Source organism: Homalodisca vitripennis, chromosome 2, assembly GCF_021130785.1.
Source record: "Homalodisca vitripennis isolate AUS2020 chromosome 2, UT_GWSS_2.1, whole genome shotgun sequence".
Taxonomy (NCBI): Eukaryota; Metazoa; Arthropoda; class Insecta; order Hemiptera; family Cicadellidae; genus Homalodisca; species Homalodisca vitripennis.
The window spans coordinates 7,553,554-7,625,642 of NC_060208.1; the positions used below are offsets into that span (position 1 = coordinate 7,553,554).

Below are 72,089 nucleotides of genomic sequence, written 5' to 3' on the forward strand. Positions count from 1 at the left end.
AATGATGAGAAAGTGTGATTAAATTCAAAAATTTTTAAGTTCGATATTGTTTTCAGATGAAGCTACATTCTTTGTTAATGGACAATTTAATAGGCATAATTGCCGTTACTGGCCGACCATAATCCACACTGGATGTAGAAGGCCACACACAAAGGCCTCAGAAAAGTGAATATGTGGGCTGGAATAATAAACAATAACATTGTAGGACCGTTTGTGATAGATGGAAATCTAACAGGCGAAATTTATTTCAATATGTTGACAAAATATCTGGTCTCCGCGAACTATGATTTCTTCTACGACAGCACCTCTAGTCTGAGGACTTTATTCCTATCCTTAGAGCACTGACTTCCGAAATCTATAACCAATAGCGGCACTTAACTGATTTCGGGTGTACTTCATTAACAAAGCTCATATCTGTCTTTATTATTTATTGTATTGTATTTATTTTAATCGTCTCTTAGGCTATTGTGTATTCGGCATCTTCTGTTATTAATTATTTAAATTGTTATGTATTTATCTTTTCCGTAGCATGTTCAAGTTGTTACGTATTTATAGTAGTTACTAGTATGTATTGTTAATTTTTCATAGTCTATTAGTGTTATCGTTGACTATCATTATGTTGTTATCAATTGTTTTCGTTTCTGGTTCTTGGTGTTACTCATATATCTAGTTATGATATTTTCATTCAAGGATATAGCTTTTTTACTGTACAATTTTGTTAATGTTACTTATTAGTGTTTTCGTTGTCTATCTTATGTTGTAATCAATTTGTATTCGTTTCTGGTATTTAGTGTCACTCATCTATCCAGTTATGTTATTTTCATTAAGTATCTAGCTTTTTACTATACAATCTTGTTAATATTACTTATTATATATTTATCCATAATTTAATTGTAGTCATGATGGCTTTTATTTTATTATTGCAAACAGCCATCTGCAAACTGTGTTTAGTTTTGTAATTGGCGTATTGCCGTGAATAAATAAATAAATAACATTTTGCTAGCAGTGCGTGCTCTTCTTGGGGCAAATTTTAATGCAGTATGGTTTCAGCAAGATGGAGCACCACCCCATTACTATTTGCGGGTGCCCAAATCTGTTAGATGAAGTGTTTCCTAACCGTTGGATTGGTCGCAGGGGTACCGTTGAGTGGCCGGCTAGGTCACCGGATCTTAAACCACTAGATTTCTTTTTGTGGGGCTTCTTAAAAGATAATGTGTATAAAACTAAACCAGCCAACATTGAGGAGCTGACAAATCGTTTATTAGAAGAAGCAAGAAGAATTACACCCGAGATGCTTCAAAATGTGACTGCAGTAGGTTTTTATAATAGACTAGCTCATTGCCAACAAGTGTTCGGAGAGCAGTTTGAGCACCTCATTTAAAAGGTATGGTTATTTTTTGTAATACATAGATAATTTTTAATTTAATTCTTTTGGATAATTCTGTTCCATAAAGTGTCATTTTCAGTCAGAACAGTTTACTTGAGACTGTGAAATTGCGGAGAAATAATAATTAATCAAACGTTTACTTATGAAATTCAAACGGCCCGTACTCTGGATAGGGTCAACCTTTTTTAAGTGCGGTTTGCGGTAATGAGTTTCTCTTTACTAGACCTTTCTCAAACTCGGCCTATGCTTACATTTAAGATTTTTCGTCCGACTCCTCACGGGCCGTCCCCCTGAAAAGATAAAATGTCCCCACTGGTCTCAAAAACTAGGTTCTTAATACAAGTGGTGATGTACAAAATTTAATTTGTATAAGTGAAGCCATACAAAATTAGTGAGAGCGTTTCCATACTTTTTTTCCACCCTGTATAAGTTAAGCTTTTGAAGTGTTGTAATTAGGTTAAGGGGTAGATATAGTTTACTGGTATGTAACAGGAAATCAGCATAATCTTTTTTTGAAACCACTTATTTCTGTTAAAAACCAAATTTTAAAAAATTTTACTTTTTTTCTTAATTTTTTTATAACTTTAAATTACATTTATGCAACTAAAATTTGCCAACTGAACAAGGGCATGTCATAATCAAAATAATGGTAAAATAATAATCAATATCTGTTAAAAAATAAAAAAGTTATGATACACTTTGTAAAAGTTTGCAAAACTGCTGAAAATGCCCTTGGCGTTTCTGGATAGTACTTTTGGAAAATAGGCTGGCGTGCAAAGGATTAAAATAGATTAGATCTGAAATTATAACCTGTAAAATGAAATACACATTACACAATCACAAATTAAAACCCTTTAGCAATAAACACACATTTCGATTCAATATAGTTTACATTTGTAATTTAAACAAGTTTTAATCGTAATTTTTTGGTCATTTTTTGGTTTTTAGGTAAGAGTAATTTATTCACGCACCATTGTATTCGTAAGAGTACAACTCCTACGCGTCCTCAACTAAGTCGAGGAAATAATTAGAAAAATAAATAAATTATTAATTGAAAACTGAGAAAAATAATTTAGGACAATTGTTGTTCATTTAACTTTTTAGCAACTAACGACCAATAAGGCTTCTTTTTCGTTTTTCTCTATTATGTTTAAACCTTGAATACCCAACTAGTTTTCATTGTAAGTACTGTACATTTAATTCAACACATTAAATTTGTATTTAGTGTACACTGAACGATTAAGCAACAAGTTCCTCGAAGTTCTTTGTGAACGTTAGACATTTATTATTTCTTATCAGTTATCTAAACTCGGTTAATGACAAATAGGAGCAAATGAGCTATGGGTTTTGTATTACGCATGTAAAAACATGGTAAAATATGAATATACACTTTCTTGGCTGTTTGTATACGTTAAACATATTGAGTTCGGTTTGCCTTATGAACAAGACAGATTATATTTCAAGCAAAGCTACGTAAAACATTCATTCAGTGTCTTTCAATACACTGTATGAAATAGTTCCGTCTATTATCTTTAAATAATAGTTGCTACTATAATTGATTCACTTTCACTGCGTTAAATAATTTTAAAAGACTATTCAAGAGAAACACAGTGACATGAATAAAACATCTCTACAATGGTTTTAGCAAAAGTTATGTGCAAACAACCCCTTACATTGTAATGTCACCTAGAAAAAGACTCCTATTATCAAAACTATTCACACTAAAAAAATAAATACTACGTAAAGGGGCTGAGCACCTAAATCTGACTGAAAGATATCACGCATGATTTGTGTTAATAAGCAAAAGAAATTGGTATTGTCTCTACAGATTATGATTTTTTGCGTTATTTGGCCATAACTTCTGCTAGGAACGTCGTATAAGTAGTTTTTTTCATTCATTGTGTTTCTATTGAAGTTACCTTTAAAATGACATGTCACAAGATAGGGGTTGCCATTTGAAAATTCTAAAGTTACCCTCTTCTACTCCCTTTTGAAAAGGGGAGTAGATTTTTCTATCGTTCAAAATACCCAAAAAATTATTTTAATAAGTATGGTGAAAGTTTTGCATTGAGATCTCAATCCGTTTGGAATACATCCAGGCATATCAGGACTTCATTTACACCCTGACATGTAAGGAGTAATTGTCCATAACATTTGCTGGGAACGTCGTAGAGACGTTTCATTCCTGTAATTGTGTTGTTTCTATTGAATATACATTTAAAATGGTTCGCCAAATGATAAGGGTTGAAAGTTGACAAATTAAAGTTACCCCTTACCTAACCCCAAAAAAATGTATTTTAATAAGTATGGTGAAGATTTTACGTTGATATCTCAATCCGTTTAAAGTATAACCAGGAGTATCAAACTTAATTTACACCATATGTTATTATATATAATTGCATTTTATTGCATGCCTATACAATTCTGAGCTATGTTCAAAATTTTAAACATATGGCAATTTTTAAGAAATTACAAAATCTGTAGACTATTTGACAGATATACGATAAACCGAGTTAAAAACGAGTTTTTAAACTATGCAACCTCAGACATCTCGAGAAATTAAATGAGTTATAGATTTAAATTTTACTTCCAATCTTAGCAAGGCCTGTTACGCAAGGAGTGATGCGTGGCGTACTCTTCTCGTACATTATGTAAATCTGTAGAAAAACAGGCTGATATATTGTTTAAAGCTGATGATCTGTTTAAGTATAGTTTCCATGAATGGATAGTTTCAAATCTTGACGAATAGCTCACGATATTTTAGTCACCTTAGTTAGGTATTTTCTGTTGTCCATCAACATTTTTCAATAGGCTACTTGAATCTTTCAAGGGCTTAGAATTCACTGCCTAGGGTATCTACTTCTCATTGATCATTAAGTTAACTTCTCAACAGGATAAGGACGTTATGAGAAAAGTACAACTTATGTGGCCATTGTTGCTTTCTATGATTTAAACAACTGTAAATGTACAAACCTGTCCCAAAACCACGATATTGTTACAAGGGACATCTTTATCTTTCCCCCGGATATTCATACTAAAACAAAATTAGAAGTAATACAAATTAAATGTTCTTCAATATTTTATGGATTCCATATTTCTGTTTTTTCCATACAGATGTAAGCTCTAAATAAATACCACCACGTGACAAGTAGAAGAAAGGTCTACACATTTAATTGCACTTTTATCGTGAGTTATAAGATGAGAAACGTTCACACTTCATAAAATTTCAACACCGAGATAACCTGTTATCGGTGTGGGACTTCCCTCCGACATGTAGTCGGTCTTCTAGGGAACTCCGTGCCTGCCTTCTGTTGTCAACTGCACACTGGCACATCTTGTTCACTTACGACCTTGACCTTTGAAGCCACAATTATTCTGGGAATCTCCGGTCACACTACCATTTGACCTATGGATTGTAGATGCCTCAGGCTTCTGAAATCCAATTGAGGCTAAGAGAGTTACTTCTTTGACAACACCATTTTTCAAGTTGTTCTTCTGAACTATAGAACTCATATATTCACTAACTGGATGCACAACTAGAAACTTTTACCCTCTGAAAGGCCTCTTTAACTTCAGATGGGTTAATTAGATTTGTAATTAGATTATATTTACAATCCTGATAAACCTTATCGATGTATCTTATCAAGAATAGAGATTTCCTTCGAAATTTCTTCATATTTATTTTATAATAGTTCTCAAAACAACATGGAGAATTATCGTAGACTAAATATAATGTACGACATGATCTACACCGTCAAAGACTTATTTCACGAAATTATTTATTCTTCAATATTGATTTATTTCTTCAATGCTTTATAGACCTCATTCATCTTATTAGACTTTTTCATTGTACTTTGCATAGCTCCGCTATTTTATAAATATATCAATTGATAGATCATCTATTTTTCGGTTTTATCTTCTTTGAAGACACGATTTAACAAGATAATCGTAAGATATAGCATATTTCTCCATGTGTCTACGTTGCAATGTTCATTTAATCTGTTATTTTCTATTCTTCTCGGTTCTAACAGGCTATGCAGAAGTTGCATGCAACACTTCAAGTTTATAGCTATAGCAAGTCCTAAAAACCGTACAAATGTTCATTTAGGGGATAAATACTCTAGAGGATAACATTTAAATGTCCCCTTACTTTTGTTACATTACCATACTTTCCTCATAAGACTATCCTTATACACAACTGAGAAACAAATGATTTATAATAATACTACTAATGACGTTCGTAAAATCGTGTCTACTAGTTATCTGGTGCTATTTTTTTTGCCGTTAACGATGCAATTTGTTTTCGAATACAAGTCCACATCTATTCAGAATACTATTTTACAACTAAAATTAACTTTTCTATTTCTAACATTTAACTGCTATCGAGATTTAATATAATGTAGTTTTACTACATAAGTTAAAATTGTGCTTTGTCGCTGAGAAACAGACATAAAATGTAATTTCTAGTTTCAGTTAAATTGTCTGTTTTGAACGTGTAATTATTTTCACAGCTGTTTCTAGAATCTTTTTTTTCTCTCTTTTTTTAAGCCTCAGCTACACAGCTATGTAGGCTTTGATGTTCACTGGTTTATCTCGTGTCTATGCATGATTGGCCCTCCCCCGGATTTGAACCCGTGATCTCTCAGTTAGAGAGCCGAGACTATAACCATTAGTCTACGGAGGAGGACTTCTAGAATCTTAATATTTGCGTTATTAATGAGCTAGGTTCATTAAGACTTTTTCAAAATTAGATGTCAGTAATAAGTAAGGCATTGATATTACCAGTTAAGTATTTCCCAGCAAAGAGTGCTATAAAATACAACGAATATTACTTTTTTAAGATTATTTTAAAGTTTTCTTTCCAATAAGTTATTTCCTAAAATCAATTCTTAATACAGATTGTAACCACGAGAATATATCCAAATTGCAGTTTATCAGTCTTCTTAGATAGGACAGTTTTAGTAGTAAACGTTTTTTCTCCTAATGGCTCATAAAAATAACGTGGACCATTATCGTAGTAAATGATTCATAAATAGTATTAAATGATATAAGGGACATTTAAAACAAGTAGTAAACTTATTTTAAAAATAAATTTCAACACCAATAATTTAATAGACAATCTTATCCACAGATGCAATAAAGATAGTGATTACTTGCAACAACCAGTTGAACTTAATGTAGCATAGAAAAGTAACAGACACTTTATGGTTTAAAATATAACGTAACTGTAGAGTTTACAGAGTACACAGCAGTAGAAGTGCAATCAGAGTACATGACAGTTTGTTATAGTTATGATGATTGCTAACTTTAGGTTTGTATTGCCGACTATACTTTTCGCAGCAATGTTTATCGACACACCAGTCGAAGCACAGAAAAACGAATGTATTAAGTTGGGTGGAACGGTAGGTTGAACTTTTAGAAAAATTAGAAAGATTTATTTTATTACAGTTTTTCACAATATATCAAATTATGAATGTTTCTATTTTTACATATGAGGTGATGGAGTAGATTTTGTGTTTGAAAAGATAATTTTATATCAAACTCAGTGCTTTTATAAGCTAAAAATTCTGAATTCAGAAAAAAAGATTTAACTACAGTTTTTTATCAGTCGTGAAATTACAGGAATTTAAAATGGGCAATTTAGGCAGTTTTCTGATTAGTCTCGAATAAAAACTGCTATAAATAAATATATGAAATTTGTATAGTGTGAAAATGTGCTATAGTGGGTATAATAACGTAGCCAGTATAAAATATTTAATCAGAATTAAATATTAATAATTTCATTATCAATAATGAAGACGGACCAATTCAAAATTCAGTTTTACTCTCATCTCAATTTATAAAAAAAATTAAAATTAAATTCTGATTAAATATTTTATACTGGCTAACCGTACATCCAAATTGTTTACCATATGTTATTATAAAATTTAATTATTATTACAAAAATGTAAACATTTGATAATTTGTGAAGTGCCTGATGGTGGAAACTTTGATTCAGAAAGGCCTTGCACAGAATAAAAAATTATATTGGAAAAAGTTGTATTCCTTTATACTAACATAAAACAAACCAGTATTGGTGATACTACAATAAACCGTTTTTCCAATGCTCCAAGATTCTACATGTGTTTTTTTAACTAAATTAATTTTTATGAATAAAAATTTACTTGTTTATAAAATGTATAAAAACATACAAATTTAAAGTAAGAGGCCACAGTAAGTGTATATGGAGGATTACACTGCAACGACATAACGTAGATTTTGACTATACATTTAGTTGACGGAAAAGATATCATTTTAAGTTGTTTAAATGAAATTGCATGATTAAAAGACCAATTACTGTAAAATAGACACATTTCTCTATAAACTAGACACATAAATAACATTTAGAACTAATTTTACTCATAACAATATGTTTAGACAAATCAGTATTCTAAGCTATTTATATATTCGATTTGTGTAATAAATTTGCACGAAAACCCATATATTAATATAAACAACCATTCTAAGGCAACGACTTGTGCTTGACCAGTGTGTGGAAAGTGTTAAAACCCTGATTACCGCATAGGGAGATGTAAAAAATGTTTTAAACCCTCCTACTAAACTTGTTTACTAGTTATTAGTACTTCAACTAATACGTTTTAAAAATGCTGTCACTGTATATACTAACATACTAAAATCTTAGTCAGGAATATCGTTAATTGGTATTATTGTAAATGTTTTAGTGCAAACTAGTTTCTGATTATTTGGACATCTTGAAATGGAGTTCAGAAATATCGTTAATTGGTATTATTGTAAATGTTTTAGTGCAAACTAGTTTCTGATTATTTGGACATCTTGAAATGGAGTTCAGAAATATCGTTAATTGGTATTATTGTAAATGTTTTAGTGCAAACTAGTTTCTGATTATTTGGACATCTTGAAATGGAGTTCAGAAATATCGTTAATTGGTATTATTGTAAATGTTTTAGTGCAAACTAGTTTCTGATTATTTGGACATCTTGAAATGGAGTTTGGACTGCTGCGCCCCCTACAAGTGCGTGATGAAGACCAAGACCCACTGGCACTGTATATACTAACATACCAAAATGTTACGTCAGAAATATCGTTAATTGGTATTATTGTAAATGTTTTAGTGCAAACTAGTTTCCGATTATTTGGACATCTTGAAATGGAGTTTGGACTGCTGCGCCCCCTACAAGTGCGTGATGAAGACCAAGACCCACTGGCACTGTATATACTAACATACCAAAATGTTACGTCAGAAATATCGTTAATTGGTATTATTGTAAATGTTTTAGTGCAAACTAGTTTCTGATTATTTGGACATCTTGAAATGGAGTTCAGAATGCTCGTTAATTGGTATTATTGTAAATGTTTTAGTGCAAACTAGTTTCTGATTATTTGGACATCTTGAAATGGAGTTCAGAAATATCGTTAATTGGTATTATTGTAAATGTTTTAGTGCAAACTAGTTTCTGATTATTTGGACATCTTGAAATGGAGTTTGGACTGCTGCGCCCCCTACAAGTGCGTGATGAAGACCAAGACCCACTGGCACTGTATATACTAACATACTAAAATCTTAGTCAGGAATATCGTTAATTGGTATTATTGTAAATGTTTTAGTGCAAACTAGTTTCTGATTATTTGGACATCTTGAAATGGAGTTTCAGACTATGCGTTAATTGGTGATGTAAATGTTTTAGTGCAAGAACTAGTTTCTGATTATTTGGACATCTTGAAATGGAGTTCAGAAATATCGTTAATTGGTATTATTGTAAATGTTTTAGTGCAAACTAGTTTCTGATTATTTGGACATCTTGAAATGGAGTTTCAGAAATATCGTTAATTGGTATTATTGTAAATGTTTTAGTGCAAACTAGTTTCTGATTATTTGGACATCTTGAAATGGAGTTCAGAAATATCGTTAATTGGTATTATTGTAAATGTTTTAGTGCAAACTAGTTTCTGATTATTTGGACATCTTGAAATGGAGTTTGGACTGCTGCGCCCCCTACAAATTGCGTGATGAAGACCAAACCCACTGGCACTGTATATACTAACATCTTGAAATGGAGTTCAGAAATATCGTTAATTGGTATTATTGTAAATGTTTTAGTGCAAACTAGTTTCTGATTATTTGGACATCTTGAAATGGAGTTTCATAAATATCGTTAATTGGTATTATTGTAAATGTTTTAGTGCAAACTAGTTTCTGATTATTTGGACATCTTGAAATGGAGTTCAGAAATATCGTTAATTGGTATTATTGTAAATGTTTTAGTGCAAACTAGTTTCTGATTATTTGGACATCTTGAAATGGAGTTTGGACTGCTGCGCCCCCTACAAGTGCGTGATGAAGACCAAGACCCACTGGCACTGTGTTAAGTGAGAAGGGTATCTCCTGCTGCTTCCTGTAGTCAACAATGAACCGAGTAACTTAATAAATATACATCCATGTCACGAATTTACTTTTTGTTACTATATCCCAATGGTTCTAAGAAATGTATTTTTAAGATAACCAAAACAATGGTTAATATCAAAAGGCTTAACACAACAAAATAACAAAATGTTCTGCACGCAGTACTCTTTGTTTACGTTAATTTTTTTAGATCGTTTTTCACGTGATAATTAAATTTTTATCTTACGGTAATAATTTGTTATTACTTATACATTGCTTGCGAAGGGTGCAACTTATTATTCAGCCAGCCATAAATTCTGTACATGACTCTTATCGCAATGAAGGTATTAAATGTTTTTCATAACTTAGAACGGCATATTTTATGCTGAAAGGCTTTGCGAAATAAATTTAAAATTACTGAAAATATTGTGTTTTATGAACTACAGAATAAATAAAAATAACTGAAAGCTCTTAGTTGAACAATGACGGTTCTTCCCAACTGCATATGACAATTTTCAGAACATAATGAACGTTACGGTTCCACTGTATAAGACTAAGTAATTTCATATAGAGTAGCTCGAGCTAAAGCTACGGTGTCGGAACAGAATGTTTAGCATCTATTGCTACACCCCAGTAAGGTTCACTTCTGGCAACTGGTTTATCCCTTTTATTTGAACCAACACAGGGTACTGCAAAAATCGATGTGTCACTTAAGTCTGGGCAACCTTATGGATGTCCAGGTGCGGCACGTCACTAATACTCGCAAATGTCGAGATATCTGGGTGAAAGGGTAGATCGATAGGTTTAGCCTACTGCGGAAGATAAGTGCTGCAGTTGTTAGGGTTCCCTAAGGGCGGTTGCTAGCCTAGGTATAAGAGCTACACGGGTTCCCATATTAGGCACTCCATCATAGGTAAACAACAAAGCAGAGTGTATTTACATAAACAAACATAGTATAGAAATCGTCAAAACAAAAATACAAAGTTCACACTATCATCCAGATATAATCAAGAAAGAAAATAACTTCAATAAAGAAGACATCAGCAGATTAGCAATCTGTGATAATGAAGCCATTCCGATCGCTGATTGGTCAGATTGATAGGAGATGTCTCAGCCAATCGCGATCAGGCTCCACCCTTTCACTCATTTGCGGATGTGCATAACTGGTCCTGCAAGTTTTAGCTTGACATTTTGTTAACTGAAGGCGGTTCTCCACAATGAGGTCGATAAAATCTAGATAATCTTAGATATAACAGTATTAGTGATGTTTAGTTTTTTCAATGAAATTTCTACAATTATCTTTAAAAGGAAAGTTAACCAGTGGATATTATAATTGTCTATTGAGGAGGCCGAGGCAGTGTTGTCTACGAACTACGGGCGGACAGTTTGACATGTGAACAGCCACCACTCCTATCCCATCATTATTCATTATCACTACCCCATTATAATCTGCGGTGACCCTGCTTATTTACCCTTGTTGCTAATATGTAAATGTTTTTAAAATTAATAATATTCAATTCTTTAAAACAGATACATATTAAAATTACACGGTTTTTTTCCTTTTAATATATTTATTCCATATTCACGAATGTATGTGGTATATAATAGTGTATTATTTTGTATTATATTTTATATTATTTTTTTTATGTATATCCAGTCCGTTATTTCTTCAGGCGTGAGCAACTCGAGTCTGCGCACAGGCATCATAGCCCATGCAGACCCATTTCCCGAGGACAATGTTTTATACATGATGTTATTTTTATGATGTTTATTTAATGATGATTATTTCTTATGATATTTATTCTTTGTTCTCATTTCAAACTCCGTTCGGTAATGTAATAAAATTTTTTAGAAGTTAATTGTACAGTTTGGATTGTAATATTGTACATATATTTGGGAAATAAATCAATTCATTCATTCATTCATTCGTTTCAACACCGAATAAACCGGTAAACTTAGATAATAGCGATCATATTAATTATACAATTAATCAAATATAGTAGTCATTCTTTAGCCTAAGAATTTAAATATAAGGAAAAACTTAATCTTAATTTTTCAATGCCACGTTAACCCACAGAACCCCCCCCCCAATTTTAAATAGGTAGTCAATTAATGGGGTTTCTTTAGATATAATCGGTCGTAGCTAAAAACAATTGTATATCTAACTCTCCCACCATATTTATATGAATACTTGTAATCATTAAAATTGGTATGATACCAATCTGGTTGCAAGCAGGAAAACCGAAGTTTAAATTGAGTTAGTTTACAACAAATACAATAACCATCATTAGTAACTTTTTCTCTCCTTATAAAGTTCTATCAAACATTTTACTGAAACTAACTTCATACAATTTGACACTAAACAGTTTTATTTAATTGAATCAATTAATGTGCAACTTTAATTACGATTGATAATTTATAACAACTCACCACAAGACAATTTATTGGTCTACAACCATTAAAAAATTCGTAGTAAATCTATTGTGAACGAATCTTATTATTCTCTGAGGAATATATTGATGAATGGGGTTAAGATAAAAAAGTTTTTAGGCTATTCATTAACTTTTACACCGTTATTTTTGCATCATGTACAATTTTAAGAATAAAGAATAATTTCATTTCATTTCATGTAAAACACTTTTAAGTATGGATTGCACCTCACGCTGATAAAATTACATCAGGTTTGTACAGTTACATTCTAATTTTTTAAAGTTATATTTTAGTACACAAGACAAAGTATGAGATCTGAAATATTATTTAAAAAGTGTTATTTGTAGTAAAAAGAATTTGCAGTAATTAAACAGGGTAAATGACTAAATAAGTTTAAAAGCTACGAGATTACATTATTAATAGTTTAATATTATTATTATTAGTTCTTAAATAATAGTTTATTGATCAAAATATGAATATGACACGGTACCTGTTCTTTTTTTAACAGAAATAGAACAACTAATGTTAATATTCAAATTTGAACTAAACAAAATTCACGATCTATTACTGTTGTAGATAATTGTTAAATCATATTAACCGTTTAACTCGTAGAACCATTAAGTATTCATGATATTTGGAATTTAAATTTCATACATTTTTGTATTCATGATACTTTCATAATATTTTCACAACTATCCATGATATTTTCAATTCTAATTTCAATTTCAGATGTTTTAATTGATAATCAGATCTATTGTTGCAAATGTATAAATTTAAATTGACTTGATACATTGTTAAAATGAAATATATTGTCAGTCCATCTTTTAATTGTAATTCAATAATTATTTGTTTATTTGGAAATGCTAGAGCAGGTATTTTTTCACAAATTTATCTAATTAAACTGGAAATGTACATTCTTATAATTTGGCAAGAAGGCTATATGCCTTTATATTCTTCGATCTCAGTTAAAAGATTCCTAATCGGTGGATTGGCAAGGTCAATCCTATGCTATTGCCTAAGAGAAGTTCAGACGGTTGCCTTAAAATCTGTTAAGTAAATATCTTTTGGACTTTTTTAAACTTTAAATTAGCTGATATTACTAATATTAGGCCTAAAATACTCTAGCTTAGGATAGACAGAATTCCATTACTGGCTTGAGATATACAGTTCGGCTGATAGTGCTTATGTTAACACACACGAAGGTATGATAAATCTTGATTGATCTCTACATACACATTTTCTTTTATATATAATAGTGATTGAATTATAATATTTAAAACAGTGTTAAAGTTCTTCAGAACATCCTTCATTTACTTACAACAAGATGGTATATTGGTAATAATCACTAATTGGGATCATAACTATTTTGTTATGAGTTTTAATTAATTAACACTTGAAGTTTTAAATCTCGTGGAATCCGTGGAATGTTGGCAGATCATTTTCAAAATATTCAATATTGTTTTTCATATTACTTTGAAACTATCCGTTTTAAAATAAATAACATTACGAAGTTTTTAAAAAGTTCCATTTTTTAATCTACATATGTCTAACAGTAATAGAAATGCATCATTTCAAACGTACTTATTCGACGTTCAAATCATTGAATTATTCAAGATCGCCAAGTAATATCTTTTATTTTCTGCATTGTATGTAAAAACTATTTAAACTATCAGACTTCATAAAGACTATATGATCTGAACTGTCGCAAGTCAATCAAATAGAAACATTTTCCGTCAACTTCCAGGATATATTACAATATCATTTTAGAACTTCATTCGATACGTTCTATTTTTTCCAAGCGCTCCTCTATCAAAAATAATGTTGGAAAAGCGTCAGTTACTTGTGAAACATTTAAATGATACCGAAAGCATTAACAAATAATTTTCAAATCAGATTCAGATATTGAGCGCGATGAGCTTCCCTATGCCCAGGATGAAGACCTAGATGGATTTAAAGAAAAGAAAATGGGAGAACGATGCACAAGTCATTCCACATTTTTGGAATTATGTGGAAGGAACATATAGCGGTATAGCAATTTTCCTTATTTACAGAGTGTTCCAGAACTCTCTTCAGGTATTATTCCTGGACCAAAGTCAAACCTAATTATCATATTAAAACTTTCTAAATCTCAATAATTACCCGAATATCAGCCATTTATTTCACTGAACCTTTTGCTATATACCTTTATAACTTAAAGGCCTAATCGTAGAAAAGATAAATATTTAAGTAAAAATATTTGAAAACATCAAGTCATAATAAAATCACAGTCATAACATTTTAGTTAGACAATTAAATACAAATCTAACGATACCGATTATAAGGAAATTTGTTCGTAAATAAAGAAGATAATGCGCTTTAAAAACCCCAGGTACTGAACAATATCCACTGCCATTATGTGACAGTATTGTTTGTAAGCCACAACAACAATCTGTTTAAATTTTGTTCTAATCAGCTGATTGTAGAACTACATTGTTCAACTGCGGTCATAATATCCTTACCTATTGAAGTATTTAGCTTTATTTTAATTAACACAAGAAAATAAATATGTTTATAATCTACAAAAGTAATAACTTTATTTGAATAGGACTTCTAATGTATTTTCAAACACTTTTTATATTACAACAGAGTACAAAAATCATGGTCGATTAAAAAGTTTCAGTACAAAATTCAACAAGCGACTTTCAATATCCATACAGCCAATTTTATTGCATATTTTCAACTGTGTGGCTAGAGTTAGCGCCACATGTCCAAATTCTAATTTGTGCTTGTTTTAATGAAAAAACCTTAAGTATTTATTAATAGCCATATTTAAATACAGTTATTATTCACTGTTCTTCTTCTTCTTCTTCCAGGTGGTTGCAGACTAATCTGATTAGCCAGCTACAGCTAAAAAAACATCACACCTCTGTTCTATCATGTTCTGCTAAAGGGTAAGACATCCTTGTAAGAGAAAGACTGGACTCAACTTGGACTCAAATCTTTTGTCCAATTACATCTTTATCAGGGTCATTGGTTTTGTCTAGTCCTATTGATAAAGATAAAGCAGGACTGTCTTTTGAACCCTGAAAATCATTGGGTGCAAGTATGTTCCTTGAGTTGTTGTGTTGGTGTGTGGGATACGGTGATAAACTTGTTCGTTAATACGCATATTACAATTGTTATTGTTCTGTAGTTAATCGATTATGGGTCATAAACAGTAAATATTTCGTATCGGGAAAAAAAGGTTAGTTATATAAAGCGGATTGAAGTTCAACACAATTCAGTATAAAAAGAGATTGTTAGGTTACGTAAGAAATAATTGGGAATAGTCCGTATCAATCATATTATTTCCCCAAACAGTGCATTGTTCTGGAAGATAAATTATTTACAGTTTTTCAAACATAAATCCGTTTATACATACTTTTATAATAGCAGCGTCGTACCACCAATTAAGTATATTGTATAATAAAACATACATTATGGTACATTAACAAAGTAAATTGGTGTTGTGGATTGTTTTATAACACAGACTATGTAGTTTAAAGCAATTTTTTCCAACAACTTTTAATTTATATTTTGACATCCTACGTTTTATTGGAACTCGAATCCATTCACTAATTTTATAAATGCCAAATGCGTGTAAATATATTGTGAACTTAAGCTTTTAACTGGCTTAGTTAAAATTCAACAATGCGTAAATGTTTCCAAATGCAATTGTTCGTTTGTTAGTCCTAAAACTGTAATCCACACAGGAATATTCCAAGATCTAGTGCAGTGCAGATTACAATGGCTACTAAGTTGTTTCTTGTGTTACCAATTGTGATCGCGGCAGTATTTTTGATCCAGGATGCAATTTTGGATAGCGATATTTGCATAATTCTCAATGCCATGGTAGGATCTAATTTTCGTTTATTGTTTCCAGCAATACAATGGTTTTCTAAACTTATCACAAAATAGATATTTGTAAATTTTAATTGACGGCATTGTTTCAGGTAGAGAAATAGTTTTAAGCCATTCCACAATCCGAAATATATTTTATTAGTATACCTGCTGTAGTCTTTCTTTATACACTGTCTATTTCGTGTAAAATTCAATATCTACACTAAAATAACAATAAACATACGACGAGGTACAAAGAACATGACAGAAGTTATCGAATGTGTTACATTTATTACAATACAGACGGACAATATATAGATAAAGAACACTATATGATCTGAACTGTCGCAAGTCAATCAAATACAAACATTTCCCTGAACTTCCAGGATAAAATAACGACCCCCTGCCCCCTGCCCTTGCTCTTGACCTCAAAATTAGAAGGTTTCTTGCTTAGACTGCGAAGAACTGAACAGTTTATTATATAGGAAAAAGTGGTCGAAATTCAGTTCAAGATTTAACAAACCTACAAGCATTAAAAAGAAATAATATTTGTAGAATAAAATCAAATTTCGCTGAAAATCGTATAATCTAACTAAACATAGCTAAAAGCAACATAATAATTATAAGCACTGTAAAAATAATTACAACAGTGTTTAAAAATAACATAAAAATCTAAAAATTGAAAGAAACTGTAACATTGAATGAAAATAAAACTCCATATTTCATTGAAGTATGTTATTATTAATTTTTTTTATTTTTTAAAGAAATTTAAACACCAAATTAAGCCACTTTTTTAATAAGCTAATTTATTAAAAACACAATACAGTCAGTTTATACGTATCTATTACTTGGATGTGTACATGTGCGTTTTAGGAATGAATCTTTTTCAACAAAAATATTTTTTATAGAATTATAAATTATGTTTCAAAACTTTTATTTAAATTTTTCTGCCTGTTAACGTTTTTAAAACGCCAATTTAAATTATTTAATCTATATATGTTTAAGTGGAGCGCTCACCATACCAATATGCATGAGCAGGTGAAGTCATTCTTGAACATTTAGTAACATAATTAACTAATCATTGTTTTTTTACTCTCTTTCAATAAACTTAGGCTATGTATCCAGGAGTTCTACTGTACAGTATGTATAATAGTGTAAAACACAGGTACTTTGGTGTAGACCAGGGCTGCCCAACCTACGGCCCGCGGGCCGAATCCGGCCCGCGAGTCAGTTTTATGTGTCCCGCCTTGTTGCCAAAACAACCAAATTTGTTTACAAGCATTTGAAATATTAAATAAATTCAAATTTTTAGAACCAAGCAGTCTAGCCGATTTCACGTAGAACGAGCCGTATTCATTTGGTGGAGTATGAGTGTTGAAAGAAGTAAAGTAGTTGCAGACAGATTTCACTGACTACGGTGGTGGCTGCCGGCTGGCGAATAGAGCGCGCGTAAAGCACGGCACAGCGCGCGGTGCGGCGACGTAACCCCTACCCAACTCAAGGTCACCACTCGCCACGTAATTTGTATGTCCTAGTATCCTAGTAGGATTAATTAAAATCAATGTATTCAATTTTTTTTGGTGACTTTTTTATTGTTCCCTGAGAATTAGAGCAAACATCCAAAAAGTCTGGGTTTATATTTATTTCTACTAAAAGAACTTAAAAACATAATATATTATAAACCTTTACCTAACAACTAATAAATAATAAGAAATTACAATAATCTGGAAACAAGGGCAAATAACCTTAAAACTCATATTTTGCACAAGATTTCTGGAACAATCCCCGGGCAATACGTTTTGTTTAGGGTTCCAAATCCCCTGGGATGTTGGCCCGCCTGGCCATAAAGGCTTTACAATGTGGCCCTTGGGTAAAAAAGGTTGGGCACCCCTGGTGTAGACTATTTTTAACTATGAGTTTCGACTTTTTTTAAATATATACATATCTGTAAATAATATTTAGTTTTTTAGTAGTATTTAGTTTAGTTAGCATTTTAAACTTGAATACAACTTAATGTTGCTTGCTTTTGTTAAACAGTTATATGTTGGACAGGCTATTCCATACTTAATTCCTGCATAAAAACTTATTCTTTGTTGGAATTATATTTAAACGTATTAAATTTAATATAAATGTCTATCAAAATATTTTAAATAAAAGATGATGTTAATGGTGGTGGTGGTGGTGGTGGTGGTGGTGGTGGTGGTGGTGGTGATGATGATGATGATGATGATGATGAGGAGGAGGAGGAGGAGGATGAAGAAGCATGATTGTGCAAAGTCCCATGCCCCCCTTGAACCTGCAAAGGTTGAAAAATCGAAAAACCTTCTTCCAAAATGGCATAACTGAGATAGTAAGCCTAACATTATCCTTCCTCATGGTGGCTATCCATGGGGTTACGGCAGGCTTCTGAATATCCTCTAACTCCATAAGTCATGCAGAACTCCTTCTATGGTTAAACGGTGAAATCTCACCAACTTCTCCTAAATGGAGAAAATCTGTGAAATCGTAGACCCACCATTTTCTCTACTGATGCTATAAATTGTATTCTTATCTTCCTCAATGTTTCAGTGCAAGAATTTAACAGCCGAAGGAAAAGTGGACAACTCCTGGGAGTGCTGCTCTCCCAACATATGTGCCAAGCACAACAGCACTATCTGGTTCTGCAGGATGAGGTGACACTATAACTCGGATGTCCTTGAAGGCAACTGGGAGAACAATAATGTCTAAAGCACTTATTTTCTATATTAAACATTATACACTCAGAAACTACCTCATGTCAATCGAATACCACAATTTACTTTTAAACGTCCAGGATACCCTTTAATGATTTGTTACAATAATTTAAAGTTACAAATAATTTGAATTAAAAAATTATATATATTTAAGATCCTTAAATTTCTCATAATATTCAAAGTGTTCAGAAAAATATGAGGGCAGTTATATATTTTAAACGTAAACAGTTCTGATCTATGTAATCTATGGGATTTGCAAAGAGGTACGTAACACAACGTAACTGCCCACAGACTGTCTCAGAACGATTTGAACTATACACTTTAAATTTTGCATGACACTTATGAGCAAGACCGAGTTTGGTGATGGACCGTGTCCCGCCAGGGTATTTGGCTGAGTGTTTGCACAGTATCGAGTATCGAGCTAACAAACTTCAAATGTTCTACATTCTATTCAGGGTGCTGGCAAATTTCTTCTTCTATCTGTTTGTTTCAGCAGAGTGTATCGAGAAAGAAATGAACTATAGACTCGAATATTCGCATGCAACAAGTCTGTTATACGTGGTCGTATACTAACTTATTGTATAACTCTGAAAAACGAAACATGTGTAACATGAACTGATGATGAAGTTTTATATTGATGATTGTAACAATTAAAACTGTAACAATTTTAACTTTATCAGTTTATAAAAAATATTTCAAGATAAATGTGATCCTCATAAGGTTGTTTGCATGCTACTATATTTTCCAAGTGCAAAGTCTAATCAAACAGTGACAGTGAACGAAGATTTTACTGAACGCCTTCAACTATCTAATACTAAAACAGATGCTGAACAGCCATTACATTGCGTTTTCAAACATGAAGGCAGTCCTTTAAAAATTTTAAATAATCATTCGAACCATATGTTTATATTAAACCAAAATTGCTTGCTTTTTTATTTATTTCAGTTTATATACAGTATACAACAAACTGGTGTGTGTAACTGTTGTGTTGTTCTTTAGTTTTATATTTAAGGATCAAAAGGATCACTCTGTAAATGTTCTCAACTCAAATTTTAGGTTAAAATGTAAAGTTATAGCTTAAATTACTAGGCGAAGGGATTAAATTCAATTACAATTCAAATATTAGGTTAAAAAGTACAGTTATAGCTTATATTACTAGTCGAAGTTAGAGCTAAGAAGCCCTCTCTAACACTTAACCTGAGGATCAGCGGCTTAAAGGTGACTTCCGAACCACCATCAATGGCCGGGCAGGCGGGCTGCTTGCAAGGACAGGATCGCTCAGCGGTCACTCATCCAAGCAGCAGCCACGCTCGACGTTTTTGATTTGGTTATCTCGCGATAACAGCCCAAATCTTAATTAAGTCTTGGCAGGATAAACAGTGAACCATTAAACATCTTACTTCTACCTTATCTTGAATAAAAATTACAATTGACTTTATAAACAGCGATTCTGATGCAATTACAGTATTATGATTCTTTGTGGGTTAGTAGGAAGAAAAATGTATGTAATCCTTATTTTAATTTAAAGGATAGTTCGGTTAAATGCTGTGTGGGATTTGAGTTTTACGTGGTCTGACATGTGACTTCTCTCCTTCGATGATAAAAAGCTTAATGGAGCCTATTGATGTGGTGAAAGTGTAATTTTATTACTGTAAACTTGTTTCACAGGTTTTTATTACGGGCATATTCAGTAATTTCTGTACAGAGATTAATGCCCATGCACCAACAACTGAAGTATGCGTGCTAGTCGTCTACTGGATTATTTTATGTTGTTTTATTATCAATTACTGTTGTAAAACGTAATCATTTAAATATTTTATTTAATTCCTTAGAATGTTCAATAACCTAATCAAGAGATCACACGTTATGAGATCAATTGATTTTGAGAGATTAAACTTTTTGTTCAAAAAGAACGGTCCCATATGTCCATGTTGTTGAACGCCGTAAGAGGAAAACAACGTCCATACATCCGCTTTTGGGAGAAAACCTGACTTGGATGTTTATAATCGATCCAGAGATACAGATATTTCAGATCCTTTATAAGGAGGGAGGATTTAGAGAGATGAATTCGCACGAACTTTTAAATTGATTTATATAATGTGAAATTGTTTAAATTGAAGTAGATTAGTCCACATTGCTACCTAGATAGAACACCATATTATTGTGTATTAACTGGCTTCAGTATACTTAATTTCAGTATAATTATGTCTGTTTTAATTTAATTGCTTAAACATATTGAATATTAATGGAATGTTGATATCAAGAGTCTCAATACAACATACGAATCATAGTGAACAGAACATATCATTTACTGTACAAAGTAAGAACATTTACTGCCACACCACGTAACAGGCTACTCTGAGGTCGCATGCAACACTTCATATAGGTACAGGGTGCCCCAAAATTACAAGACCAAACTTCACCCAATTGTTCAGGAGGTCAAACTGAACGGAAAATGTTATATAATGTATAGTCCTATCTTGCTTCGTTTACCTTAGATCGGCCATTTTGTTTTTTACATACAATTAATTTTATTTTTAATACGGGTTTACCGATTTTGTTGAAACTTTGCATAAATATTATAAACATGAACATAAGTTGTAAAAAAAATATTTTTTTTAAATCTTAAAAAACGGTTGGTTTTCAAGTTATTTAAGTTTTAATATTTTGAATGGCCGCCATTTTGAAAATACACATAAGATTTTAAAAAAAATATTTTTTTACAACTTATGTTCATGTTTATAATATTTATGCCAAGTTTCAACAAAATCGGTAAACCCGTATTAAAAATAAAATTAATTGTATGTAAAAAACAAAATGGCCGATCTAAGGTAAACGAAGCAAGATAGGACTATACATTATATAACATTTTCCGTTCAGTTTGACCTCCTGAACAATTGGGTGAAGTTTGGTCTTGTAATTTTGGAACACCCTGTATAAAATATATATATATATATATATATATATATATATATATATATATATATATATATATATATATATATATATATATATATATATATATATATATATATATATAATACTCATTTCATTCTCAAGATGTGTTGCAGACAGATAGGTTGACATACAATAATATATAAAATAAATTAACACAGAAACTAAACTCAGCCAAATTCCATGGTTTGACATGCACCATCATAGACCTCATCAAATAATTTAATTCATGTCAACAATATAAATTGTGTAATAAAAGTAATTTATTAAGTATAAAAGTCTTTATCCATCTCATAGCAAGGCTAAATTTAAACTTACAACATTCACACGTTATTCATTCGATGCCGATTACACCCACTTCCAGCGCTAGTCAGTTTCTTTACCGTGTGGTCTCCCAGTTAGATGACAGAAGAAACTCATCAGCCCTGTAAAAAGCGTTTGACGCTAGGCAGAGTTTGAGACGTGTTTTTAAAACCTTGGGCGTTGAGGCATTTTTAATTGGGCACCTTTTTATAAAATTAACACTTAGTTTGAAGGCAAATGTTCAAATCTTATTTTGATTTGATTTGGAATTTCGTGTATTTATAGCCAATCTATTTAATCAACTGCCTAGTGAAATAGAAAATTTACCAAATCTAAAGAAGTTTAAATCGGCAGCCTACATTTGGTTAAGTACAACTAGACCTCTATATCAACTATAAAGACAAAACTTGCCATTTGTAGATGTCTTAGGAATAGGCCTAGCCTGGCCCAATCTCCACTAGCCTGCACTGACATTCCACTACACTGCACCAAGCTCAAAACTATTTTCATTACACAGATTCACTCTCACTGTACTAGACTGTTGTTTATTCACACTACTTTATCCACTGACCACGAAAAAGCCACCATACCTACTATACTCAGTGAGCAAACATAACATAAACATAACCCAAAAACAAAACATAACCTAACTACACACGATTAGCAGAAACTGTTTCGACCAGACGACACTACTGCACACAACTGGAGACAGACAAAGAGGAACAAAATCAGACATGTATGCACGTATTTCACAACACTGAACTCCTAGAATAATATATTGTTATTATTATTAGAAGAATCATTTTCAAATATCAAACCATGTTATTGTAATTTATACTGTTTTCATTATGTAATCGTTATATTATTTTATTGTTATTGTTATATTGAGTTCTAACCGTATTCATACAATTGCCAAATATAAATAGAAACATGATGCCTGCCCTAAACCGCAAATAAATCATCATTATTATTTTAGGATCTTTTTCGTTTAAGGACCAGCACCTTACAAACATACTATACCTGACTGACAGTGCAATTAATTGTTTTTTTTTTGTGTGTTATTAGTTCTTAGGGCAGTAGTCAAGGTACTACTTCTAGTATAAACTCGTCTTATCTTATCAGTGATAAACGCGCGCCGCTTATCTTTTGCCTGTAATGAAACCTGCGTTAGTTCTGTGAGTTATACTTAGTTTTTCTTGTTCAATAAAGCGTGGTGAGTTGATCTGGGCTTGGACTTTGCAAGCTCGAGTTAATTTTTTTTTTTCTAAAAGAGCTAGCAGCGCAAAGCGCTGCGCAGCGGGCAAGCATCGCGTGATCTGAGTTTTGAATAGGCAAGCTAGGGTCTTTTGTGCTGGCCCTTAACCGAAAAAGACCCTTATTTTAATTTAGTGAATTGATTTAAGCGATACAACTTATTAAAGACATTATTACCAGTAGAAGTGGAACAGTGGAAGTAAGGAAATATTTCTGGACCTCGCCGACAAGTTTTTTATGTAACTTTGTGAGGCCAAACTGTATAAAACAATGTAATTGAATAAATAAATAAATGTATATAGAAATGAAGTCTCATCCAAAATTTAAACTATACGGCTGAAATGTTTCTCGATCTTAAATACGACACACTCACATTTTTATTCATTAATAGGTTTCATGGTTTCATGGTAATATTGAAGTAATAAAAGCTCCGGTGACCTAGGGAGGGTACTACAACACAAGAGTGCTCCGAGATCAAATTGGTTCACAGAATTGTAACATTGTCTTTCCACTTCTAATATTTCGTTGTACTTTATGTATGACAGTTTATCACATGTTCAAATCTCATATCATTGTACTTAGTTTGATTACAAATTTATTTATCCTTCTACTTTCTAGTTGCCATCAAGGATACTCTGAGACCTGTTCGCTAACACAAAACCAAATTTTGAAAATATCCTCTTATATGCCATGATAAGTGAAGATAAATAAGCAAAATTAAACTCAAGGTGTAACTTAGTTTTTTGAACAAATATGTACAACACCATTATAAATAAATAAAATGTTTTATTTTATAAACATTCTATTTTTATAAATAAAATATTAATAATTTACAGCTATGGTGGACTCTATCACATAAAATTACACAGTTTTTATTTGTAAACTACAATACGGTCAACATTCGTGTCTACTTCCACTGAGAGACGTTCATCTTCAGTTCGTGTCTCCTGTTCTTTATTTCTTCCCAATGGCTCGGTGCAGGTCTGGAAAGAATATAAATTATTAAAATACTTGTTTTTACTAAAAGTAATTATTTCAAATTTTTGGGCTGTAAAGCAGAAAGAGACATAATTTTGTTTGCAAATATGTTGAGTGATATTTATCGGCCACACATTAATAGTTTCAAAAGCTTGCAGAAATTATTCCAATAAAAGATTCCAACCTTTTTTAAAGTCTATTAGAAGCTAGTACATAGAATAAGAATTTGTATTTCTCTGAAAGATATATAGGTCGCAGCTTTCAGGTGTATGATTTCTGCTGGGTCAGGTCGCACCAAAGTAGTACGATAGTGGATTGAAAGTTTGAATCCCCCCTCAACACCCCGCGCCCTACACTGTTGCCAGTTTTAGGGGCATAAGAATAAAATTGATAATTCGTCTCAACATAAGTTCTATAGCAATAAACAAACATCATCAGTAGCAATATGGCAACACCGCCTAAAATGTCGTCGGACCATTTTTTACACGTAACCTTTTTAACTTGTGTAGAAAACAATTAGCCATGCACATTTACGCTGGTTAAAATAGCACGAAAGAGAAGCTCATTTTCCACATTTAACCAACCATCTTCGAAAACGGCCAAGCTCTCAACGAAAGAAGCGTTTAATGCACTGACTAGGATGCTAAAATACGGCAAATCGAAAAATAAGCACTATTTTTTTTCTAAAGTGAGATATATGATAAATACAGTTTAATATCATATGAAACAGAAGAAGCTCAATAGGCTTACTAATAATACTCCGTCTACTAGTAAAAAACTATATAAATTACGCAGTTTTAATTGACTTTGGGACCCAAAAAGTACTTAAAACTTCCAACTCAATAGTGATATTGATTCCCAGCTACCTAAACACAAACTATGAACATTTACAGATAAAAGGAAAAAATAAAAAAACTACATCAAATCAAACAGAAAATATGTACGAATTATTCCACACAGAACAAACTAATTGCAACTAATTAACAAGGGTGCGGCCAAGAAGGTCAATATGCATCCAAAGAAATCATGTCTTGTATATTAGTTATAAAAGAGATGCAAATCACCAGATCTAAAACCTTGATAATTCCCAGAAATAACGGTTTACTACGTTTCCCACACGGCACACACTGATTAGAGTGACAGGATAATATGTGAATGTTGAGTTTAGCTCCAGTTCACCTAAAAAAATCAGTGACGAAGAAATTATTACAGAACCTTTGTTTGAAAGTCGAACTGACCAACTAAAGGTTCGTTTCGATCTTTTTGTCACCGACTTTTTCTATCTCTTCAGGCTTACATGAATTTCAGATTCCGGGAGTCAAGTTTGAAACAGCGTCATATTTTAGACGCTAAAATAAACGAAAAGTGAACGGGAGTAAAACTCAACATTCACATTCATGAACCCTTCCTACCATAACTGCGTTTAGGAGAAGATGAAGTAAATTCTGAATAACTTCAGAACAGCTACTGACAACTGAACAATAGTAGACCTAATTGTAACTAACAGGAACTTTAGTTGACAATACATTATGTGATCCAAATTGTGTATTTTTGCAGTATCCGAGTTTTCTGGACGATTTACGTGCACGGTATTCTAATCATTTATGTACGGATAATTTTCAACGATAAAGTCGTCTACAAGAGTACTGTTTTTCAAAAGACGTTGCGGACGAATATATTGTGTATGTAGCAATGTAAACAAAAGCAAAGAATAATCCCAACACACACCTCTGTCAATACGTCTCCTTCTTCGTCTTACGAAAGCCCAGCTGCGGGTCGTGTACAGTTAGGTCATCGAAAAGTTGCGTCGTCTTCACCCCGTGCCTACAACAGAACCAGGCGTTAGACACTCGTATTACGTAACTAGCGTGGTTACGAAAAAAGAAGTGTACGAGTATGATGTTTAAATATAAAGAACGTCCTATAAGTTTATTTAAATTTCTTTTTTGACGACGGAGAAATGGAGAAATTAGTAGGATTTTTCCTCCATTCAGCTCTTCTCTTTGTATAGTTATTTTTATCCCTTGTCAATATTTACTCTTTGTATAGTTATTTTTGTAGAACCATTAATTATTTCCGACCACTATGTACAGTCACGTCAACTAATAATTGCCGAGTTTAAATCACATCATTTTGCTTTTACACAGCAAGGGCGTAGAAGTGTATAAACTGTGCTTTGTAAGTGTGAAACTGGAACACTGAAAAACTCAGTCTCTCTAATAGTACAACAAATTTATTTTTTATTTATTATTTATATTATACTACTAACGAAATAAACTGATACAAAAGTGGGTGAAAATAAAAGATGGAAGGAGTAGTTAAATGGGCTCTGGTACTCACATTTTTGTAATTCAGATAAGTCCTTCACGTAAGATTGACATCTGAGTTTTAACACACAGATGGTTTTTAATTTCCATACAGGTGAATACGTATAACTGGCTTGAAGAACTCAACTATATGTTAAGTAAGAGCTGTGAGAAATATACGTGAGAAAAACTTAGCGCTCTGAAACGGCCAGGATGAGTAATTATTCACTATGTTATTAAATCGACTACTGTCTCTACTTGCAGGACAGACCCATCATCGATTGTTTCGATAGTTTTTATCTTCTAGACACATGTATTTACTAAATTCGATTTACGGCCTCCCTCAACAGTTAAAAACCACTGATGTTGTGCCGTAATTTAGCAAATAAAAAACCACCATCGTATCACTTATTTATGATGCTTATGATGCACAGTATGATCAGCGGCAACTCTATGGTAAATTTAGAGAGGCCATGATGACTGACTATCGATACAGGCCTGTATATCTAATGCCGTTTATCTTTTGAAGTCGATATTATTGTTCGGAATTAGTTCATTCAAATGAGAGCAAATCGACAGTAATCCCGACCTGGACGTCCCAAGGAAAGATGAGTCTGTTGATGAGGCTTTGAAACGTACACTTTCTTTGAGTTCAAAATCATCCGTAGAACAAGTAACATCATCAGTAAGCCCAAGAGATCCGCTCTCAATTCACTTGAAACTGAAAACTGTTCAGTCTCCGGGGATGATGACTTTTTTAAGCATCCAACCAAAGATAATGAACGAACCTGTGTCTATTGTACGATAGAAGACAACGTTTAATCCATCATGCAATGTGTACCTTTAGTGTTGGTCATATTCCTTCACGAAGAGCGAACCGGATACTGGTCATGGACAACTTTTTGAAGTGTTAATTTAAATTTGCTTATTACATAAATACATAGAGCACAGTAATGATAAATTAAATTTGAGGCGATATGTTGCCCAACTCGCTGGTCGGCTTATAAATTTGATTTGCAATCGGAAAGTTCATTTTACCTTTGTTCGTTGTAATCAAAATGCCGATAAGCCCTGAAAAGCTCTATTGTCACCCGAAGAAAACGTTTATGCCTAATGTACATCAGAGTCAGCTGGAAATATTAACGAATTAAATTATTTTATTATAGCTATAATAAACTCCTAATACTAACTAAAAAGTGAGGTTAAGAGAGTGGTTTCGTGCCAAAACTGACGTCATCTTGGATCGTTTGACCAAAACTGACCAATCACAGAGCGAGTATTTGAGTGTCCCGCCAAAATTTACGGGAGCCTAATAGAGTAAAAATAAAAAAAGATTTCCGCACTTTAGTAAGTTAAGTTAACACTGACAAAGGTCACTACCCCGCACGTCTTTCTCGGCCATCTCTAGAAGGAATTAGAACTACCAAACTATAGTACAAAAAATAATAATAACAGTACTTATTCTACAACTGAATACACGAAATTTCAAGTACTGCCTGGAAAGCACGAGTGCAGTCCTTATCGTTAGTTCAAGGTGCTTCACTCAGTCTGTGCCATGCTTTGCTTATTTTAACTTATCATTAACTACAATGTACACACTCACTTGTGTGCTTCATGGTCCGCTAACTACAATGTACACACTCACTTGTGTGCTTCATGGTCCGCTAACTACAACGTACACACTCACTTGTGTGCTTCATGGTCTGCTGACGCCGGAGGCTCGTTCCAAGGCTGAACTTCTCCTGAGGCCGTGCAGACGTACACAAGATTGGTCAGCAGCAGGACCCCAGCAGCTATCAAGAAGACATCACGCCATTGTTCCATCGTGTTCTGTCAAAGAATCACACATCATAATGTTAACATTGTATGCACAAATACTTGTACAAGCCTAAAGATTTACAATGAGCTCTAGTGATAATGTCTTTATGGATTGTTGGTAGTTTGGATTGACATTTAGAAATTTAAACACTTAAAGTTGTTCTGAAGTTTATGTATGAGTCAATTTACAGATAGGATAACAGGACTGCAGGTTTAATATGAAACAGTCGAAAATTAAAGCACATGGCGATAAAGACAATGAAGTATAGGTTGAAAAAAATAACTGTGGCCGGAACTATGGAAATGGTTTAAATCTTGCTATTCTTTCAAATCATAAAATATTTTTTATTCATGAAAACTCACGAAACTAACAACGATTTTTCAAAACGATTTTTATTTATTTTTTTATTTTTTTTTTCGGATGCTAGAAACGATTTTTTAAAAGGCTAACGTTTTAAAAATACTGTTTGGGACCAGCAAAGGGGCCGATTCCACTTTGAAAGCTTGAGTTTACGACATTTTCTGTACCTTTCAGTTGAACCTACACCGGATATATATGAAGAATGCGATGTGTCACTTAAATCAGAGCAACCCTATAGAGGTCCAGGAGTGGTATATCACTAACCGCAAAATAATGTTTAGATATTGGGGTGCAAGAGTTGATCGGTAGGTGTAGTCTACTGTGGGGGATGACTACTGGAGTTGGTGGGGCTCCCTAAGTATTAAAGGCTCTTGCTAGCCTAAACATAGGAGCGTACCAACCAAACCACTACTACCGTAAATATCAACTCTCAGCTACTTTTTAGAAGTGTCATACTATTTATTTATTAGAACTATGGGTTAAATTGGGAAATATTTCATCCAAAACCATTTAAAACTAATATTTCATATCATCCCTTTGCCTATCACTCACCACTAAATTAAACAATTTTTTTGTTTATTTATTTCTGTAATCTAGCAATAATGGGCGTGAAGGAAGTATACTACAGCAAGACGAAGTATAATGTTCGTCTGGTCGTAAAATGATGTAAACACTGTTAGTCATATCTTATACATTAAGATTTTCTACGCTTTCACACTTTGATTACATAATCTTTCGAAACTACTGCATACAAAAACTATAACTTTTAAAACTGGCAATGCAATTATGTCACTAGAAACCCACGTTAGTAATCATGAAGTTCCAATTAATTAAGGTAATGTTCTACATTAGTAAAAGTCGAATCCTGTTAAACCTTAGCCTATGCCGTGTAGTAAGTTTTTTATACAAAATTCATTGATTTGAGATGATATAAATAAATTTACTGCATGAAATTTCCATCCTATATTGAGGAAACATTTGTTAAATGAATTCCTTGAAATTGGATGGAACTTCCGGTGAATTGATTGGTCAAATATATTACAGCCCCAATTGGAAAAGTTTTCAGTATAACAGGAATACTGACTTTTATCCTTCTGTAGATCAGTTTCAAGTGAAGTATTACTTAGAGAATGTAAGTTTGCTGTGAATTGTATTGAGTCTGGAAAGTAGAGTTTAGTATTAAACTGATGCAGTATTTTTCATATTGTATGTTGTTGACCTCAGTACCATTTCAGCCCTAGGATAGTTGCAAATAACCAAAACTTCTATTCACATTAGATACAAGAAAACTGACTGGGAAGTGTTGAATGTTCATATGACAAAACAAATCTTACCGATTCACCATGATCATTCCATCATAGTTATACAAACTACTGAACTTGTGGTCAGAGCAATATAAATTGTTTAGATCCGTATCCAGGATGAGGACAATTTATTCTTATGTCTATTATAAGACAGTGATCAGGATCGAGTTGATAATACCAGATTTACTCCACCTTATGTTGGTTAGAGCTAAGATAAGTCAAGCATATTTTCATCTACAATTAACTAATTCATCATCTGGAGCTCTGGATTGCATAAACTCTTTCTAAGATGGTGAGGAGATGGAAGTAAAGTCAGGTAAGAGGAGGCCGATCAGGTCGGGTTAGAAGTGATGTTGTAAGATGCCTGTTCCAACAACGTTGACAACATCAAAGACTGACCCATCGTAAATGTAACTGGGATCTACCATTCCACTTTATTGAGGTTTCAGTTGAAGAACCTTCACCTAGGATTACGTAAAGATTGTACTCACGTCGGGTATGAGAAGGCCGACCAGGTAAGGAGTGATGATGCCAGAGACTGCGCCAATCCCGTTGACCAGAGCCATGACAGTCCCGGCATAGTTGGGGCTCAGGTCCAAACAGTTCACCTTGAGGCTTGGATAAAAGAAGCCCATGAGACCCATGCCCAGGATGAAGAACAAGGTGACAGTCTGCTTGTCACACTCAGCGTATGACGCTCCCACGATACCCACGGCGGGTCCGAGGGATGCTGTAACAACGAAGATGTTAAAATAATCCTTTTATCTGCCATTTTAAATTGACAAATTTATAATCTTATCTACTTGTAATTTTGTGTTGTTTCTACTATCTCACAAATTCATTTCTACTTTATGACAGAGACAGGACTTTTTTACACTTTCGCATAGAAACACACCAATAGTAACTGAGAGCTGATGGTCGAGCGACCTAAGGCGTCCCGTGGAACTTTGGTTCTGAGTTATTATAGATAGTATCACAGTTTCAAATCCCTGGGTACCATTGACTTTGTACTATATCAACTCTTAACCTTATCCCTTGTGTTAAGATCCTGACACAGGACATTGGCAAATGAGGAAAAGCAGAATAAGACTTACAGTAATACTTAAGGAATACTCCTCTCTCTCTCTTCTGTCCGGCCAGAATTACTAACTGTCCGGCAAGCCGCCATGGCTGGGAAATGTGTTATATACAACAATCACCAGACTGTAAAGATGTGTTTTCACATTATATTTAATTAAAGTTGTAATTTAATATAAACTCTGCAGTCTTGTAAAGTGAAATTCATTGCTTTAGTGGACAAAAGACGCAACATGAAATTATATTGACTTTTGATGCAGAATCTTGAGAATGGAAGTCTAATTTAACTTACAGTGTAAGCACAGTTACTATTAAAGCTGTCAGTTTATCCCATCAGGCTGGTCTAATTGTTTGTCTTAGAACAGAAATAGGGTCAATAGAAAGTTATCTTCAAGCTCCGCCGACCACGTACATCGTCCCCATTGTTCAACTACTTGTTATCGACTGGACTCGATTTACTAGAATTCAGCACTGTACCATTCTCCCCCAGCACTAAAGTCTATGCTGAAGCACATTGATGCTTTGCTTTCCAGCAGCCATTGGGAGACATCTTTCAGAAGCCGCTCTGTGGGAAACCATCCCGTCTTCCACGATTCAGTAGAAAGTTTAATAGTGAATACGATTATTGGTAACGCCAGTTAGCTGAAGTTTAAACATAAAGGAAGACATTCAAAAACTATATGAAATCAAATAATTTGTAATCATCAATATTTTTGTTTTCTTATTATTACTTATCATGTTTACATTCGATCAAAAGTCCCAATCCCTAATGACGACATATAAGTCTTTTGTCTTCATAAGATAAGACGCTTGACTCAAATAGTTTCACTAAAAGGTATTTAGTCTTTAATATCCGAATGGAAAAAAATTTTGAGGACATTACCACATTCTCTAAAGGGAAAATTTGAATCAAAAGATTAACTTAAATATTAAACAGGCATGAAGATTAGAGAAAGAAGTAAAAGGAAACAGTACAGCTGAAAGGTTGTGTGTGGAAGGGGTGACTGTGCTAGAAGACATACCTACGGTGGTGAATATTTTCCTAGACGCTGTAATGGAAGTAATCTTCTTAGCCAAGAGGAAGTCGACCAAGCCTCCAGCGAAGAGAGCCACCACACACATAGCCACATAGGGTAGGGCCGCTCGGACTCCAGTCTGCAGCAAAGAGACGTTTGCCGTTACACATATTGCTTATTTCTTTGTTCCCGGCACCGATGAACGGCTCATTCTTCCCTTATTTGAATTGATATATTAAATTTAATTTAAATGAGTTTTTCCTAACCGACGTCTATTCGTATGATTATCTACTTTCTTAGTAAATAGTCTGTAACACATAAATTGTATTTGGTCTTACTTTAAATATATAATTACTTAAATGAATAATATTGTTTTAAATATATTATTCTTAATTACTCTATTCTTAGACCTTCGCCGTATCGTAAAGGTGTGACTAGTCTAGAGGTCATGGGTTAACCTGCCGTGGAGGTGAAATTAAATTTTCAAATGGGCTTAGGCCCTTTTCCTTTAAAACACGTTAAAAATGTTATTAGCAATGAAAAGCATAAACACGTACCTTACGTTACGTATTTTTTTTTAATATTATGATTCTGGCACATCGAGTAGTAAGAGGAGAACACACGTTTTTAGAACTGTTAGTAAGTATTAGTTAATTTGTTAACTAGGAATTAATAGGCCTATTAAGCATACATCATTGCCGTGCACTTTGAGCTTGGATATTGGATAATTGGGCCAATTACAAAACAATTGTCTTATCATTCTTACAGATCAAGCTAATTCTGTCATGAATTGTACCTTCGTATTGTACTGTCATGAATTTAGACTGTTTATAGACTAATTAATTAAACTAGTGTAAAAAAATGTAATTGTATAAAGTTTTTGATATATAGTTTGTCCGTAAATAAAGAATAAATAATAATAACAGTAATATTTAATGTATCTACTCAATAATTATTTGTAAATTTAACTTATAATTTCTAAGTCACTTAGTTTCTTATATCCACATAAGTTATAATGTATTTTGTTTCTACTTCTTGTCTCGAAGGAATATTTAGTTGTTATTGATAATATCTTACTATTGGTATTATATTTCACATTAAGTACATGACAAACTCAAATGATCTTTGAACTCGGCTCACCCACAAGCCGAAGGCGATTCGGGGTCTCCCCGCTTTTGACGGTTAATAAGTATTGGTTTGCCTATTATTGAATTCTATTATTTCCATTTATATTATTTTCCGAATTGGTTATGAATCAATTGGTTTCCAAAAGATACTATATGGAATACTATTCCAAGGTTCGTCTAATAATACCGCAATGAATAAAACTATGTACTAAAGGTTATTTTTGACGATGGAAGGATTGTGAAGGAAACAGGATTTTTCCGGACATTTGCCATCGTTCAGTGAAACAAGAAAACAGTAACACAACGCCGGTTGGAAAAGCTCAATTATGCCCACCTAATCAGACATAGTCTTTAATTAAGATTTGCCAAACTCAATGGTTACACAGGTTCTATGAACAAATTCTTGCCTTTTTATAAATGGATTTATATCCTACATTAAATTCTGTAAAATTCTATTGCAGTGTAATTCTTTCATTGCAGTACCCCAATACCTCACCGGAGTTTTCTACGAAAGTGTTGAAATGTAGGATATAAATCCATTTATAAAAAAGGCAAGAATTTGTTCATAGAACCTGCGTAACCATTGAGTTTGGCAAATCTTAATTAAAGACTATGTCTGATTAGGTGGGCATAATTGAGCTTTTCCAACCGGCGTTGTGTTACTGTTTTCTTGTTTCACTGAACGATGGCAAATGTCCGGAAAAATCCTGTTTCCTTCACTATGTACTACTCTCTCATTGTTAGCTACTTGGAATCCCAAGGTTGGTAAGTTTATATGGGAAAACAGCGGCTGTAATTCTTGAATTACACTCATATCTGCTGTAAAAGACAAAGATAAGTTAAGACCCAACTATAACATCAGATGGCGCGAGAACTTGCTTTCAGTTCGGTTTAAGAGCACTGTTTCGTACCTAATCCCACCGACAAAAAAATAAAGGCTAAAGGTCATTCCATTTCAAACTACCTTCGTCTCTTATTTATAATCAGCCAATTAATTTACAACGGTGATAACCATTTATTAAAATATTTTTTAAATCCTACTTCGAATTATGTACTTTTTGAGAAAATCAATAAAAATCTTCATACGTATTATGACAATGTTTTCCATAATTTTTCATTATGTGTTATCAATGTAAATTATGCTGCAAAATAATACATCTCCCAGCTCTCTTGGTCAATTTGCAGAGCTCCGAGAGCAATTTCAAAACTGACTTGCTGAGAGCACCAAGTTCATGACTGGTGATTTTTTGGAAACTGTGCATAGCTGAATTTCGGAAACGGTTTGAGGTAATAATTTAAAATTCTTAGTCTGAGTACTCTCTATGAGTGTACGACATTTGAGCTAAATTAGGTGAGGTAAAATTGTGTTTATTTGACATAAAATGTGCCTCTTAATGAAACTAATTGTTTTTATAACTAAAAAGCATGTTACTCTCTCTAGTCATCAAAGTGACTCTGTTTTGGTCTCTCTATCATTTAACTGACCGTATCGCAATGCTTTGTGGTTGGGTGGACGCTGTTTGACTTTTCGTCGCCGACTTTATTTGAATTTGTTCATACGAACATGACTCCAGACTCCAGGAGGCAAGTCTGTGACAGCGTCAGACTCCAGACTCCAGGAGGCAAGTCTGTGACAGCGTCAGATTAGATTTCAGACGCTGCACTAAGATGGAGGTGAGGTGAACTGGAGCTAAACCCAAAACTCACGTTGAATCATCCTATCCCACCATAGCTACGTTATTTGTGAACTCTTTTGTAAAGAAGCAAACAAAACGAACTTCATGTGTGCCTGACTGTTGTGAAGCTTGAACATTCCAACGCGCAGTAGTTCTGTGCCAGAAAGAAAGTACTTCGACTAAGTCCAACTGCTGCAGAATCCTATCACATTTCATTCATCTTTGCATAACTATCTCCTATTGTATAAACTAAGCTTTTCCCCTTCTGTTCACATATTAGTTTAGAAGTCACTTTGTGTTAAAAGATATTTTCAACTTGTTAATTCAAACAGGTTTTTTTTATTTATTTGTACTGTAACATTCTCAACCTTGACCAGATAGTTTAGGACGTAATTTCTCGAACAGTTAAGTTAAACCATTAAGCCATATGGTTAAGATGAAATAAATGTCTATAATTCACTAGATGCCAAAATGGGATGATTTTAGTTGCGAGGTTATTAAATTCTCCACTCTTCAACTTACGGATTTTAGTTAATAAGTATTGTTTCAATCGTACCAGATTCCTTTTTACCACACCACTCACGACCCATTATTACCTCTTTCTCCATTTATCTCAATTTTTGTTCTTGGCAATGTAAAAAATCACTCCTGAAATAGAAGTGCTATTAATTAATCACTCTATTCCTCGCCGGACATCACCGACTCAAAATGTATTGTTGTGTTTCAGCCACGTATAAAATTGTATTGAAGCTTCGCGCGGTAACGGTAACGGTAGACAAAATAAATTATTTGCTTTGTTCCTAGTTTGAATTAAACGGCCATTGTTAACCGACGTCAACTCGCAACAAAGGGTTTGCCGCTAACACAAAAGAAGGGGATCGAATCACCTCTCGTTAAAAGTTCAACGCTTTTCCTCTCACAAAATAAATCGCACAAAGGCAAAGTTCGTGTTACAAGTTTCCCAGAAGCGCCGTTTGATTATGCGAAGTCGGTTTGTGAGGTAACACGTTGGACAGATACTTTTTAAATTAGAAAGATAAATTATAAGTTCTAAATCATCGCATCAGAATTGCCCTGGTTTAAGGGTGTCTATCGAACAAAGTAGGGAATATTGTTATAACTGCTACTGGAAATGTCAAGTGTCACCTTCATTAAAGTTGGATTCTATGGATGGTTCGAGGAAGGATGTATTGAAATCGGATTTTCTGACTCACTGGTTAATCGTAACAGTGGTTAATGAAACCTTTTAAAAGTGTTCAGGTCACCTTGGTGAAATTAAATTTCAGTGACCTGTCAACGAAGAAAAAACACCTTTTTCTATCTAACATCATGAACAACCGTCATTACATCCAGTTAACAATAATTATTTTATTATTTAAGATTTATTATTTGAAATGTTTGTTCTCAAGCTGTTTATAAATTTGTTATTTCTCATTACCATCATTATTCACCATAAGGTTAATCCAGAAAGTATAGAATTTAATGTTTTCCCATTAATGTTAACCCCAAAATCAGTAGACAGACAGAAGGACCGAAAATAACGCAACGGAAAGATTTGTAGAATAGTCGCAAATTGCATCTACCGCAGTCAATGTGTTGAACTATAATACATATTTAGCTACAGAATATGCTGTTAAACTATAATACGTGTCTAGCTACAGAATATGTTGTTACACTATAATACATATTTAGCTACAGAATATGTTGTTACACTATAATACATATTTAGCTACAGAATATGTTGTTAAACTATAATACATATTTAGCTACAGAATATGTTGTTACAACTATAATACGTGTCTAGCTACAGAATATGTTGTTACACTATAATACGTGTCTAGCTACAGAATATGTTGTTACACTATAATACGTGTCTAGCTACAGAATATGTTGTTACACTATAATACGTGTCTAGCTACAGGATATGTTGTTACACTATAATACGTGTCTAGCTACAGAATATGTTGTTACACTATAATACGTGTCTAGCTACAGAATATGTTGTTACACTATAATACGTGTCTAGCTACAGAATATGTTGTTAAACTATAATACGTGTCTAGCTACAGAATATGTTGTTAAACTATAATACGTGTCTAGCTACAGAATATGTCGTTACACTATAATACATATTTAGCTACAGAATATGTCGTTACACTATAATACATATTTAGCTACAGAATATGTTGTTAAACTATAATACATATTTAGCTACAGAATATGTTGTTACAACTATAATACATGTGTAGCTACAGAATATGTTGTTAAACGATAATGCATGCCTTAGCTACAGAATATGTTGTTAAACGATAATACATGCCTAGCTACAGAATATGTTGTTAAACGATAATACATGCCTAGCTACAGAATATGTTGTTAAACGATAATACATGTCTAGCTACAGAATATGTTGTTAAACGATAATGCATGCCTAGCTACAGAATATGTTGTTAAACGATAATACATGCCTAGCTAAAGAATATGTTGTTAAACGATAATACATGCCTAGCTACAGAATATGTTGTTAAACGATAATACATGCCTAGCTACAGAATATGTTGTTGAACGATAATACATGCCTAGCTACAGAATATGTTGTTAAACGATAATACGTCTAGCTACAGAATATGTTGTTAAATGATAATGCATGCCTAGCTACAGAATATGTTGTTAAACGATAATACATGTCTAGCTTACAGAATATGTTGTTCGACATGGCTAGCTACAGTGTTGTTTATAATACATGTAGCTACAGAATATGTTGTTAAACGATAATACATGTCTAGTACAGAGTTGTTGAATGCATGTAGCAGAAGTTAAACGTGCATGCCTAGCTACGGAATACATGTAGCTATAGAATATGTTGTTACACTATAGCTACAGAATATATTATCTGTGACGATGTGACACAGTCCCCAGTCGTGACCTATCTGAGCCACCACTAGACCCCACAGAGGTACAGAAGTCTGACATACCTGAGCAATGGAAAAGTGCATGACAGTCTTCATGTACTTGGGCAGATCTGTGACGATGGTGAACAGTCCCCAGTCGTGACCTATCTGAGCTACCACTAGACCCCACAGAGGTACAGAAAGTCTGACATACCTGAGCAATGGAGAAGTGCATGACAGTCTTCATGTACTTGGGCAGATCTGTGACGATGGTGAACAGTCCCCAGTCGTGACCTATCTGAGCCACCACTAGACCCCACAGAGGTACAGAAGTCTGACATACCTGAGCAATGGAGAAGTGCATGACAGTCTTCATGTACTTGGGCAGATCTGTGACGATGGTGAACAGTCCCCAGTCGTGACCTATCTGAGCCACCACTAGACCCCACAGAGGTACAGAAGTCTGACATACCTGAGCAATGGAGAAGTGCATGACAGTCTTCATGTACTTGGGCAGATCTGTGACGATGGTGAACAGTCCCCAGTCGTGACCTATCTGAGCCACCACTAGACCCCACAGAGGTACAGAAGTCTGACATACCTGAGCAATGGAGAAGTGCATGACAGTCTTCATGTACTTGGGCAGATCTGTGACGATGGTGAACAGTCCCCAGTCGTGACCTATCTGAGCCACCACTAGACCCCACAGAGGTACAGAAATCTAACTTACCTGAGCAATGGAGAAGTGCATGACAGTCTTCATGTACTTGGGCAGATCTGTGACGATGGTGAACAGTCCCCAGTCGTGACCTATCTGAGCCACCACTAGACCCCACAGAGGTACAGAAATCTGACATACCTGAGCAATGGAGAAGTGCATGACAGTCTTCATGTACTTGGGCAGATCTGTGACGATGGTGAACAGTCCCCAGTCGTGACCTATCTGAGCCACCACTAGACCCCACAGAGGTACAGAAATCTGACATACCTGAGCAATGGAGAAGTGCATGACAGTCTTCATGTACTTGGGTAGATCTGTGACGATGGTGAACAGTCCCCAGTCGTGACCTATCTGAGCCACCACCAGACCCCACAGAGGTACCGAAGTGAAGATCCCCCTCCACGGGGTCGGCGGCAGTTTCTGCACAAACAGTCCTAGGTCAGACACATAAGCCAGAAGTTTTGCTATACCCATGTACATAAACAATGCCTAAATGTATCCTGTACATAATACTTTTTTAAATAGTAGTATGTGACAGATATCTATCTAGAATTTCTATTATCCTGAACGAATAATGTTTATATATATTCTTATGCTATTTGCTTTTGTCTTTTGCTATGTTTCCTCCAACTAAAAACCACTATAAACCAAAATAATTACACACATGTAATTTGAAAATCTTTGTTCTTAGTGATTATAGGCATTATCTTTTTTACTTTTTAGGAATATGTGAAAAGTAACAATTTGAGTGTATGCTAGGAGATATTTTTCAATGCCCAGATCAGGCTTCCTACAGTATGTACTTTAAATTTTGTTGCCAAACCCTTAAGTTTGGGATGGACACGGCTTTATTTATGCATGACTAAGGTTTGCTTTGTCATATTAAACTAGTAACTAGTTATCAAACTGGCAAATTCGTTTGAAACAGATATATTTGACTGTTCAGAGCTGAGTTGACTGCCGATATTTTATCCTCGCATTGATTGATCCTACCTTAACCACTCCCGCCTACTACACCTACCTAGTTGACAGGAGCTCTCGAGTAGTATAATGGTGAATCAATAAAATAGTTAAAAAATTTAACTGGTTTTGGTCTCTCTCTCTCTCTCTCTCTCTCTCTCTCTCTCTCTCTCTCTCTCTCTCTCTCTCTCCACACACACACTCCCTCCCTCCCTACCCCCTCCCCCCCACTAGAAGTCACCTACCTTCTGCATGTGCACCTGAGCTGAGTACTTCTCCAGATACTTCTTCTCCGACAAGGAGAGTCCCGGATGGTCCTCCGGCCTGCTGTATCCGAACATGATCCACAGCCAGAGCCAGAAGAGCGCAGCACCTCCGTACAAGTAGAACAGGACTGGCCACATGCCTTCAGTCCAGCTCAACAGCAGGCCGCTCAGGCTGTTCGACACGATGTTCCCGAAGTTCGCTCCTGGAGGACATTGAAGTTGTTGCAGTTCGCAGTAAAAGGCGATTGGAATTTAAAGAACTTATTTTCGCCTTTAACTTATTTATGTTGTTTTAAATAAGGCATTGTTGAATAATCTATAACTCTGCTTATATGAGACTTGCTGATCAATGACGGTTCAAATGGTCTTCTTTTATCTTTTTACAGCGGACAAAAAGGTTTTAGAAATTGTAAAGTAGACAGTGGTTCTACTCTAACATTTTACTCTAAGTATTAGCTAATAATTAGTCAGAAGATGTCTCTCTACTTCCTTTTTTTAACCCACAGAACTAGGAAAAACGTCCGCAAGAATTCGTTTCCTTTTTAAATGACGTTCTGTCTAAAGTTAATACTATAATGGTTAATGTTTTACTTCGTTAATGTTTCTTTTAAATCTAAACCACAAAACCCAATAACAGATTATTTGTCAATACTGTTATTTCTTGTATTATTTTATATTTTCACTTGTCTAACTTCATGTTCACTAAATATTTCAAATGTTTCAACAAACATCTACTTACTGTGAGAATTATAAAGAGAAAGAAACCAATCAAATAATTTATGCGAAGGGATATATCGAGAAAATTAAAACAACTACAGTTTTGCTGCTTATCTTTAAACATTACTTGTTTGATTCACAAAAAGGGAATTCAATAAATATTTTTCAAGGACTAATTTCGCTTTAAGAAATACATTATTTTCAGTTACTCCACCCTATGTTTTATTCTCTAATAAAAGTATTATATCCATTCTATTGACTAAGAAATTGCATACAGTGTACAGATGAACCATTAAGGTTCTATAAAATAGCTGTACGCGTCTTACCTTCATTCTAAGGTTTCAAATGGGTAGCTTAAACAGAACCAATAAAGTATAAATGGATTATAGTTGAACCAATACCTATCCTATGGGAACAAGAAGACTGAACTATCGGTTCTGCCTGTAGATACCATCATACAGAATAAATAACATCTTCATAGAAAAACTTATTGATGTTCTATCTCAGAGTATTGTACTAATGTCTTGCTTAGGAAAGCCCCTTACGTTGCCCTACAGGTAGTTGCGTTTTCTAAAATACCAAATTATCTGGGAATACCAAACCACCTAATCAATGTCTCATATTTGTGACTTACATGATAAAACCAAAGTACCTAGTATACGTCCTACTAACAAACATAGGTTACATATATCCTCAAACATATATTCCTGAATAATATATTGAGGATATATCTCCTGCAAACACCGCAGTATCGGAAAATTTTCTCGTAATTTTGAACACAAAATTGCGTAATAATTGTCGTACCTGCAAATACCAAAGTGCCAAGACGACCTCTCTCCTCCAGCGGGGCCCACTTCGCCAGCAGTGCGTTCAGTGAAGGATACACGAACCCCTGCACCATACATCCTCAGTAGTGCTCACTCAATATCATACTACAGTATTCACCACTAGGAGTGTTTACAAATATTGTTATTAATAAAATACGTTTTTACTATAGTATATAATAAGCTTCTACTCTGGAGGAGTGGTTTATGGAAACGAAAGTCCTGTTCCTGCGTGTTAAACTTCGTGTTTAACAACCAAATATTTTTCTCAAATCAAGTAATTTTTTTAATACATAACAGTCTTTGATAACATTAAACGGTTCATTAAAGTTCTTTTAAATAAGATCAAGGTCATACAATTTTATTTAAACTTTAAGTTAATACTTTTCATCTAACCAAAATTACTGAATATCAAAATTTAAGTTGTCCAAATTTAAGACAACCTAAACTAAATACCAATTTATAATATTGGAAATATTAAAAAGATTGCCTTCGATATGTGATTCCGGAGCTAATTCACTTCCCGCTGAGTTTTATTTGTAAAAAAGGAACTATTCTACTATAAAGGAGACTGACCTGGCCCAACCCCATAACTATTCTGAGTCCTACGAGGTACCAGACTCCTTGACGGGCAGCCAGAGGAGTCAGAAGACTGCAGATCGCAGGCACGAGGATTGCGCCACCCAGGGTGTACTTGCCACCCATCCTCTCCGCCAAGAGACCCCCAGGCACCTGGGTGATCACGTACCCCCAGAAGAACGAACTGAGAACTATCCCCTGGGTCTGTTCACTCCAGACAAACTCTCCTCTATCCTGCAACAGAGAGCACCAGAAATCTGAACTGAGCAATCCACTAAACCAAGATCATAATCGAAGTCACACCTAGTCTGGAGAGGCTGGTTGGCCAAATTCCAAATTAACTTTAGCCAAATTAAAGCGTTTTAACTGATAGAGATAGAACTCTTCAAACATTAGCTTCCGAACCTAATTCTGCAGGCGAGATCTTACCCTCTGCATAGAACTAGAAGGACCAACATCGTCATATGGACAGGTCCCCGGGGCGACTTGACCTGTCGAGTTCCTGGAATGGCTGCGGACCATCTCGGTAATGGCAATACTCAGGCAAAACCTCATAATGTAGGTGATCATCATGCCCAGGAAGCAGAGGAAGCAGACGATGTACCGTTTTGGGATCCATGATCCGCATCCTGCAACAGCCCAAGAGTAATAGGTAGAAAAGGTAATCAAATATTGCATTGTACATCAAGTATTTTACGTCTACCACAATTTAAGTGTTTCTTTGTTTTCAACGTATATTCATTTATTTAAACAGAGATCCAGACTTATTACTTCTATACATAAAAAAAGTTTTATGATCACCTAATGTAGACGATACTAAGAAGAATGTAATATATTTCTAATACTTAATAAATCATAAATATTAAGTAGTTTCGTATTTTTTAATACGCCAAAAATGTGTGCTTAGTCATTTGAGGAACATTTGTCAACAGTAAACTATGGTATTTCAAAATTAGATAGCGAAAATTAGAAGGAATTTGGTATAATTATTTTACATTTTATGTTCCTCGTGTCTACAAAATATTGTTACTGAAATGGCAGCAAAGCGATCTAGTGATCGATGTTTTTATTTCTACACATGGTTAGAAGATTTTGAGTTCTGCGTATGGACTTTTTGAGGTTAGATCATTTAAATTATCCCTCCTTTGACTTAATATTAAACGGTTAAACGGGAAATTTCTTTTTAGATTCGCATATCTTATATTGTTTGTACGTATATACAAGTTCCGATAGTGTACAATTTTCGGAGATACTAGAATCATATTACTAAACATTATTAACTTTGATCTAGTATTAGATACAACAGGGTAAGACTACTCCGAATCATGTGTCAAGTAGAAAGCGTCGCTACTACTGAGGAACGTCCGATATAGGCAGGTACAGCTTCATGGATCCCGATTTGTTCGTATTAGTAGAAATTACATGCACGATTTCAAGTGTAAAGCTCAATGTGTTCTTGACACATCCTGCGGACAGACAGGCTGACTGCAGTAGACACATTTTGCCAGCCCCGTTATTGAGACTCCTCATGACTGAAGTTACTTCCAATTGATTACGAAAAGAGATTATTTAAAGTCCTTCAATATCGAAATATTACAAACTATGAAAAATACAACATTAAACAAAAAATTATGTTTAGGTGTACTTTCGGAAAAAATATTTCATTATGTCATTAGATAGATCATTATATAAAAACTAGAGTTTTTTATAGTGGCCTTTTTATACAAGGTGTTCAGTAAAGGGTGTCAGAAATTTCCGTGGCTGATAGTACCCATAATGTATAACAAAATTTTCGTATAAACAAGTCAAGAAATATGTCTTTTAGCAGCTAGCAGCCATTTGTATCAAAATTATTATCTCTAGATCTGTTAAAACTAAAGCAACATTTACACCCAGTTTATACAAAAATTAAGGAAAACTGAAAACAATGTTGTTTTTTTTAACAAAAAAACAACATAGTAGCAAAATGGCGCTTACAACAATAGTGTAATAAAATAATTACAAGATGCCAACTATTTTGCTACTTGTATTACAATTTGAACAGTACTTTTTTCATCGAAATCTTTCATCACATAACTGAGGTCGACCACTTTAAAGGTTCGCTTGCACAAGTCGGGAGCAACAAACTGTCGAAAAAGTTGATGCCTCTCAACTGACAATAATGTTTCTTGCTCCTGGTGTACATATTGTTCTTATTATATAAATTCTTAATACTTAAAATACTCAAATACTTCAAACAGTTTAATACTTAAAATTACAACCTTATTTCACTTAGACACTCATAATAATATTCCATCTGGAATACATGGACTCATACCTTAGTTATTAATAAAACGCACAAAAAATCTAAAAATTAATTTTATTAACTTTAAAAAAATATAAAAATGTATAGTTGTATAAATATTCATTCCAACCTTTCATGTATACTTTGAGTGATCTATCACATTACAAAACTCAAAATGTTTTATTTCACACCTTTATTACGGCAACAATGTCCCTAAGTCCTCTACATTTGTTGTTCAAAACATAAAAGCTTTGTCTAAAAGCTTAGAGCGAGAGAATAGAAGGTTAAATAACTTGCAAAATGTGTTAACATGAACAAAGCTCAACTCGTGATTGAATATAGTGGAAGGAATTAAGGTGGTGGTTGCTGTGGGGGGAGGGTGGTTACAACCCTTCGTCCTTTCATCCCATTCAAGGTTGAGTTAGGAACTAACATTGTTTCATTACATCATAGGGTTATATGTACCTCAATCATATTTTAGGGTAGCTAGCGACACTGGCAACTCAAAGTATTTATAAAATTTCATTTGCGTCATTTTTGTGGAGATCGTACAATGTAAACTGAAACACCTAAATGGGCGAAGAGGACTTACTAATATTGTTAAAATATAGCAATATATTTCAGGTTCTAAGACACTCACTGGAGTGCTTCAGTGATGTAAACAACTACATCCTACACCAAACAAATTCTATGATATCCAAATAATAATTTTTTAATAAGGTTTTATACTTATCATTATTTACATTGCGCTAAACCACTTTTACAAATGTGCTTGAAGGTAGAAGAACAATACAGCTCGCATAACAAATAAGGATTGTCGTCGACAAATACAATCTATGAAATCCGAAATCTTTTGAATTCCGACAAACCGTAAACGGATTCTTTTTACATTTTCAAGAAACATTCAGAAATAGATAAGTGTAAAGATAAAAGCAATGAGAGTTGAGCAAAAGGAGACTTAACACGGACTCCTCTTAATTTATTCGACTCTTATACGAATGATGGATGGATTACCTGAACACGCAAAGAAGTCCACACGCCTTGAAGAACTATAATTGTGACTCTTGAGCAGGCGAGATGAGACCCTCGCTAGGAATTTAGCGCACGGTTATAACCAAATTCTGAGCGCAGTGAGCAGGCATAACGAATAGATAATGTTATTGACCTTGACGTTGTATTTTTAGATAGCTATACATACTCGGTATGTCTGTATTTGGCTATTTTTAAAGCATCAGGAGGAACTCCACGTGCCACCACTTATATGTCAATGGTCTTAAAGGCCTTTTACAGATCTTATCTGGTCTACAGATTCCTTTTCAGTATCAAAAATTTGTCCCTGTACTACAGTCCGACCAGCATTAGAATCTAAGCCGCAGCCAATACATCATATACTGATTAGATGACCAGGCGGAACTCCTATCGTGATTGGCCGAAGATTAGTCAATTAAAGACCAAAGTAATCGTAATTATGGCACCCTGAGCACCCAATCACAATATAGTTCCGTCCGTTATCTCGCATATATAAAGCGAATATGCATTACTGGCAGTTTCGGACTATCTGTTGATGACTCCCCACAGCAAGCCTGAAATATTTCCAAAATTTTATTGGATCATGACGAGGCGGTAATCGCAAAACTTACATGATAGTCTTGATACCGGCCTCTAAATCGTTGTTACCATCGCTATAGAGGTAATAGTTATTTCAGAATAATATGTAATATGCAGCAGCTGTTATGATCCGAAATACGATTTTTTGGCTTAGACTTTCTATATGGTCTTCTAACTGCAAGGCTGAAATTCTTGAAGAATTTCATTGTGTCATCGAAGTTTCGGCGCAGTGCGACGTGGAAAATTTGGACTTAATCCCGTTACAGGATTTCAAGGAAAACAAATTCCACCTATGAAGTGGAGTATTCTCCTTAAGTTCAAAAATATCCATTCAAGTGTAAAGTCCTTCAGCCTAATGTTTTCTTTGCAAATAGGAAGTTCTCCACCGCCAACAGCAAAGTTATATCGAGCCCAAGTACAATACTCCTCAGCCCTCTCGAAATGTAGGGGCAGTGGTACGACCTGGGATATGACTTATACTACCTTTGTAGTATGTTCACTATGAAACCAAAAATTATGACAGTTCTCCTCAATCATGGTAGCATAGGAAACCATCAAGGCTTATCCTCGAAGGTTCATCCCTCTTCGAACATAACTATTTAACTACATGAAAAGCCCACAGAAAAGGTAGAAAACATTTTTGTTACTGAAATACTCTTCACAGCGCCATCCAATGGTTAGACCTAGTAACTATCATAGTTATAACCTCAGTGAGACTTATGAGTTTGGATAGTCTTTATACAGAAAGGGTAAAAGGACGTAATGTCTGAATTACGTACACAGTAAGGAAAGTAAATTGAAGAATGTCTTATTTTACCAGGTGAAAGTTAGGGCTAAGAAACCCCTCCTTGAGGAAAACAGCTTAAAGGTGACTTCCGAACCACCACCAATGGCCGGGCATGAGGACTGCTTGCAAGGACAAGATCTCTCAGCTGTCACCCAAGCAGCAGCCACGCTCGACGTTGCTTGATTCGGTTATCTCGCGATAACCGTCGCACCCTCTACACTGCGCCATTGGCAAGCTTTTTCCAAGAAAGGGCTTTATTGTTAACTTTACAAGTCTAGATAAATGTTTACAACACTATCAAGTACTCAGACACCTACTCATTTAGTCATAAACGTTATGAACAGGGATAGCTTCTGTATCAGTAAATAGCTGCTTTTCACTTCACAATTGACAAAAGTGGCAACGATAGTAACTGTTACACTATTGTTTTGGGGAATTCAGTATATTGATTACAAGATCTGTATTTTCTTATAAATAAAAATGAATTGCAAAATGTGTTGCTAAGCGCCAACTTCGAGAATGGCTTCGCCAATTTGGCTAATTTTCTTTTGTAAAATATTAATTTAAATCCGAGGATTTGTTTCGTGAAGAGAAAAATTTAAAAATTTCCTTTGCGCATGGTTAAATAAAATAAAATAAAGATAATATTCATAAAACATAATCCAAATTTCACTGACATTAAACAACATTACTGTTTAAGTGAGACATGTTAAAATATTGCATATAATTGTGTGTCAGTAGAAGATAACAAAGATAAAGTTAAAAAGTTAATTTTTCCAACGCAACCGTGTTATAAGTGACTATTTTGAAATGTAACATGAATTTAGTAGATTTTCTCCTTTACACCGGAAGTGGATGCTTTTAGATCACAGTAGGCTTCTCAGTCCTATGTATGTATATACTTAATATTTTATTGATCGGGGCAACAAGGCAAACTCAGAAGTGGAATCGAAAAAATAACTCACCGAATCAAAAAATCTTCTTACCGCGCAAATTCTGATGTAAGAATTACTCATAATTTCACTTAACCTCTTAACTTCTTAACCTTGAACACTAAATTAATATGTATGTAGTAAAGATGATATATTATAAAGATGTTAAATTTTAATTAAATCAGTTTTTCTTCCATACTTTTTTACATTATAAAACAGTGCTTTTTCACTTAATACGTTGTTTATTCATTTATGTTTAGTTATAATAATAAAACATTTTATCTTTTTCTTTCTATATGTTTCATTTATCTACTAAAACTTGATGTGTTTTTGTAAAACATTGCGTGTAGTTTCTGCATTTTTATAAATATTTTAGAGTCTTAAATATTATAAATATGAATTGTTTTTCTTTATTACGATGATTTATATTACGTGTTTCAAATGTAAATAAAATGATAAATTTAACATTTTGCATTAGTTGAAAATATACATTAAATATACATCTATGTTTTTATCAAACAAATAAAATGAAATTTTACTTTTAATAAAATATGAGACTTCAGATTGATTTTCTGAGAAATAATTTACTCTCTTCGAGGAATATTTTTCTAGCTATATGAATATCACATTTTGTTTTAAATTTATTAGTATGAATTATTATTATAGTAATTGTTATGAAGTCTATTGCATGAACGTTATAAAATTACGCATGTTTTGTTGCAGTTTTTATTGTTGTTTGTGGTATATTTCATTGTTAGCATAAAACTTTTTTGTACCTTCAATTGTGTATTAATCCATTTGTCTGAAAGATACGTACGTGTTCACTATGAGTTTTGGCAAAAAAAAAGAAAAGCTAACAAACTTAGGAGCTTACATTAGTGTTTGATCCATTTTTCTTAACGGTTTTGACGTAATATTACGTTCATAGCGATTGCGTAAATGTCTGCTACTGACGTAATATTACGTTCATTAGCGATTGCGTAAATGTCTGCTACTGACGTAATATTACGTTCATAGCGATTGCGTAAATGTCTGCTACTGACGTAATATTACGTTCATAGCGATTGCGTAAATGTCTGCTACTGACGTAATATTACGTTCATAGCGATTGCGTAAATGTTTACTGACGTAATATTGTAGCGATTGCGTAAATGTCTGCTACTGACGTGATATTACGTTCATAGCATTGCGTAAATGTCTGCTACTAACTGTTCATTACATTGTTCCTGTTTTTATATGTCTGCCGTAATATTACGCTACAACTGCACGTCGCGCTAGTAGTTCTGGCGTTTTCTACTAGATGTCAGCACTTCCATATCCTCTGTCATAAGTGACCTTTAGGATTTTGGTGTAGTCACATAGTGCAGACAGGTACTGCGTTTTGCTGTTGCAAGTCACCCGTCCTGGAGTATTTATGGGTTTATTACTAGTGTTTATTGTACCATGGAAATATCCGAAGCACAAACAGACTGTTGGCCTTGCGTGATAATAACAAAGACGCAGATAGTGAAAATAACTTAGTGGACGATATATAAAAAATAGCCCTTTATCTGTAAAAACAACAAAGGAATGTAACAAAACAACATAATTATTTTAGGTACCTTAAAAACAGGTTAAGGTTGAAAGAGGTCAGATTTCAACTTTTTTCATAGGGCATACAGGCACTATTGTCATTACAACGACTTCTTTTGCGAAGTCACCATTATAACTGGCGTGATTTGTACGAACTTGACTGGGCTACTACTTACTACATATCACTAAGATATCTATGATATTGTATTAATGAAACTAGCCTAAGTTGGTTCTACCATCACTTTTTTATTTTTAAGATTAGAAATAGCAGATAATTAAATCATTTTAAAATTTTAAATAGTACCTATTATGGATATCACGAACTAGTTATGCGTATATAGCAGATATATGAAAATATTATCAGAATAAAAAGCTTAGACATCTCAAAGTTAGTTTAGCATTTTTTTACCATCTCTGCATCCAAACAAAATTAATTTGATATAATTATAAAAAACTGTTTTAACTACAGTGATGATAGTGATATGACGATTGGATAAGATCGCACAGCTGCAACCAAAACATATTATAATACAAAATCCATATACATAAAAAGTAACCTAATCACTGTAAAACCTAACGTTTTCCATAATTATAATTTCGCTTTAATGGTTAAATTTCAGAGTTTATGTTATTTAATGAATCCAAGAGAAGAGTATTATAGATTTTAAATGCTCACCAAGCATAATGGCTGCCGGAGAAACACTAAAACCTTTACCATGTACAACTAGGTGGCGTTATCTCTCTCCCGCGTTAAAGGCTCAACTACGTGGATAATTGCAGTTGGTCTTGTTTGCTTGTTTGTTTCGTTGTTTGACTGAGAGGACGAGATAGACGACCTTGTGGGAACTCGTAACTCCGACGCTATCTGATTTTGTTATGCCTTCTGCTAAAAATCTACGGATAATGATAATCCTGACTGTAAACCAACGTTGTTACCATATACTTCCGTTACGTTAAATGCAAGCAAAATTCTGAAATATCAGAATAAAATTATTAGATTGACACTTAAAAATGATGTTTGAATTGTAAAATATGAAATGAAAGTTCTAACTGTTGAACTTTGACCTGTGGTAGGGACAGGAGGGATATTTAGATTTTGGCTTGGATACTTATGAATAGTGATGTTCAGTTAGCTTAGCACCGCTTTCTCCATTAAATTTCTTCGAAGATGTCTTTACAAATTAGAATAAGAAAAAACTGTTAGTTTTCCATAAAATTGTTAAGTATAAAACTGTGTTTGGGCCAACCAAGAATGCGTTCAAAATCAAAAGTTAAATTCCGCACTTTAGGATTCCGGGGCAAAGAATATTTTATATCAGTGGCAGTTAAGTGACCAAGTTTATAGGACTGTCTTCCTGAGATGGGTAAAAGAAAAAGAATAGGAAGGAAAAAGAAGACATGGTTGAAACGTGGTGTTGTAAAAGAGTAATTTATTTCTTTTATAACGAGTATTACAAAATAGAGATCACTTAGAGAGCTGAAGAAGGGAAAACACGGTATACATTTTAAAATACATCAAAAGCGAGCAATGGTTTTCGTTCCAACAGAGAAAATAATCACGATGACCTCTGGAAGAATTATAACAAAGGTGGAAACTGTCTTTTCTTCGTGAAATTTCACCAATTTTACATTGTGATTTAAAATTGTACAGAGATATTTGTTGTAATGACGATTTGGATATACTACAGTCTTCACTCAACACTCTACCTATGGTGCACAGAAAATCATAAACAATTGGAGGAGAATTTGGAATTTCGAAAACATAAGTTCTGAAAGTCTACGACCTGAGAAAAATAAGGCTTTCCATGTATCTTTTTGACAGAAAACGTTAACTTACTTAGCTATTATGGCGTAAAGAGGAATTCTTGAGCAGACACCACATTCAAACCGAATTAATAGTCTGTGCTGACTACACTTTTATTCATTAGACATGAAATGATCGTAGGTAAGTTTATACAGCTCATCAAAAATACACACTAGAGCAGCACGCACCAAATTAGTCTAATGGTATCTGTTGTTTTTCAATACCCCACCCACTTCCCTACACCCCGCGACCACCTATGTTGCCAGTTTTACGTGTATGAAAAATTATTGTTTCAACATGTTTTCCAATAAACAAACATCAATAATTCTTATCATAAACAAATACAGTACGTCTGATATCATTGATCTGCTTTTCAGACTACCATAGTACGTCATATCGAGTAAAGATGGTGGTCAACAGCGACATGGCAACACCGTATCAAATGTCATTAGACTCTTTTAGTGCGGGCTCCTCTAGTTACCAAAATTGAGGATAGCAGTTCCACATATACAGAGTGTAACAAAGTCCCTCATGGGCTCGATAATTCCCGAATAATTACAGGTAAAGCAATAAAACTTGGAACATCATTACTGCACCTATAGATCTACTTTTTGATGAAACTACCATTGTTTCTCGTCAAGGGTTTGGCCCGCAAGGAGTCAGAAGGAAATCTTAAATTAGGGCATAGTTCGAGTAGTACATCAAATTAAAGCCTTGGTAAAGTACAATGCCGCAAATCCAACCTCAAAAGATTTACTCCTTACAAAATTACGCTGATTAATCTTGAAACATTTACAATGTAGGTACTGTTCTAGATGGTTTAATATTCTTGTCTTGGCTCAAGTTGTGTAAGTAAATTAATATTGGACTTAAGAAATAGTTTTAAACGAAAGTAGTAAATAGGTAAATTAAAAATATTAAGAAATAATAATAAAAGTTTTTTGTAACGTAATCATAAACTCAAACATCTATGATCACACAAAAATGAATTAATAGTAAGAAACATAAATTAAGTCATTTTATAAATGAATATTATTGATTTACAAAATAATAGAAAATAGATTAATAGAATTATTAATTTCCTAAATATGAACTTTATTATTGAAGAAAAATTTCTGCTTAGCCCTCATTTCTTCTATGTAAACTCAAAATGTTATTGCTTTCATCATTTTAACCTGTAATATTTTATTTATTTATTTAATCATACATCAGTAAATGTGATTTTTAAGTACTACCAGTTTAAAATAATTATATTTTTAACTCAAATAGTCATTATAACAAGTAATAACAGTCTTTAGTGAAAATGATATGTGTATAAAAGACTGAATCCTTCTATAGTTCTTTGTTGGCAGAAAGGAAAAGACAGTCGTGATATTACGTTTATGTTTTATCAAAAAACAACTATAACAAATATAATAACCAGTAATAAAAAAAGTCTTAAACATGTCGTGCCGAGCAAGATTTTCTGAAAAGTATTTTGTTTCAAGCGCTAATTTATTTATTGTTTACGTCAATCAAAATATGTTGAACAGCATTGGAAAGAGACTTCATGTCATAATAATTAATCAAAAATCAGTATTAAAAAAGATATCTGCTTTTTGGATTACAATCTGAAGGATATGATAGTACCCCCAAAATTATACTCGTACATACACAAGACTTAGTATTTCAATTACTTATTATCTTAGACTTAGTATCTTTAGTATTTCAATTTTAAAAATACTTCTTTTACTCAAAGAAGAAATTATATTCAAATATTTTCTCCAATTAGTTATTGATTTACGTTCAAAATAGAATGTCAAAAATGTATTAGGAGTTATATTTTTCTAAATAGGTCACACCACAACTACCTGCCTATTCGCCATAAGGCAATTTGTTTACTAGAAAAGTACTTAAGGTATTTTATACATCAATTTATCAGTGTTTCGGGAATATTGGTAACAATATACTCCCCGAAACAATGCAATTAAACAATTATATCATCATTGCAGTACTTATTATTAAAATCGATCAAACGTCTGCTCCCTCAAACTTTTTGAATGGCTGCAAATATAACAATATTTTTGTGCTATTTTATAAGGAGGCCCCTTCAAGAATTGTACAAGGATGAATGAATGGACGAAATAATGATTCAGTACTAATTTGATCAGACAAAGTTAGTGATACCATTATGTCATGTTTTTACACTCAACTGAATGGACCGCCATAACGCCTGAGTTGTGTACGTACAGTTTTATTGCTATATTTACCCACTGATGCCAAAGATAAAACTGATGCCAGTGGAGGCAAATCGGTTTTGAATGATGGGCAATCCATGTGTATCCTGATGGAGGGATCGCATGTTAGAAGATCATCCGATACAGCTGGGTCCATTTCATTGTCTTTCTAAACCCCGGTATCGATTCAACAAAAATGTTCTCTCTATAAATGGCGAAGGTCAGATACGGAATTGATCGTCTGCATGGATCAATTTGAAATCAACAGAGTATAAAATGTAGTACAGTATGTATAAAAACACAGTTCACCATGAGATAAGGTCAGGAAAACCCCCTGGAGGTTAATAAAGAGGTAGCAATTTAGAACGTAAGAAACTGCTGAAATAATTTTTAAATTTTATTTTATTGTATTTGTTTATTTTATGTAACCAAACACCACTTTTTGAACGAACAATTATTTAGTTTACACAATTTATTATGATATTTCTTTCATATGGTACTTTAAATTAATTTATTTACTAAGCGTACTACCAAATTAAAAAGTAGGCTTTCAAACATTGAAAATATTGAAGAAATGGGCTTTTTAAATTATTAAAGTTCAGGTATGGTTCTGAATTGGGGAGTACTTGGTCTGATTTACTTTATAATGTGTTATGTTGTGTTACTTGTGAGATGTGGCCAATTTTTATGTTCAGATGATGTAAGGTGTTTATATTATTTAATTTTAATATTTTTACTATTTTGATCATTATGATACATTTATTGTCAATGTGTACATTATTGTAATTAACCATTGCCATACACGTAACATGTCAAATAAAATAAAATATGATTGATTGATTTATTACTTAAATTTTGAGCTGAAATTAATAACCAGTTTTTTGTATTTAGTAATTAATCTCATTTAAGGAATAAAAAAAATCTCATTTAAGGAGGAAATACCTCACTCCGCGCTTAATAACTCTACAGGTATGTACGTAATTACAACCCTTGAAAAAGCGCCAAAATTTACAAAGCAATTTGGATATCAACATGCAAAATCCAAGCAAAATCCGTAACGATAATTACAAAATTGTGATTTCCGCTGTTTACAAGTAATACAACAATCAGCTGATTGTTAATTAGCAGTTAAACTACATTATTAACTCGCTTAGTGTATTTTATGTCTGGGTTGTCGCTCAGTGAATTCTTTACTACTCGGTTATTATTGATCGTAACGAAATAAACTTGGTGTCAAAATGTTCATCTAGAAGTAATCCATATTCCATTATTCTTACGATTTTTTTCACATGATCTCTTTTAATAATAAAATTGTTTTGAACATTTTTTACCAGTCCTTGTGTAGCGTGATATGATATATTTCTGAAGGTGTTCTTAATTAGACTAATAATTGTACAGGGTTTTCATTTCATTTCTTTATTTAATCTAAAGATATACTATTTTTCCTAAACAATACAAATAGACAGACAGACAGACAAAAAACTAAACAAGATAGGACTTTTTTACTTATTTTAACCTGAGAAACCAAAAATATAGTGAAGTTTAAATAATTTGTTGACCCCCTGTATTTATGTTTAATTAAAATATATAATAGATTTAGCCTTTAAAGCAATTAAAGGTTTTAAAAATAATTATACATAAGTAAATTTTACTTCTTTTGTCAATTTTTAATTGTACACTATCTGAATTTTGATCCCTGTAGAGTACCTAGCATGTTTAAATAACATGCCATTTAATAAATTCATAGCACTTTATAAAAATTATGAAAATCTAATGCAAATGTTTTAATGTGAATAATCTAATTTGATATTCTGTCAAACAGAAAATTTGTTATATATGTTGGTCATTTTTATGATCTCACGTTTTTTTTAGGTATTGCATTTTTAAAATGTTGTAAGGTCCGAGTTGCATACATTAAACTTAAGGCTCATTCATTAAAAACTTTGATAGCTGTTTTCAATTTTACATATTTACAAATTTTAAATCAAAAGTTAAAATACAGAGAACGTTGAAAAAAAACAAAGCGATGCTTTTAGTCTTGGTGGTAACTCTTGTATTAGAGACGACCCACACAGCTGTAAGTGCTTGGTCTGTAAGTGCTGTATGACCTCTACGTTCTGTTCAGGAAAGTGTTGTGAAATGCATTGCAAATATATTTTAGGTTAACAAGGCTGTGTACTGACTGTTTGGCAATGTAAGCTACATATTCCCATATGGTTATTTAGAATAAATATACAATAAGTTAATAATTTATCCTGAATTGTCAATCCTAAATTAACACAACGTTGAATAGGTGTTGTTTTCACTATAGTGATCCAACAATTTTCTCAAATCAATGATATTGTCTCTGAAGATGTAGATTGCTACAGAAAAAACATGGTTTACAGTATTTTATTGACTTTGTTGTTAATCTCAGAGGTGAGATAATTCTTACAAAGATTACTAGTCTTCTGTCGTAAAAAAATACAAGTGACTGAACATGCTAGGATATATTTGCACGAAACGACGTTATACTAAGATGATATGAGTAGCAAACAACTAAAGAAAATGGCAATTATAACAAATGAAGCCATATTAATAAAATTTTATTTTCAGCCGAACCATGTTTTTATTATTGCATCAACCCAAATGTACACAACATTTACGAAAGTATCCGGTTGGATCTTCCTTACAAACCGTCAGTGGTTGTGGTTTTAGATTTTAAACTGCCTAAAGAGAACGTCTTACTAAAACAATTTATTACGAAGCAATTGGATGACACCAATATTGGGTATTTTGAGCAGTAGATATTAATTAATGTTAACATATGACCATAGGCATTATGTTAACATAGGCATTTGATGAAGTAAACAATAATTGTTCGCTCACTTATGACAAGAATCGAAGAGTATATCTCCCAAGTGGCGCAATGTAGCGGGTACGGCGGTTATCGCGAGATAACCAAATCAAGCAACGTCGAGCGTGGCTGCTGCTTGGATGGGTGACTGCTAAGCGATCCTGTCCTTGCAAGCAGTCCGCCTGCCCGGCCATTGGTGGTGGTTCAAATATCACTTCTAAACGGTTGGTCCCTGTGTTAGAGAAAGCTTCTTAGCCTTAACTTCGCCTGGAGAATAAGACATTCTTTGATTTTTTTAAATCTACTGCACTAAAACCAATATGGACTTTCACCCTACTTCCGGAAAAAAAGGATATTCAGGATTAATGGTAGGGAAGAAGCCGCCTCTAGCCGAGATATCATGGTGTATCCGCAATGAGGAAGTACAGTGGGCACTGTCTCTGTCATGCCACCTTAGAAGAAGGAGATGCTTTCTCTCTGCCCTCTCTACAAGTCGCCAAGTTGCAGAGGGGACGGTTATCCCTCATGTTAGGAACTTTATAAAAAATACAAAAGCCTCATATTCTCCAAAATTCATCTGCTCCACAAAATAGAGCGATATATCAAGTTATTCCTTTATACACTATCTGGACATTTCCAGTTAATTATGTACGACACCTCAGTGGTGTATATAGAACATTACCTCGGGTGGGGCTTACACAATGAGTGGTTGAGGAAGAAAAAAATACCCTCCAAAAATAGGGACTCGGGATGTTACTCCGGGAAATTGATGAGCTTTAAGACGTCATACATGTGATCTACCTTGACACAAACTACTGGAAGTCCCTGAACCCCCTTTATATATGCCCATGAACACCTGAACATTGGTTTACCAGATATAAGTGACATCGGATTTTGCTGCACTTAGTATAAAATTTACTTGCAGCTGTGAACCAGGTAGAAGTGAACATCCTTGAGAAAATCATGGTGACCACTTTACAAACACTTAAATTTTTCAGAAGTTAAATTCGGAGGGTTGCTATATGTACTTTGTCATGCTAGGCTAGATGTATCGGCTAATCTAGATGTAGCTTTCATGACGTAATTCAAATTTATTTAAGTTAATTCAGTTTTACGTTAACAGTAGAATTCTTTGTTTGAAGTTTATTTTTGACGATAGAAGGATTGTGAAGGAAAAGGGTACTGTGGTAATTATGTGTTAGGTTAGTTATTCACCTAAAGAAGAGATCAGATTGCAGATCTCGAAACGTAGTGTTACTGATTTTTTGTTTCACTTAACGATGGCATATGTCCGGAAAAAATCCTGTTTCCTTAACAGTAGAAGTTAGGACACTATGCGTTTCCGTCTTATAATAAATATTATTACGTTAAATACAAATATTAACAAATTAAAATTTATGATCGAGTAAAACAAAATGTATTAATTAAAACTTTTAAATATTTAATGATGTTATTTGTATTATGTTTCTAAACAGTTACGCGTTCTTAAAACCTTTTGTGCCTGTATGTATGTAATCATGAAAAATATATAACTTAGCAATGTTGTTCACTGCTTATGCAGGATTGAGAATTAAGGACGAAATTTTAATTATAGATAATCCAACATACTTAATATATTTTTTGTTTTCGTTGAATAATTGCTAAAATAACAATTACGAGTTTCTTAGGTAATATTTCTGTGGTCAAGATGGTGTAAAATTGTTTTACAACTCGTTTTGTTGGACATTATTTATTATAATAAACAAAAAACACAGTGGGGAGAAAATACAAGAAAAATTTGAGCGGATTCAGAAACTAAATTACATTCAGATCTGTAAGCCATTCAGAAGCTATTGAATCCGCAGAGCCAGTGCAGCTGGGGATGCTCCATCTCTGAATGGAAATGAGGGATATTTCGCGGCTGGAGGGAAAATTCCCGCGGGTGGCAGCCTGCTCCACAATCAATATCAGGACTTCAATGAACTCCAACATTTCATTATACGCTATCCATAACCACATTAGTGGCGGGGGCAGCAGCCTGACTGATTGGCACGTAAATGTGCGTTTGCCACATTGCTCCTTTGTGTGATTGGAAATCCTTTAGAATATTTATACACGATTCACCTACTAATTCTCGTGTTGGTTTATCTCTTTAAAGTAATATCACATATCTATTTTAGGTAGATTATGTATATTGTCCCACAAAAAACTCGAATAAGTACAAAAATTGATTTGATGTTATACGTACAATTTCTGCTATGTTCGTTACCTAGTTCTGTACACCATTTTGAACGGATGCCGCTAAAATGTTTAAAAAGTCACAACTCCGTTCTTCATGGACGTACAGACAATTTTCAAACTGTTATAGAATGCATATAACATTTCCAAAATTTTCTTTTAAATCAATAATATGTTTTCTTGGACGGTTTTCTAGACATGTAAATTCCTCAAGAAGTTTTAGATCGTCAAGAACTGGCGAACTAAATGTGAAAACAAGTTTAGACTTGGGATAAATTGATCATATAAATATATCTCTTTATATCTAATTTTTTTTTAATTACAACTCCATCAATTATAGACCTAGAGAAAATTTGTTTTTGAGCGATTAGAATATAGTTGGAGTCCTGTATTTATAAAAAAAAAACCATATTAATATTTTAGCTGTCACAAAATCTTCCTACTTCTTTCTACTAAATAGGAAGAACTATTTTCAACACTATCCATATCACAGAATCATTTATTGACTATGGATAAGCTTATTCTTCAATTAAAAGACAGAAATTACAACTCGGTTCTTGGTTGGAAACTCGTAGTAAATTGTGAGAGGTCCTTAAAGCAGAGTTGAATTGCAAACGTGATGCAAATCACTGCATTATTCCTAAGGTAGGGGATAAACGAGTGAATTCTAGTTGGCTGAAACTTCTTCGGATATAAGTCTTGATTCCATTGTAGAACTGCAAGTGGCATTAAGTTAGAAAATAAATTTATTTTTTAAATATTTTATTTCGATATTTGGATAATCTACTCTTATACACAGCGCAGTTCAAAATTAAATTTAAGAGCAAGCGGAACTGCCCGGAGTGCCTCAGGGATCTATTCTAGGACCTATTATTTTTTTTCATTTACATAAACGTACATCCTAGACACATTGGTAAACTTACGCAGATAGTATTACGTTATTTGCAGATTATACATGATGTTATGCTTCATAACAGAAATTTAAAAAATTCTCATGGGCTAATTATCGTCATATCATCTTTAAGTCGCATTGGATCTCGACCAATAAGTCAGAGACATTTTCAATCAAGTGGGATCTTAACTTAGCTAGGTCCTCTGCCCCCCATTTGGTAGAAGTGACAAACTCAAAATATACCTCAGGTTTTCTGAATAATAAACCCTAGTCTTTTTTAGTATTACTAGTGTAAAAGATAATGGAAACAAAGGTAATTTGTATTACCAACAAACTGTTTATAAATCCAATTTTCATATAGCTGTATTTTGTGCTGGGTTTTAACCAATATTTTTTTTTATTTGTATTTCTTTACAATTTTATATTATTTTTTAGTACAAAATGGGAGTAGTATTCGAAAATTGGTTCGAAAAAACACTAGAAAACAAAGATAATTTTTCAATCGTTTTTCAATTTCTCAATGTAACATCACCTAATGAGGATTGGTTTATCGTTTATTCTGTCTATCTATGTATATTCACTCCTCTATTCTATTAGTCTTGATTCTTTGCTAATAAAGTTTTATTAAACACGAAACTCGATAAGAGCCTTTCATCTGCGTCGTAAAAGCTTGTGAACAGTATCTTGATGCGGAATTAATTAGCGCTTTCATAGTGGAGTAATAAGACTCTTAGTTAATTAGACTTCAGACCGAGTGCAGGCTTTTAACTTGAGACAGCACTTCGTTCGTGTCACCCTGACTTTCATCTTGTACTATTTTTACCTCGGGTAAATATCGTTTATTTATGTTTATATAAACAGTTTTAGGTTTATCAATAAAAGTCATCAACTAAATCGTTTAAAGATGTGCTGGACAGTAAATAAATTACTAAACTGATAAAATAAATAGAAGGTGGTACGCAACACCCATGTCCCGTAACAGCCTTCGCTATGGTTGCTTGCAAAATTTCAAATCTATAAATCCTTTCATTTCCGAGATGCTCTGCGGGCAGAGAGACAATTATACAGAATAGAAATTAAACAGAAAAATTAAGCCACATTCCCTGGTTTTTATTATAGAATATACTTTTGACTATATCAAAATGAATGAAAGTCTACGGATGAAAATATTTCTCGTCATATCCTGCTATATGATTTATTAATATTTTTGTTCGTTCTGTTCAAATGTCATGATTTACTCAGTTTGTTTACATAATTATTTATTCTGGTATTTTCACGTTGCCTTCACGGTTACCCACAAGACCCGTGCAAAACTTTTTGCTAGCACTCTTTTTGCCAAACCCTATGGAGTGAGATGCACCATCATCGAACTAAGTGTTGCTTTTATATAAATGAAGCTGCATGCAAAATTCTAAGTATATAAGTAATTTCGTTTTCGAAATGTCGTGAGAACGTACAGACAGACAGACGGACAATCAGAAATGAAATATTTTCAGCCTCACGAGTGACAAGTCTTGCCCTATAATTATCTATATAACATATTTTATAGTACGTTAATAATAATAATTTGCAAATTTGGTTTGAAGAATCTGCGGCTTGTGATACCTTATCAGTGATACACAAGTAAGTCCTTAGCTTTTCAGTTATGATGTAATAAATGGTAGGACTCTATATCCTTTTGAAACGGAGGTAAGCATATCTCGTAGATACATATTATTTTATTATTCGTGGTTAAGAGCTTCAAATGTTAAGCAAAATTGCACATGGTTTTTATTTTAGGTTTTGCGCGTGTATTACCATTCATGTATTAATTTCTGGTCCGAATGAATTGTATATTTCCGACACCACGGTTGAGTTTGCCTTGTATATACTATGAAGAAAATATATACATAAACAGGTGATAAGCCCACTTTACCCATAAAGCGTATATTTTCGCCATTGTAATTTTCTTCCAGTCTGACGTATTTATAGTTCCATAGATGGGTTTGCTTTGTTGTACCTTGGTAAAATTATTAATATTGGATTTATAAAAGCCTTCAAATCTGTAGCAAAACTAAGATAGTAATTTGTGATATATCTGCGTTTCTGCGTTACACTGATAAAATACTGAATATTTAATTTTTGCTAAAAAGAGCAGTTAAAAGTGTATTTTTACTAAAACTTCCAGTTTTACTACCAGGAATTTATTCAACAGTGATTAAAAAAGGTTACAATAAACGTAAATAAAGTTAAAACGGTACACAGCTGAGGTAATTTTATACACAATAAATACAAAATGAATGGTGATAAAACTTTTTGAAATCTTTTCACTCCTAGCAAATACTTCTACTTTGGACTCACACATACATATACGAAATAAATTAATAAATGTCTTGTGGTTTAAGTTACACTTGTTGCATTCATATATTTACTTGTTGTTACTAATTGTAATGTATGTATACGTGCATAAGCCACATATTTTGCCTGCCCAATTTTAACGAAGTTTTACACGCTATAAATGCAACTATTTCTTTAACTATTTCGATTGATACATTTTCAATCGCACTATTCAATCGTTGAAAATATTATTTATTGTGTTCCTTTTGCTGTACCCATTGTTTTCGAAAGATTTATAAATGATATGTTTGATCGAATACTATTCTGAATATTTTATTAAATATTTTATTAAATCATTGTCCACCTCAATCTACAGTAATACTTCTACAGAAGATTTAAAGTGAAGAAACTCTCGCGGGAATTTTATCAATCAATCGGTTTAATATTTATTCTTAAGTGCGTTTCCCACGACGTTTTAATGGCCCCTCGTGTTTTAGTTTCTCCTTACTCCTGAATAATAGAAGGAATAAAACGTAGAAACGGAGGAAGCAAGGCGTAAAACACTTAGCGTGAGCTGTAGTAACGAGCGACTCAGTAATAACTCATAAATATGGAACAAGGGACTGTCATACACCGGGGTGCCGGTGGTGCGGGAGGAGCGGGAGGGAAATCTGGTGGTGCAGTGTGGGCATTGGCAACCCTGCGCAGCTCTGACGTCACGTTCCCTGACCCTCCTGGGTGTCACTGAATGAATCGTTGCTCGTACTTTATTGATGCACTAGTATGTACTTAATGTGCTTAAAGTTTCTGGGGGATTTTGACCGTGATGTACACAAATTATCGAGTATCGAAAAAAATAGCATTTTCAATTACAATCATGCCGAGGAAAATCGTTGAGCTTTGAGACCCGCCTGTTGGCTTTGGGAGTACTGATTGCCAAGCGGCCTAAGACTTTTGGACTTTGGTTCTAGGTCAAAGATAGCGCAGGTTCAAATCCTGTCTGGGACCGTAGCACCATTTATCGGTACCATCGATATCGCACTGTATCGAATCTCTTTCTGTTTGATAAGATCCTCGCACAGGCCAGTGGCCCAAGAGGGCGTGCAGAATAAGGCTTAAAAGTGGATCGGTCTCTCCTTTTTTTTTTTTAAAGAGTCATAAGTGTGCTCCAGCTTATAGCAACTGCTGGGTGCAATTGTAATGATTGTCTTTCAAATTTTCGGGGGGGGGGGGGTTGTAACCCCCCTATGTACGCCCCTGCTATAGGCCCACCTTAAGGTTGGGTTTGATGCTTTGCTTGTGATTGATGATCTCGGTGTGATGCATTTTCATTTATTCTTTGACTTGTTATGCAATATATATTTCATATTTTAGATGATTGGGACATTCGATGGGGAGGTTAGGTGGATCAAGTATCAAAGAGTAATAGTAAAGTCTTTTGACAAGACCATAATTTCACTAATAACTTAAATTCTTTCATAGTACTAATCGAATTTTACATGTCACGTATTGTCAACAACTAAAACTGATAGAAACTAATGGTTTAGGAATAACCCATCCATTTCATTGATCTGCCAGAATCCGTTTTCTCTTATTATAAAAACATGTAAATTCAAATAATAAATTTGTAGATTATAAATTATTATTTAAATCTGGCATTGTTGATAACAATATTTTATATGATATTACTATAGTATAACGAGTTAATATATATTGCATGTGTTTAAGGTTAGGAATTTTATTACAATTCTAAGCCCTTTCGAAACTATTCTCACTATTTAAAAGTCATGGTAAGAAGCCACCATTTACATAAGGAACAAGAAGACAAACAAATCTAGAGAAACTTTTTTCAATTTTCAAGAAAAACTCAATACCTTAACACAGCACCGGTTGGAATTGGGATTGTTTAAGTAATACAATGATCGTGTACTTCAAAGTCAGATTTTGAGTTTAGCTGTACCTGCTCTACCTTTGTCACCTTATAGCCCATCGATATAGGCAGTCCAGAATCCTTTTGTTTCTGAATCCACGTAAATAACTGTGTGTAAATAGAAGATCGGTTGTTTGAAAGGAAAGGGTCTCCTGTTTAAAAAATACCTAGAGGCCCAAAAGTACAAATTTTAATTACCTCTCTAGACTTGAATCAAAAGCAATTATGTAGAGAAGTACTTTTAAGAACGTCGCTCAATTATTTCAAAGAAGAGGACAATTCCCTTTAGGCAGTCAGTTTTTATGGGAGTAATGCAATGCAGAAAGGCTTTAGTGCTGCTCTTTGCCTGATTATTCTCCTCATGTAGCCTTATTTTGTTACTCTTGCCTCTTTCCAAAAAAAAAATACACTTTTTTGTAATTCCTGGTGAATTAAACAAGTATTAATATTCCAATAGTTTGGAAGGAACCTCTTGAAATAATGTTATAATACATAACATCTTTGAATATCATTTGGAAATAATAAAATTTAAAAACATTTTCATAACCTAGTAAATTCTTTAATAAATTTAATTCAAGCAAAATAAATCCAACGTTAGCGTACAACGTAATTTGGGTGTTTACTAAATTTTATTATCAAATTTTATTAAACATATCTGTATATAAAAAAGATAACATTCCATCAAAAGCTAAATTAAATTAAGATAAACTGTTTTTGTGATTTTTAGTTAATAGACTTTGAAAAACGTATTTTAAATGTTTATTATTGATAAATAAAGTGTATGAATGCTGTGAGTTGTCAGAAGTGAGCGGGAAAAGGAGGTATATTTATAGCGTTGCAGTTGGCAGCAGTGCGGCGCGGTGCCCGGGGGCGGTGTTGGCAGGACTGGGACGCTACATACAGAATAGCGGCAGTCCTAGTGCGGCCGGGCGCGGGCTATGAGCGATGTCAGCGCAAGGGGTGGTAGAGCGGGCAAGTGCCGAGCTCAGTAAGAGAATCACAGGGTTAGGTCTCCGCGGTAAACACCACTCCCGCAATGGTCTGCAGAAGACTTCGGTCATGGAGAGAGTCACCAACGTCTTCTGTGGCGGCAACGTGTCTTCGGTACCGCCGGACAAACCTTCTAGATTCCGCAGCAAGTCTGCGACAGGGGTCGCCCAGGTGCACCCGGTCACCCCTCAGACCGTGAGGAAGATACATCTTCCGGAGCATCCCCAGAGCCTCCAGGAGCTCCTCATGGATGACCGCTTCCTGGGGAAGTTCTTCACCTATTTCAGTGCCAGTGAGAGACGGACCTTAGCGCAAGTGTGTGTGCGATGGAGAGACCTTCTGTACCGGAGTCCGAGATATTGGTCGGGGTTGATGCCTGTAGTGAGATGTAGGGAGTTACGTCAAGCTCATCCACAAGACAGGGCGAGGCTCTACGCTTCTTTACTTCGGCGAGGATTCAGCTCTGTCTGTCTCCTGGGGGCGGCTGATGAAGATGCCCTCGATCTAGTCCATTCCTTTCCCCTCGCCACGAAACATGTGCATTCCCTCAGCCTCCGGTGCAGCAGTGTCAGTGACAGAGGCTTGGAGGCCCTTCTAGACCACTTGCAGGTCAGTGCCTTCTGCTATTTATGAAAGTATTTTACTCGAAGTATAATTCCTTTGACCTAAATGTTAGTATACCAAAAATTAGCTGTCTTGGTCACATTTTAAGGCTCCCTTTAGTATTTAAGAGATCAGTAACTTCCGAACCTCTTCGGATTGATTAAGAACTTTATACTAAATGAGATGTCTAAACTACTCTTCCTGGAAACTAATTACTCCACCCTTACCAAAGAATAGTCGATAAGCCATCAACGCTTTTTAGACATACAAGTTTGTTACTTTTTTTATTAACTCAATGCTGACTATAGTTCTATTCCTCCTCAAGCAAAACGTTAAAAACAATATCTCTCTATGGATACTTACCGATTAAATCACTGTTTTTGTATATGATACGGTCGATAGGCATTGTAGGCATCAGACGTCAAGTTGTTTGGAAACGCACATTATAAAGCAATCACAACAATATTGCCAGCAGCATAATCAACAACACTTGCACGTTTCTTATTCCAGTTGTTACGTTATTTGTGCACGAGTGATAACGCTCGATAGCAATTTATTATTTTAGTCATCAGAGATAGAGAGAGAAAGAGCGAAAATATCTCGCAGCAATTATTTTAAGTACACTTAAACCTCCTTCAACTAATTTATATAACCCTTATTTAGGTTATACCTTTACATTCTCTTTACCATTCTATGGAATCAACGACCTTGTGATTGATTATTATTATATATGAGAAATGTGCCTAAACGTATAGCACAAATTCTGTTTTATTAAGAAAAAGAAACATCGGGAATATTGTAGATTTGTAACCTGAGAGCGAGATATAGCCATCGATTTGACGGAAACAGTGTGTACTGTAATGCAGCATATAGTAGTGATTGAGTTTAAGGGTTGTTGTCGAGGCTATGGCGTATTGGAATCAAATTCATGTGACAAATGGGTATTTACAGTAACAACTTAAGAGCCATAATTTTTAAGGTATTTCAAGGTGCCAGAATTTTGGTGTTGGAGACTGAATGTCTCATCAATACACATGAACAGAATTCGAAAGGTTCAGATTTCATATAGTATTCTTGAATTCTCTTGGTTAGTTATTGAGTATATCACTGTATAGCTTACATACTCATGCTTTATTCCTAATCACCTTACAGTGTACTTGACTATGTCAGTGTTTTAACTCCACAATACGGTTATCCCGCAAGAGTTGTGATGGAATGATAATTTATCTACGGCTACTTTGTAATTTGCATTGTTAATATTACATTTTGCCTCTGATTGTGTTAGTTGAACAGGAGATAAATCATTCATACGGACGAGGTGGGCTGGGGTCTGGGAGATTATTTCAGTTAGTTCTGAGGTCTGGCACCAGGGCTGCGCCACAGAACTGATTGTTGCCGATCAAATATAACTATCTGAAATACCTTGGTAACATGTAGAATACACATAACTGACTTTAAAATGTTCATTTCCATACTCCATGTTTTTCTTTTTAATTTTCGTGCGCACTTATCTTAAACTTCTTGGGTTTTGACACTTGAAGAAGAGAACAGACACTAGGTTTCGAAACGTAGTTTCTCCGTTTTTGTTGTGATTATTGATGGCAGATTATCGCATCTTGTTGCTCTTTCAAATCATCCGTAGTCGATATTAAGATTTAAACCGATAAACAACAAAACAATAAAAACTAAATTTATACCAAAAACGCAAAATGTTGCCTTTGTACATTTTTATGTACAAAAATATGTGAAAAATTAATTATTTTTCACATTTTATTTTTTTACTTCAAGATTGAGTATTTTCTTTTCATTCTCTCCAGAGTGCAACAAACTTTTCTTGTACTTAGTTACTAATTTAAATTCGTAGACAATGTTCTTACGGTCAGGCTTAGCTTAAAAGCTTTCAAGGGAATAACCTATTTTACTTTAAACCACCATCTAACATTTATGAGTAATAAAAACATTTGGGAAATGCTCTTTGATCGACATACTAAACATTTTTGTTTTGTCAAAACAGAAATAAGTTGTCTAATTGATTTAGTGTTGAATAAAACGATATTTAACTGAATACAATATTTTGCTAGTAATTTCAAACAAATATCTCAAGAAAATTATATACGAAGTATGCATTCTGCATTTATTATCTGAATAATAAATAAAAAAATGTAATGATAATGAGAATATTTATAGTATCACTTAAGTCGTATTTCTAAGAACTTGTTTGAGAATTTGAGATTTTAGGGTCTGAAAGATGGACACTTTAAATTAAAACCCATTCATTGTCCACCGATTAATAAAATACTTGTTGGTTACATGGTCTCAAATAAAATACAGTATTTGGTTAAAACTGAATGTGTTGATGTAAGCAGTCAAAACCAACAGCTCACTCTGGTTGTCATGCTGCAAATGTTAATAGTGCGTTTGGTGTACCAAGGTTGACTTTGACCTTAGCACTTTTTATCAGTGCCATCGACCTTGTACTGTATCGACTCTATCACTTATTCTGAGAACCTCGAACAGGGCAATGGCTCTGGAGGTCGGCAGAATAAGGCTTAAAAGGGGATCGTCCTCTCCTTAAAAAACTAGTTAATGATACAGTTAAGGTCATTGTAATTATTCGTACCGTAGCCATCATCAGAACAATGAAATACACAGAAAATGTAGATAGCGTTGATACGACGTTCCTGAATATACTGGGTGACATTGTTGAACGACTTGTTTTTAATAACGGCATATTTTCATGTTCACAAGAGCAATACACCTTTCAGTAAATATATTTTTCGTGTATTCCTTATCTGCTATTTTATGAACTTTAATTAATTTCAACGTTTTTCGTTATTCACCTTTTCCTAAAACCAATTGACAGCTTCTAAGAACCATTTCCTTTAAATAACGTTTAACAGACCACTTTGTTTTTGGAATTACTTTATTAGTTTAGAATAAATTAGATGTATCTGAAACTGATGATTACATCTAGTAAATCTATTGAAGGCTCTTGGAGCATTTGGAAGACATTTTTAAATAGTAGTAAATGTTATTAAAACAACACAACAACAATAAATTTGTGGAGTCACATGACGATGAAATCTTTGGTTTAAAAAGGCTTCGTCCAAACAATAAACTAAATTCGAAAAGTGTTGTTTTAATAACATTTACTACTATAAAATAATACTAATATAAAATCTATGTTGATGTACTCAATTTTAATTCCTGCAAATTGTACAAGTATTATAAGATTTTTCTTATTGAAGATATGGGTACACCATGTAATAACAATTTAAATTAAATCTTCTGCTGAACAACCGATTGTAAAACTTCAAACAACAGACAAATCAGGTCATAACCTGAATGACCATCAGACTCCCACGTGCTATTTTCCTGACACAGTTTGTCTCGGGTATTTCAGTAGATGCCTAGCCTTCGTTAACGTATGCAAACAAATAAACAAACAAAGCTGTGCAAACACCTCCTGATAACAATTACCCTTGTCAACACAACTCCTTAGCACCTCTCAGTCCAACTTTAGACACAGCGGAGACCTTTATTGTGCAACACAATCATGTATCAGTGGTATGTCAACCAAATTGTTGACAGGCAATATTTTACAAACTCAGACTTTAAGGGCTTCAAGGTGGTCTACAATAGGATTCCAGGTGAAATATGTTTTTGGAATCCTTAAATAACGTTTTTGACATCGCTCATTAAGATACCTATTGTTAAATGTCAATAAGAAACAGGGTTTTTGTTTATTTTCACCTTTCTACAACAATTCTTAGGCCTTTTAATTATATTCTACTGCGATCCTACAATGAGGTTTAAAGAAAAACTTATAAGGATAAGGATACGAATATAGTTTAAAGTGTGTATATAAAGGATGACTGGAGGGAATGACAAATTATTATTTATAATACTTTAAATTGTCTTAAATTTACTATACGTATTTCATTTGCACATTTCTATAAATAATAATTTTAGAAAACTTAAGCCATACTTATTGCTACCGAGAAATACACTTCTATTACTTTTTTTGTCTTCATGGGCGTTATCTTGGAGATCGCATTAAAATAAAAATAACTTACAAACCAAAACCGATTGTACTGCCTTAAATTAAAATAAGTCCTAGTTTATGTGTGGGAAAAATATACTGTTATTTCACACTTTTTTACAAATTTTCAATCCTCGTGATTTAGAACAACAGTACTGTAATTATCTTATGTTAGACTATCAAAATGTGTTTTAATACCGATCAGAACCCCCAAAAATGTTCCGTCTTCCACTGATCGTGACTCCCATGATGAAGGGAAAATCTGTCCTCCCTAAAGTGTTTAAAATATGGTAAATGTTGGTAAATAAAAGAAACTTGGAGAAATTTGTAGGTGCAGAATTCATACTTTCTGGAGTAAAAATGAAACTATTCATATTTACTATTTGTGTATCGTTTGGAAAATGAATATGAAACCAATATTTTGGAAAAAACCAACTGCAGTCATTTCCTGGGTATTCAATACAAAATGTTCAACTTGACAAAGTATACAACTTTTAAGTGTGTGGTAGTCTAAGTAATTGACTTTACTAAATACAAAAAATATTTTCTGTAAAATAGGAGAAGGTACAAATTGAACAAACATCTACCATTTGTACGCAACTGAGAAATATTACTGCAATCTTGTAGGCTTTTTGTAAACTTTTGGTTTTCAAATGTAATGTTTTATGCAGTTGTTGCATTTTAATATAATTTAGACATCCGCTCTTTTCTAAATTAGGGCTATCAATCAAGGATGGGTGTATGTGAAGTGGCTTTGTAGGCGATTGGAAAACGCATGGTTTTTCATCATCACTCTAACAAACTACAATGAAGCACAAGGGATAACATAGGTGATAATATTCAAATACGATACAAAAGCTTTAATAAGGAATTAAATAATATTTTACGTACAATAAGAGTTGATTTAATTCATTTTTCATACCAAGAGAGGTCATTAAAAACCTTTATAACCTTTTCAGGTGAAGTACGGGAGGATCTTAAAGCAATACCTCTTTAATAGTCGGTAGTTATCGGGTTTTTGTTTGCAGGACCACAATTTTAGGAGAAACGATACGGCTGGAAAGTAGATGTTATATAGATTACAGTTCTATAGATTAATCTGCTGGTCTCTAGAACGAATAAAGCTTACATTGTTAGTATTGAAATTAGCTCCAGTTCACCTTCCTCTTAGAGCAGCATCTGGAATCTGACGCTGTCACTCCTGGAATTTGGAGTCATAATCGTCTGAAGAGATCGAAAGTCGGCACCAGTTAAAATGAAATCTTTACATAGTTTCGACATCAGGTCCACCTAGACCAAACACATAGTGTAATCTAGGTGAACTAGTCCAAACTCAACATTCACATAGAATAAACCCTTCCCACCATAGCTACGTTATAGTTTAAATTTTAATCGCACCTTGTATCGCGTTAACAGGCTAACGCTCAGCCAATTAGACAGGGATATCCATCTTAACAAATCGTATCTAAAAAACGAATACGTACAGGAAGGTCCAAATTGGGAAGCTTCACTTAACGTTCATAAAAATATAAATTTATAATTTATCCCTCCCTTTTCCGAAATGGCAGCTAACTTTAACAATAATGCCCTTTAAAAATGGAATACTAAAGAAATTAAGGGGTATTGAAGGACTCGATAGAATGTAACGCAAGAGATATCGCACAAACGGACGGACAGAAAGACTAACGAACTGCCCTTTTACTTTTTGCCTCCAATGCCAATAAAGCTATTCATTCCTAGGACCAATAAGGTAATATGTACCAAGTCTTTAGATTATTTTCTGCAAACTCCTTTTTCTGTAACCAGACATGTGTAAATGGTTGTTTAAGCAACTTTTGAACTTTTATTTCAAGAATAAAAGAGGCCTCTATAGTCTTTCATAAAATTTGCAGTTTTTATCGACTCAAAGCACTCAATACAACGTTATATTTATACAGAAGTTACAGCGATTGAAATAGAACTAACCATGCTGTACTCATTTATATAAATACTATTGTTCTTTTGTCTCATTTACTAATCTCGAACCTTATCATATGAAAGGAAAACTGGACGTTTTCCTTTCACATAAACATTTTGTCTTTGCTCCTATGTTTTGAAGTTCCCTAATTCTTCAAATATGAGATTGTAGCTACCCAATCGTCACCTAATACTTCTCCGTCTAGTTTCTTTTTTGCTTAGGATATAATCAAGTCTTCATAAATCGATTTGTTTTTATTAAATAAAGCCCCACTAGTTAAAGAACACGTTTAAAGAAAATAGAGCATCCTTCCTCAGGATATGGAATAAAAGAATGTTATAAAATGGCATCCCACGCTGCTTGCAGGAAGTAGTTTAAACATTTAATGTAAACCATTCAGGCCCGCGAAGTTTACTCATTTGCGCTGGCTATTAACCCAAACAAGTTTCGAGATATTATTGTTCTTTGTTTAGAACAATCTTGTTTAAAAACTAATATCCTTCAATATACAATAAAATAACATATAAGATGCCAAATACAGGAAAATAATCTTGAACTGTATTTCGTACAGTAATCGATTGCTTAATAACGTGATATTTATCATCATATTAATACATTTGTATCCGATTCATTAATTGATACCTACGATTAGATTGTGTCAGGTATAAAAGTTTTATATTGTCTAATACGTTTATAAATCATTCTAATTTATTTTTGGCATTGGCTGAGTGTAAGCGAAGTCTCTCTCGCCAGCTTGTTGGAAGGTTGACAGTTACTTTTGTTGTTTGCTCTCGCCCTGTCTGATCAGTTACAAGCAAAACGAATTGGCCTAAATTATTTTTATTGTGAACAAATTCAACGAAAATAGCAGAAGGAGAGGAAGCAAATAGGAAAGGTAAATTGGAGAAATAGAGGGAATGCCTGACACTGTACAGCCCCTGCAGCTCTGGTGGTTGGTGAGATTCACATGATTGCGCAAGAGAATCTTCAAACATCCATTTTTATGAGACGAGTTAATCCCGAACTAAGTACACCTAATCTTAAACAACACTAAACAAATCAATTGGACTGAGCCATTCTTACAAAATGTCTAATAAACACATGTTTCTTCACGTTTAAGCACATCATTGTAAACAACACAAAGGATGGCGGCCCTTTGCAT

The 72,089-nt window shown here is 33.7% G+C and overlaps 2 protein-coding genes across 4 annotated transcripts in view; one reads left to right on the forward strand and one right to left on the reverse strand.

Annotated features, from left to right (window-relative positions):
* Nucleotides 1-24,067: 24,067 nt before the first annotated feature.
* On the reverse strand, nt 24,068-49,920 carry LOC124353496 (putative inorganic phosphate cotransporter). 3 transcript variants are annotated; one of them, XM_046803352.1, is made up of 11 exons: nt 49,801-49,920; nt 42,371-42,570; nt 41,939-42,175; nt 41,343-41,430; nt 39,801-40,024; nt 38,863-39,015; nt 32,187-32,319; nt 30,579-30,817; nt 28,292-28,434; nt 26,027-26,122; nt 24,068-24,303 (listed from the first exon to the last, which is right to left on the reverse strand). In XM_046803352.1, the coding sequence occupies exons 1-10, from the start codon at nt 49,805-49,807 to the stop codon at nt 26,032-26,034; spliced, it is 1,515 nt and encodes a 504-aa protein (XP_046659308.1). In that variant the 5' UTR covers nt 49,808-49,920; the 3' UTR covers nt 24,068-24,303; nt 26,027-26,031. The 3 variants fall into 3 exon arrangements, with proteins under 3 accessions (XP_046659308.1, XP_046659309.1, XP_046659310.1); XM_046803353.1 differs by lacking the exon at nt 26,027-26,122; XM_046803354.1 differs by lacking the exon at nt 26,027-26,122 and having other exon boundaries at nt 28,250-28,434.
* A 14,343-nt stretch (nt 49,921-64,263) lies between these two features.
* Nucleotides 64,264-72,089, forward strand: part of LOC124353457 (F-box/LRR-repeat protein 16) — an 87,761-nt gene continuing 79,935 nt past the window's right edge. Inside the window, exon 1 of the mRNA XM_046803296.1 lies at nt 64,264-64,934. Coding sequence (XP_046659252.1) covers nt 64,281-64,934 — 654 coding nt within the window. The 5' untranslated portion in view covers nt 64,264-64,280. The remainder of the gene's footprint in view (nt 64,935-72,089) is intronic.

Excerpts from the sequence above, each read along its gene's own strand:
- LOC124353496 (XM_046803352.1), bottom strand. Across the intron at positions 42,176-42,370 it reads CTTCTAGTTCTATGCAGAGG|GATAGAGGAGAGTTTGTCTG; the intron begins GTAAGATCTCGC and ends TCTCTGTTGCAG. Across the intron at positions 39,016-39,800 it reads CTCAGGTGCACATGCAGAAG|AAACTGCCGCCGACCCCGTG; the intron begins GTAGGTGACTTC and ends CTGTTTGTGCAG.